Below are 72,089 nucleotides of genomic sequence, written 5' to 3'. Positions count from 1 at the left end.
AGTTTGCGCAGCACAACAAGGACAAGCATAACGTTATTTAGTATTCCAACCCGATAAATTAGCATAAGCCGGGAAATCATTAATTGTCCACAATAAAGCTGCACGTAAATAAAAGTTCTCTTTTCTTAATACATCATATGTCTCAACACCCGACCATAATTGTTTTAACTCTTCAATAAGTGGCTGCAAATAGATGTCAATATCATTTCCGGGACCTTTCTCTCTAGGAATAATTATTGATAAAATAAACGAAGATTGCTTCATGCAAATCCATGGAGGCAAATTGTAAGGAGCAAGCACCACAGGCCAAGTGCTGTACGAAGTACTCATGATTTTAAATGGATTAAAGCTGTCAGCTGCTAGCCCAAGCCTCACATTTCGAGGATCGCTTGCAAAGCTTGAAAATTTCATGTCAAATGATTTCCAAGCTAAAGAATCCGCAGGATGTCTTAATAATCCATCATCGGTCCGTTGATCATTATGCCACCTCATAGATTCGGTACCGTCTTTGATGACATGAAAAGCCTTTGAAGTCTTGGTATTAGGGAAAGTATCGCAAAACCTTGACGGCTTCTTTCTTAAGCGTGCCCCACCTTCATCCGTATTCACATCTTCGTATTCCCATTCATCCAACGAGACTTGCCATAAACATTACAACACTTGTTGGTTCTTCCGATCACCCCAAGACAACATGCAGTCATTTGGGCAACTATGAATTTTATCGTACCCAAGGCCCAAATCTTTTATTAGTCTCTTCATATCTTGAGAAGATTGGGGGATTTTTGCAAAAGGAAACATCTCTCTCAGAAACTCTAGCAGCATTGTAAAAGAATTTCCAGTCCACCCTCCCAAACATTTTAAGTGAAATAAACGAATGCAAAAGGACAATGTTGAATATTATGATCCCTCGTAAAGTTCTTCGTTCATTTCATTAAGTAAATTGTAGAACTTCGCCGCTTCTTCATTTGGCTCCTCATAAGGTGCACTTGTTACCGTTTCGCCAAAAACATTTCCACCAATATTACAATCATCGGATGCAATAAAGTCAGGTGGAAACGATTGCTCACCATGACTGTGCATATTAAATGCATCCCGCAACATACCTTCCATGTCATCTTGTCTGACATACTGATGGTAATCAGTATCAGGATAATTCTGATTAATCATTAAAGAAGTTCCACTAGTTGTACACTCTCCATGGAAAATCCATTTTTTATACCCCCGAATAAAGCCATCAACAATTAGATGTTCGTAGACAACTTCACGAGTATGCCAATTGATGTTGCCACACTTCTTACACGGGCAAAGAATCATATTCTCTTGGCTTGCATTTTGAAATGCAAAATTCAGAAAAGTTTGTACTCCATTTCGATAGGCGTTGCTTACCCTTGACAATTTCATCCAACTCCTATCTATTTCGTAGTTCTTGAATTCTAAAGTTGACAATAAATTACATACGTAAGTTGTTTATTATGTAAGTCTTGATATGATATATTTTTATGTTTTATGTAAGTTATGTAGATTATGTAAGTTATGAAATTTGAACTTTAAACTATATGCTTTTAAGGAAACTATTAGATTACACTACATGTATTAGTTAAGTTCCGTAAGTTGTTATGTACGTTATGTGAGTTATGTAAATTATGTAAGTTATGTGAGTTATGTAAGTTATTTTTTAAGATTATCATACGTGGCGTTGTTACACCTAGGGAAGATCCATTATATCTTACAGCTCGATATAAGGCAACCCGTCAGGTTTCCAGCCTATATACTTTGAATCTTTAAAATATTTAAAAAAAGGTTGGAGAGAAGGTCAACTATTGTTGTAATTTTAATGGACAAGCAAGCTACATGGTAAAAAATATTCAATAGTAAATGAGCTCGATAGAACTTTTTTCAAGTCTTTTTGAATTTTTTAAGATTCATCATACGTGGCGTTGTTACACCTAGGGAGGATCTATTATATCTTTACTCGATATAAGGCAACCGTCGGGTTTCCAACCTATATACTTTGAATCTTTAAAATATTTAAAAAAAGGTTGGAGAGAAGGTCAGCTATTGTTGTAATTTTAATGGACAAGCAAGCTACATGGTAATAAAATTAATTCATACTTATTCATACTTAACAACATACGCAAAGGTTTCCAGTAGCAATGAGAAGAACATAAGCATTGGAACTAGTAGCAAAGAGATCCAAAGGATAAGCAGAATAAGCAAATTAAAAAAATTAAAGACAACATAACAAGTCTCTAAGGATAAACAGCATAAGCAAATTAAAAAAAATAATCAAAGGACAGACTTAAAATAAGTTTAAAACATGATCCATTAATGATCCATTAAAAAACAAGTTAAAAACAAATTTAACAAATTAAATATACATACCTATTTGAAATTGTAATTACCTTGTAATTAGCTCATGGAATACATACCAAATATAATCTCCTAGAAATAAAGATTTAGCAAATTAAATATACATACCTCTTAAAAATAAGACCAGGCATTTCAATATTGATAAAACATACATCCCAAGATTATCAAATATAGAAAGTACCTGCACTTCCACAACTGTTGAACTTTGCAGAGCATCCGTTATCACTGAATATTATCGGTCAAAAGTGAAACACGAAAAGGAGAAGCCATAGAAAATATGCCGCATTTGTACAGCAAGCATTAAAATTTAGAAAAGAAAATTGCTTTGGGTAAGCAAAATCACTACAAGCTTATCCAACAACAAATTTCTAAACCAATGTTGTTAAGGGCGCAAGATGCACAAAGTACAAAAAAAAAAAAGCACGTTTATGTGGGATGCCTGTAAAATAAGCTTAAGATGTATAATTATGATTAAAAAACACAAAATTGATTTGGTATATCTACAAAACATGAAATCTTTTTCTTTTAATCATGTAGGTTAATATGCACTATTATCTCCTAGCCCATGCTTCTTGTAGAATACTCAAATACTGAGAAGTAGAGAAGTTGATATTGTCCCCATTTTTACTAGCAAAGAGAATTTCAACCATGTAGACATTTTTTATGAATATTGCCTAACAAAACAGCATGCCTAGGTGCATCAAGCGAGTGCCTAGTCAAATGGTCTTGGTTATAGGGACTTGACGCTCTATGTTTTTTCAGGTTTGATGCTCTTTGTTATTCGACACAAAGGCACAAAACCAAGAAAATGATGCTCACTACCGATCGGAAAGAAATGACATAATCATAAAAGCTCAATTTCGGAGGATGATGGTAGATCACTACTATATATAGGACTAACATCCGAAGATGACGGTTGGTGCCTTGTTAGGTTCCAAGTGCAGGATCAAACCACCATACAATTAATAGAGAACTAAGATTTGAAGAAAGATTTTCTCGTATTTCAATTCCAAATTTTGCCTATGGTTGTGGAACTCCAAGGGAGTTGCATACGTTGGAATGGATTTACTGAAACTTTCGACTCATTTTATTCATTAATAATATTCCTCTTAAGTAAAGGTTTACAATTTAAAAAACAAGATGCAAAACCACAATTTCATGTTCTACCAAGAAAAGAAGATAAGAAAGCTAAGTATACTAATTTATAAGGAAAGTTTATTTAAACTAACAAGGAATTTTAAGAAATAAAATCATACGCAAATCTCAAGAAAATCATAATCGATCTCCTAACATGCATCGTGTTATACCTTAGGCAAAAGGTTCAAATGTGATAAGATTATTCCAATAAAACTTATGAGTCATAATATGAAATCTTGGGAAAAAGTCTTGAGTAACATTTATGACAACATGCTAAGATTGTGGAAAATTAGTTTGAATTCATGCCCCAAGGCAATGAACTTTGATGGGCTTTAGACAAGAACACAATCCCTCTCAAATATGCCAAGATATCTTGTGATATGCATGGAGTGATTACAAACAAAAGAACTTGTTGATTTAGAGAAAGCATATGACAGAGTACCTAGAGACATTCTTTGATGTGTTCCAAACAAGAACACATCAAATATGCTAGTGTAAAGAGGTATTAATGGAGCAATTATAAACATAAGAACACGTTGTTGATTAAAAGATGAAGTACAGATTACAAAATGGGTTCATCAAATATCAGGTTGAAGAACAAGTAAATAAGAGTACCTTGATTTGATGGACTCGCCAAAGGTAGCTTTCAATCGGGTTTGATTTCAAAATGAAATCCCTTAATCTTTCTGCTTGCTGCAAAAATAAAACAGAAGTGAAATCGAAGTCGAAATGAAATAAAAAATAAACCGCTTGTTTGCTGCAATGAAATCAAAATGAAAGAATGAGCTTTGGGTTTGGTTAGAAAATTATAATACCTGTCGATCGAAAAGAGAGAGGGAGACAACAAATGGGTTTGATTTAGGGAAATTTTGGGGTTTTGGAGGAACTATGATTTGGGAGAAAATGAGGGTTTCGGGGGAACTATGATTTAGGCAAATGGCTTACTCAGAGAAAGGCTGAGAAAGAATAGGGAATTGGGAAAAAAAAGGGAATCGGGGGAGAGAATAGAAGTACAGGCTGAGAATGGCTGACAAAGAGAGTGGAATCGGGAAAGAAGAGAATTGGGGGGGGGGAGAGAAATAAAACGGCGTCGTTTCAATCAAAACTAAAATTTAGCCGCATATATTATCAAAACGGTACCGTTTTATTTAAAAAAAATTACTTTTTGCGGCGTTTTAATCATAAACGCCGCTATTGATTGCCTTTTGCGGCGTTTTATATAAACGCCGTTATTGCTTGTCTTTTGCGGCGTTTTTATCATAAACGCCGCTAATTTTTGACTTTTTTATAATTTTTATATTGAATTTTTATATCTTTTATATTAATTTTAAATAATTTTTTTAAAATTTAAGTAATATTTAAAATAATTAGATTAATTTTTAATTTTTTATATATTTTATATATCAAATTGTTTAGATTAAATATTTTAAATATAAAAGCATTAATTGATTACATAAAATTTCATCATTTAACAAATTTCATCATAAAATGGAGATATGAGTTGGGATATTTAGAATTGTCTTTTTCTTATATAAACCAGTGAATGTTAGAAAAGAAACCTGCTTAAAATATTTCCATAACAAGTATAATATGTTGTTGGAGTTTCAACACACTTTAACCGGGTAAAGTAAGAATTTCAAACAGAGCACCAGCAGCAACGTATTATACCTGGGTAAAATATGAAGGAAAATTTTTTATTAATATATAAATTTAAAATATAAATTTATTAATATATATATATATATATATATATATATATATAAAGTAAACTCAATCAAATAAGGAAAAGATAATAAATTCTTAAATATATAAATTTTTATTAAAACAGCTTTTTAGGAAAATATTTTCAGGAAATCTGCCAAACAACAGAAAATATTTTACACAGATTCATCCAAACACCAGAAAAGTAAATCATTTTCCATAAATCATTTTTCAAGAAATTATTTTTCAGAAATTATTTTTCAGAAAACATTTTACCTGCAAACAAACGGAGCCTTAATATTATCTCTTTTACGAATATATAAGAAATTATTTAATATATAAATTAAAAAATACTAATTAACTAATCTAAACCTAAACCCCTAACATTTATCCCCTAAACCCTAAATCATACAACATAACCCTTAAATCCATAACCCATAACCCCTAACCCATAACCCCTAACACCTAAACCTTAAACCCCAACCCTTAAACCATAAACTGTAAACCATAATCCATAAACCCATAATCCATAATCCATAATCCATAAACCTTAAAATAGTAACTCTTATATTTTAAACCCTAAATCATATACTCTAAGCCATAAATCTTAAACTATAATGATAATTAATTCAATATTTTAAAATTTATTAAGACTATAAATCTCTTTTACTATTATATAAGAATTTATTTAATATATAAATTAAAAACAATAAGTCATATACCCAAAAACTTTAAAATTATTTTAAATAACAGTATTTTAATTTTTTCATTTTTAACAAATATTTTCTATAATAAAAATTGAAACACAATTAACTTTATGATTAAAATAACAATTAATTTTTATATAGACTTTTAAATTAATTTTATATAAACTTTTGATAAATATCTGAGTTAAATAATATTTTCTCACATAGGAGTGTTAAATCTTAAAAAGAAAAAGTAATTCTCTTAACATACTTTAACAAATTGAATACTAAACCACTTAATCTGTAAAAGCTAAAATATGAGATAAGTATTTGTACTTTTCAGTAAAATTAAAATTTAGTCATTATATTTCTATTCTTAAGAATTTAATTCCTCTATGTTTCAAATTTCTGAATTTAAGTTTAATTATTAAAATTACTTTTTTATTATTATTAAATTCGTTAGGGATTTGGATGTCAAATTTGGGAATGGGTGATAATACTTTAGGGATTTAGGATGAGGAAGAAGGGGGAAATAGACCTAGGGAAAAATGGAGAAAATGTTAAGTGTATCAGGTGTGGGTAAAAAATATATAAGACAGATAAACGACGAAGTTTTCAACAAAATAATTTAACATTAGCGGCGTTTATAACCAAGCGCCGCTAAAAACGCACCTATGGCGTCATTTAGGGTTTTAAGGGTTATAGTTTAGTGTTTAGGGTTTGTTAGGATTTAGGGGTTTACTATTTTAGGGGTTATAAAAGTAGTGCTTATGATTTTTTGGGGGTTTAAGATTTTAAGAGTTATATGACTTTTAGCGGCGTTTTACCAAAAGCGCCGCTAATGCTCTGTCTTTTAGCGGCGTTTTACCCAAAGCGCCGTTAATGCTCTGTCTTTTAGCGGCGTTTTGCCAAAAGCGTCGCTAAATTTCTGTCTTTTAGTGGCGTTTTGCCAAAAGCGCCGCTAAAGCTCTATCTTTTAGCGGCGTTTTACCAAAAGCGCTGCTATTGCTCAGTTTTTAGCGGCGTACCAAAAACGCTGCTATTGTTCTGTGTTTTACAATTTTTGCGGCGTTTTTTGATAAAACGCCGCTAAAAACGCCGCTAAAGCCCTATTTTCCTGTAGTGACAGTAGTTCCATAGTCACCATATGAATATTTAGTGAATACCGGTAGCTTATTGGGATTCAATTTAATTGATTTTAAAGAATAGTTTTAAAACACCATTTACGCAACCCGTATGTTGAGTTTATAGTTAATGTGTTTAATGTCTTAGATGTGATCTAGATTTAAGTTACACTAATTACATTATTATTAAAGTTTTACCCTCTTTTTATAATTCACCAAAAAAAAAACACCATTTACAAACCGTATTAATGTGGTGGAGCGTTGATTAATTTTTTGTAGTGGGGGCATTTCCTTTTAGACCAGCAAACCCTTTCAGATCAGTACCACTCTCTGACGCTTGATTCTTCCATTATGCTCGTATTTAATTTTTTTTTTTTGAAATCAAGATGTGCATAGTTGGTAGAGGTCATTAATATTTTTGGTTGTGGTTATTTTTTAAAAAGGTAAACGGTTGACTATGAATTGTGCTTTGTTCTCATGGGTGAGAATCAAACTCTTAATCCCATGATTAAGGGATGAGGTGAGCAATCACCAAACCACACTTCATCGTTAAAAAATTAACCTTCCGTGTGTCAAATTATTTTTGGTAAACTACATTAGTAGTGATTCAACTATCGGTAAATTTCCTTTTTTTCCACTCAATTATGAAAAATTACAAAATGTCCACCCAACTATTCAATTTTGTCCTTTTTGGTCACTAGTTGGCTAATAGTGGCAGCTTTTAAAATTGGCATAATAACAATTTTAATCCTTAATATTTACACATTGTGTCAATTTAGTCTTGATTTTAAAAAATAATTAAACCCTCAAGGCTTACACATTGTATAATTTGGTCTTTTTTTACAAATTTGCTTTTCTTTGTGACATTGTCACCTAAAAATATTTAAAATATATATTAACTAAATTTGATTGAAATTATATAAAAATTGAAAAACCCAAAATGATTTTCACATATTCTTATTTTGAAATTAAACCATCATTGCCACAAAGAAAGTAGAACTAAAAAAATAAAAATAAAAGAGAAATCAAATTACATAATGTGTAATGTTGAAGGTTAAATTTTTTAGAAGTAAGATTAAATTGACATAATTTATAAATGTTGATGGTTAAAGTTGGTATATGCCAATTCTAAAAGTTGTCATTGTTAACTCGTTGGTGATCAAAAGATAAAATTAAATAGTTGGACAACTATTTTGTAACTTTTCATAGTTAAGTGACCAAGAAAGAAATTTACTATTAATTAAGTGATTATTTTGTAACTTTTCATAATTGGATGAGTAAAAATTTATTTAATAATAGTGGGTGGCAAGTTAAAATTTTTGAGAGAGTGAATCAAATATTATTTTTTATATAGGTATGTATATCATTATCATAAAATTTAGGAATAATATGTTTATGATTATTTCTAAAAGAAAATTGACTAAGGAAAAAAAAGGGTTTCTTTCTCTATTTATTTTTGTGATTTGATTCTTTTTATTTTTATTTTTAAAATTTTCTATTAATTTTACAATTTTAAAAAGCATTGTTGATTTTCTGGATTATTTGAAGTTAGTTTATCTTTTGTACGAAAATATAAAGGATAGCAAATTCTACTCGGATCATTCCACCATGTGAATTGATGTTGGTATTTACCATCCCTTTTTACCATGCGGTGGAATGAATATAGGTGGTGAATAGCATATACAATTTTAATTTAGAAATAAATATTTAATAAAGCCTTAAAATAACAAATAATATTTGATACATTGTTATTAGAGTTTTTAGATTCTATAAGTAAAGTCAAGAGTTGATAAGTGTCTTATGAGGGAATGATAAAATATTTTAAACAATAAATGTTTAAAAAGAGAAACACCTGACAATTTTTTAAAATTGCTTGTGGAATAAAAAAATCTATTGCCAGTAAATCAAATATTAATCCTTAAAATAATGTCAACTACTCATCCGATAACTACAAGTGTATAATATTATTATTAAAGAATAATTACAACGAAATAAATATGTTAAGAAGTATTCTGATGATCGAGTCCATAAGAAAGTCTACAGCTAACTTCAACTAATTAACTTGACGCACTAACTGTTTTACTAAGAAAATGATTTGATACACCGACAATGGAATTTGTTAGACTCCATAAGTGCATTAAGGGTTTGACAAGTGTATTATAGGGTATAGTAAAAAATTTTTAAAAAATTAATTACATAAAATAAATGTGACGACACTTGTCACACCCTCAACTCGTTTGTGGAATCTAAGAAACTCCATCAACAATGTATCAAATAATTACCCTTTCACTAATATAAGTTAAAGGACAATACGGTAAATAAATATGAAGCGTGCATAAAATAAATGCAATTAAAATAGGGAAGATATTTGGTATATTGCCGATGGAAATTTTAGACTCTACAAGTAGAGTTAGGAGTTGACAAATATTCTATAAGGATATAGTAAAATATTAAAAATAAATATTTTAAAAATAGACACATGACAATTTTTAAGGGTTGCTTATGAAATAAAAAAAATACGCTGCTAGTAAACTGAATACTAACCTATTAAAATAAATAAAACAATAAAAGACTACTTTAATTATTCAATTTCAATTCACGAATGTAGTGATTAGGGTTCATCTTCAATTAATGATATAATAATCTGTTATCAAATTATTCCTAATCTAGAATCAATGGCACAAGTATGTCTCTAGATTAAGGCCAAATGCTTAAAAAGCATACTTGTCACTATCGCATATTTCCTAATGCCTCTGAGTGGTTTATTATAGTTACTAGCTTTGCACTTGGTTATTGTGGTTGTCAACTAGAGGTTGTTACCTAGAACTAATCTTGGGTAATCTTTGACTAGATGCTTGTGTAGTGGGTGGTTGGCTCTCAACCCACTTTCCTCTAGAATTATCGTTAACATATCTATCACCTAGAATTAATGACATATGCTAGGAATGAGATTGGTTCAGTTCAATTTATTTTTTCGATTTTTTAACCCATGCAATTATTACCCAACTATACTAAAAATCGGTTAGGTTCAGGTTTTAGATTTCTGTAATTATTTTTTAGCTAATGGCTTTTGGACATTATTTAAAACAAGATTATTTTTGGATTTTAACTATTCAACTTTAATTTGATAAAATTATATTTGTTTCATATTTCTTACACTATTTGAGAATTTTAATTTTTTAAGTATACATAAATCTCAATTAATATATTTATCTAAAAATAATTTATAAAAACTATAATTATAAATGTTTATTAACAATCTAACTAAATATTTATTTAATCACTCTCAATCTTCACTAAACATAATCAAAATGTTAAATTATTTGTTTTTATAACTCTTAATGTGTAATGACAAAAAAAAAAAAATACCCCAACTTGGAAATGTTAAATGATAACCAAAATTTTAGAAAATTTAACAACAATATAATAGAAAAAAGAACAAGGTACATAATAAGCCAACAAAAAAAAGAAAAGAAAAGAAAGAGATGATCACTTGAATTCTTGGAAGTTTTAACAACAATAATATGATTTTGTGAGAGACTAATATTGAAATTGTCATAACCTGATTTGGCGAACCGGTTCGGTTTGGGAGACTACACCAGCGGAGACCACCTAAGTTGCAAGACTTAGATCGGATAAGGATGGTAACTTTGTGGCAGAGCACTACGAAGAACTTCGCCAACGTTGTGGAGTGCCAGCTTGAGCGATAACGAGGCTATAATTAGGACAAGGACCTTATTAGGCGGTCTTTCTCGCTAATAAGATCACCACTCGTGTTTTAGTATTGTTCCTTAATTAAGTACAATGACTTGTAGAACATGTTTAAGTCAACTGACATCTTAGTGGAGGTAACATGTCAATAATGACACTTGTAAATCCTTGTAGGATGTGATTAATTAGTGAAAGCGTGTAAGAATAAGTAATAATTGTAATAGGCCAATTTTGGCCTGGACTCGGAAAAATAATAACCGGATAAATAAAACCAAAGGATGCAATTAGTCGAAAACAAATTAAAAAGGGTCAAATTGAAAGACAATCATTAAATTAGGGCCAAATAAAAAAGATGAAGAAAGCCAAGGAATTATCAAATTTTGTTGACTTGGTAAAAAACAAAAAATAGGAAGATATTATTTTATTTTTATTTATTTAATTAGTTAGGCTATTTTTAGTAAACCCGTGTATATAAATAGGGGTATTTTGTTCTTTGAAAAGGGGGGAATTACTTTGGTATTATTACTTCAATTTAGAATTGAATTATTCTCTCTTTTTCAATTTCCATTGGAATTGAATTATTTTCTTTTCTCTTTCAATTACGTGGGAATTTTGTCTATTTCATTTCAATTTCTTTGTTTTTTCTAGATTCGTCCAATTGCTTTTAGCCCTTCAGTTTTTTTATTGTTTTGCAATTAAGTTTTTATTTTTTTTGCCCTAAAATTTGTTTTGACTGCATTTTGGTCCTCCTTGAAGTTGTGCGTTTTGGAGGGTGGGGATTATTTCCTTTTTGGTCCCTCCTTTTTATTCGCACGTTCAAATTGGTCCATTTCCTTTTATTTATTTTTTATTTGCCCCAAAATTTTACTTTAAGGTTCAATTTAATCCTTTTTTTTTATTTTCTCTATTTTATTATCAAATTAACTAATTTAATATATTATTGCTATTATTATTATGTTTCTATTTATATTTATTTTGTTATTCTAATACTATTATTATTTATCTAATTTTATTTATCTATTTATATTTCTACTATTTTTATATTTCTATTTATTATATTTCTATTTCTATTTATATACTAATATTATTTTCATTATTATTTTTCTTATATATGTTTTTTTACTCTTGTTATCAACATTCTATTTATTTATTTATTTTTTACATTTTTTGCTATTATCTATTTTAACTTTTTATATAACGCTCATTTCAAATTTTTATACATTATTTACTTTAATATTTTCATATATTATGTATTTTAAACTTTTTTGCACATTATATATTTTGAATTGTTTATATATTATTTTTAAAGAGTTTTATATATTATTTTATCTTGAATGGATATTAATATTTTTTAAATTATTTTATATACTTTAGATCGCTTTTATAATATCCATTTTAAATCTTTTTATGTATTATTTGCTTAGAATTGTTTTATATTTTATTTTAGATTTTCTTACTTTGTATTTATTTGTTATTTGTGATTCATTATTATAACATTTTGTTTATGAATTATTACTTTCGTTGTACATTATTATTCCATCGCATTTTATTCGCTTAAAAGGTCGTGTTTTAATATCGTTTAAGTTTTAAAATCATTTTATTCAAAAGTTTTCAAAATAATTCAATACTCGGTATTTGGCATCTTCGAGAAGATTGTGCCCTAACTGACTGGGTTCCAATTTTCCTCATTGAATCTAATAACCGAGTACCTTTTTTCAATCAAAACGTATAAGTTTCAAATAAAAGCTTATTTTCAGGAATTCGAGGTGTTGTGTCCTAACTCACTAGATATGACATTTTGTATCTCGAGATAAGAATTTCTAAAAAATAAAGCAATATTCTATGTTTGGAATTTTGAAAAATCGTGCTCTAACTTACTGGGTTCCGATTTTTCATTTGACCCAAATAATTGAATATCATTTTTAAACTTCACCCCATAAGTTTTAAAAATCAAACGATAAGCTCAGTTTCGAAAATGTGAAATGTCGTATCCTAACTCACTGGGTATGACATTTTATTTCTTCGAAATAAGAGGATCTTAGCATCCAATTTAATTTATTCAAGTGTTCTTTTTTAAATAAAAGGATCGTATTCTAAAATCTTTTCAAATTTTCGACATTAAGACATTAGTTAATCAATTCGGTACCAATTTTGGGGGTTACGAGGGTGCTAACCCTTCCTCGTCCCTAACCGACCCTTGAACCCTTTTTCTTGAATTTCGTAGACCCAAAATCATTGTTTTAATAAATCAAAATGTTTTATTAAAATGATCAATCTCAAGGTGTTCCGATCACACCACGAAAAAAGATTGGTGGCAACTCCATTTTTGTTTTTAAGTTGACTCCTGTTTTTCAAATTAAAAATGATTTCGACAATGATTAGAGATAATTCTGATTGGTTGGCTATGGGTTATTTATAAATAGGATAACGTGATAGTAGAGAGAAGATTTCTAATTCATCCTCTCCGTCTATCTTTGTTATCATTGAAGAAACTAGGAACTCACTTAAGAAAAGATTGGTAGGATTTCTTTGAATACGAGGTAGGAAGGAAACTCCTATCCAGTAATCATTTGCATGTATATAGATTCTTATTGTATACTAAGTTTTTGATTATTTTCGATGATTAAAGAAGTTGTTATTTAGCTAAAGTAACAGGAGAAGGTATCAGTGCTAAATAAAAAGAACCGGTAGAGTAGATAAAGCTCTGAGTAAAGTATTTTGGTGAGTTCCTCTGTACTTTGTGTTCGGTATCTGTGTTAGTTTGCTTACCTTTAAACTTCATATAGCCAAGTATGTGGCTTAGTTATTTGTTTAATTATTTTTGAAGTTCATGTTTGAGGAGTTTCATTCAAAGAGTCAGTGCATGTATGGTTAAACACAGTTAAACAGGCCTAGAAAACCTGGTATATATATAGTATGAGTACTCCTTCCTTGGTGCATAAGCTTCGTATCCAATTAGGTGTGAGGAGGTACAGGAGGGATGTTGTACAAGAAAATGCATTTTGCCTCCGGTATGGCACTTAGATATAAGCCGTGATTGGTGAAAACCCAACCTTGTAGGAGAACACTTATGTGTTTATACAAGGAAAAGAGTTAGGAGGATATAGAAGTGCTGTTATTATATGGCTCAGACGAGCAGATTTGAAGATATAGGAAAATTTTTGTTCTTCGAGAACTAAGATCAGAAGCTAGCATAAGGAAGGGCTGCATAGAAAAAGGGTGCATATGGTATTGCATGTTGCATGAAAGCATGAACAGTAAGTCTATCTATCAAAAATGGTAGTCCACACAAGTGGCGTGTTCGCGGAGCAGATGTGCCCATGATTGTCATATATGAGTATAGAAACCGGTGTTGTTCGCCAATAGGCTGAGTTGATTTGCGGTATCATCTGTAGGCCAGGGTAATGTATCCGCCAAATAGGGAGAACTAGTCAAGTTCTTTTGTTTTTAATGTCTGATAGTAATTAAGGTGAGATCGTTCTTCTTAGGAACTCACTAAGTTCTTACAAACTTACCCAATTTCTTCTTATTTTTAGGTTCTTAGGTTAAACGAGATGATCGAATGGATACAACCAGATTTGTGACGATTTGCGAGCCTTCTTAATTTCAGGAGTAACATGTATTTGTTGGGAGTGTTAAGCCAATTGTTAGAAATTGCCAATTTAAAATTTTAATCTTTATTAAACGATATTTTGAAGACATTGAATATTGAATGGAAGCTTTGATGACCTAATGCTATTTTGACTTATTAATGTTAATTAAGTGGCCACCAAAGGTTTATTTTGTGCATCATTAATGCAACGAGTTTTTATTTAAATGACGCTTTCAATAAAAATGGTCTTGAACTAAGGGAATACCACTTTGATTAAAGGGGTACCCACCATAAAGATAATGTTCTTTTCTTTAAAGAAAAGTAAATAGGTGTGTTTTTCTAATCGGGTCAATTGACTCAGTCGACTGTTATTCTCTTAGTCAGTTGCAAAGAAAGTATAGGTTCTTGTTAATGCTAATTAGTATTTGCAGCTACTAACTTTGCTGTATAAATACATAGCTCGTCTCATCTTGAGATATTAAAGCTGAATCAATAAAACAAGTAAACTACTTTTTGTATTCAGATTTTAGTTCATTCTTCTTTAGTTTAGTTTTTGTATTCTGGTTTTAATTCCTTCTTCTCTAGTTTAGTTTTCTTTCTGCAGGTTTGGTAAATTGTTTGATAATATATTGGGCTTATATGTTCAAGAAAAATATTAGGCTTTATTGGAATTTTTAATTAATTTTTTTTGAATTTTTGATGTTTAATGGAATAAACTGAAATCGAACTAAATTGTTGTGGTTTGATGATATCATCTATTTGAAACTAAACAAACTATAAAAAAAAACTTAAATCGAGTCAAACTGAATTTCTGATTCAACTTAATTTCTCTATTTGATTGGGTTTTTGGCTCAGCCCTAGCATGTGCTCAAATTAAGAGCACTAAACCACAAGCATCTTTTGTAAATCAAGTTTTAACTCTCTTTCAATTACTAATTCATTAACATTCGGATCTTCCAATCGCATAAATAATCTAACTCGTTATAGGTTGCAAGTAATATAAAAATATAATTTTTAATAATTTAAAAATAAAAAATTTAAAATTTAAAACTTAAAATAAAAATATAATTTTAGAAAATTCCTAATAACTTTTAAAAACTGCAAAAGAAAATATATATTTTGTTAAAATTATGAAAATTTAAAATATAAAAATTGAAATGAAAGTTAGTCAACATTGGTCAATGCCTAGTCAACACAAGTCAAAGTAAAATGAATATTTTAAAATTTTAAATATTCTTTTCCTATTTTTTATTTTGATTTAAAAATATTTTTTTAATTTTAATAAACATGAATGCCATGAGACACATTTTAATTGACTAAGGTGTCAGGTGCCATGTTTTGATTGACACAATATGTCAAATGGTTTTGGTAAACTGCGGTAAAGGTCATCCACTTATGTTTTTTTTAGTTACTCAACTATGAAAAATTACAAAATAATCACTTAACTATTAATAATTTTTCTTTTTTGGTCACCCCAACATGAAAAATTACAAAATAGTCACTTAACTATTCTATTTTTCCTTTTTGGTCTCCAACTTGCTAACATAAAAATGAAAACACTCAAACATCCAAGATAGTTAGGTGACTAAAAAGATAAAATTAAATAATTGAGTGACGATTTTATAACTTTTCATAATTAAATGACAAAAAAAATGACAAGTGCAATTTACCCATCAGTTTTTAACACGGTTACAAAATGATTGAACTGAATAACTAGAAAAGTTCGAGAAAAAAGAGAGTTTTAGGTAGGAAAATGAGAAAACATGTATAGTTTGGGGGCCAAAGTAAGCATTAAAATATTTTAACCGTCGGGTGGAAGTCGGGGCAGGAAAAAATTGGCCTGTACCAAACGTCGACATTCGTAGCTTCTATTTTAAGGAAGACCTCGAAACAGAAGCAAAAGAATGGTGATGGGTAGAGTTAGAAATTGGTGGAGCCATTCCAAAACTGTAGCTGTTATATGGTTCTCTTCTCTTGCTTTGTTCTTCTTTCTCTTCCAATTGGCTCTCCGAAATTCCACTTCTCTTTCTTCCCTTCCTTCTTCAGGTACTCTTTCTTCTTCTATCAAATTTTCTTGGTAATTAAGGTTGAAAATATGATGAATTTTAAGATCTAATCGCATTTTAGCTTTAAAATAACAAACGAGAAGTTTAGTTGTTTATCATGATGTCCTAATTTTTCATATGAACTTTAAAATTGTCCTGGGTTTATGTTTTTTGTTGCTGGGATTTGATGAAACTTCGCCTTTTCTTGCTAGGATTCCGGATTTTGAGTGTAAATGTTGTGTGTGTGTGTGTTTATTGATTTACAGTCTTCCCGTTTACTTAATATTGCTTTTATGATATGTATTTAAAGGTTGAACTCTTTTGGATGACTGTTTGAGCTACCTGACACCACTTAATTTTGATGGTTTTAGGTTTGAGATCCGTAGAACATAATGTTGCCATTTGTGAATTCGTGGTGTTAGTTCATCATGCTTGCCTTATTATTAAAAATTCTCATTTTGTAATATTCTTTTATCAAATTATTGATAAAAAATTAAATTGATAGCCCTTTTTTTTTTTTTCTTTTCTTCTTTTTAAATCGGAGCTTTGCACAAATTCAGGCAAGCTTTGCATACTTGGACTTCTTTTTAAATCGGAGCTTTGCACAAATTCAGGCAAGCTTTGCATACTTGGACTTTAGTGTGTTAACTTTGTTAGGGATATTTTTATCAGAGTCTGCTATGGCAAATAGCAATCGAAGATCAACATTGTATGATAAAATGGAAAGGGATTTGGACCAGCATGGAGCAGCTTTTCTTAAACATGGTGAAACTTCTCAATCGCTGTCACTTTCAGATCTCTTTACTTTGAAAGATGGATTTGTAACACCTGTACTTAAGGTAATATATGAGTCAACCGAGCTATAATCAATCCTTCTGTACAAGCGGTTAATAATGGCTTTCCTTCTCATTTCAGGCAGCACATCCTCCTGTACGGGCCAACGTCTTGTATATGAGCACAGAATACTCAGTGCCCATCTCGTAAAATTTTGTTTTCATTGGAATGTTTTTTTCCATTTGTTGTTTTTATTAAATTTTTGACCTACTTGTTTCTTATCAGAATATTGACCCCAGAAGTAAAATGCCTGCACTAATAACTTTGATCTGATCTTAGTTAAGTGTGATTTCCCATCATGCTGTTTTAGCAAAATTTTTAAGAGTTGAAGCTGGCTTTATAATCTATAGGACTTCGAGATAATTAAAGGGGACTTCTATTTAATATTTCCATGTTATGCTAAGCCCTTTTTGTGGGTTGAGGGAGGGGTTAGCCCTTACATTATACTCTGATGCATGCTTTGTTTGTCACAGGAAGGCTGTAAAGCAAGTATTTGATCCATACTTTGACAAAGGTAATCTGTTGTAAAGAAGTATATTTTTGTGTTGCTGTTTCTTCCACATTTTTCTGTTATCTATTTAACTGATTTGATACTTCTTTTAATAACGAGAGTAGTTTAGATAAGTTATCATTTATTCCTTTAGTTAATTGATAACTTTTGCTTTTTCTGCATTTATTCTCATGTGTTCGCTTGCTTATATATTTTGGTTAGCGATCTGGTTTCAGAACTCAAGCTTGTACCATTTCAGTATGTTCCACGCATCGCATCATATTGCACCTGTTCCCGCCTCTGAAATTGAGGTAACTTGCCTGTTATAGCTATTTTGGTACCTCTTTTTTCTGCTTGTTAGATGTTGGGTTCGATTTTTGAAGCCTCTTTTCTTTTGTCAGATTGAAGCTGAAGCAGCTGCTGCTAAAGCTGTTGCAGAGGGGCTATGCCCTTTACAAATCGTCTTAGACAGGGTAGTTTTAACTTCGACTGGTGTGCTTCTTGGCTGCTGGCAGGTTAGTCCTTCACTTGTAGTCTCCTGTTTCCTAAATGAGCTGTCGAAAAAGGGAAGAAAGGATTTTTATTCTTTTTAGTGCCAGATAACATTTTTATTTTTCTGTAGGTAATTTCTGGAACGGATCCCGTAAGCATTCGTGCTAAATTGAGAACAGCACTTGCACGAGCACCAGAGAAGCAACTTGTAAGATCCTTATGAAAAACTTAATTTTGACTAAACTAGTAATATTCAAATGGCAACATCGTGTCTTTCAAAAATAAAGAAGAAAGAAAGAAATGGCAACATTGCTAATATAAGGGCTATACTTTTTTATGGTAATATCTTGGCCTGTTAATTCTTATTTGATGGTTTTGGCATCATTTTTAGGATCTCTGTCTTGTTTGACAATAATAAGTATTTATGTGACTGTAAAGGAAATGTTTTTTATTTTAAAATGGAACGTTTTTGCTTACTTTTGCAGTATGATGAGGCTATTCTTCACACGTCTTTTGCAAGGCTTCTGAGTCACCCTAAAGCTTCACTCATGGTATTATTTTTAAGTTCTATCCAGTTACAGTAGTTTCCTTTTTATTCTTAATTTTTATGAAGTTACATGTATAGAAGTACATTAAGAGTAGTTACAATTAATGCCAATTATTACATCCATATAAGAAATTAACCAATGGACCAGCAAATAATTGGATAAATCCAACATAATGTTGGACTAAACCCACACATTGTGAGATGAATTTTCAATCACAAATTCATCTTCTTTGTTTCATCCCTTTCAATGTTCTTTTGAGTTCCCTAGGTCAACATGTATCCTTTTTATATTGCCATGATGTTTGAACCATGAAATACTAGATAGTAGTTGCTGTTGTAATTTGAGAGAAGCCCATTTGCTGACTCAAGCATTGTAAGGTTTCCCTTGACTCTTGTACGAGTAAACTGCGACTTTTTGGCACTATGGCAAAAGTATGGCTGGCAAAGCTTGTTATATTAGTTTCCTTGTTTAGATCTAATGGTGAATTGAAGTTACAAGAGTTATGTGATTGGTTCAAGCTCATATTCTTACATATATGTATACAATGCATGTCTTATGCAGGACACTGATAGTACTTCAAATCCAATCAAACTTTTCCATAAGCTAGTCTCTCAACTAAACAATGAAATCCGTGGATTTAAGGCAAGTTGTTATACTTTGTATCATTACTTGGCATGCATTTTCACTGTCTGAATAGCTTCCTATGCGTGATCCTCATGTTTTGATTGGTCACTTTATTTTTAATCCGCCCATGCATGAAATCTCACATGTGCATGATCCCCATTTTTTGATTATTTACTTATTTTTAATCGGCCACCCCCTTCTCCTCTCTTTTAAATTTCTTGAAAATCATAATTTAACTCCAAGTCTTTTATTTTTATTTATTTCTATTCTTGGCCCCCGTAACATTTTTATAAGTTCTAAGTTGAAGCTTTTCAACTTTCCACTTAATTCTTGTGTGTTTTGTTATCCATAAAGAAGAAAAAAAAGAAAAGAGTATTATCAGTATTTCCTTGTATAAATGTTTTTTTTTCACTTTTCATAGAATTGTTTTTTCCTAAAATATCATACTTGATTTCTCTCATAACTTTTACAAAATTCGGTTTGTTTTCATGGTTTGCTTATTACTTTTGAATATTTTCTTATTAGTTATAACTTTCACAATGAGGAAATTGAAGCCAGATTCCTCTGTTGACAAAATCATATGCTAGCAATGGTGCCAAGCACTCCAACGCACCGATATATGTACTTTTTTTTATTGAACCTTAACTTTTATTTTTTCCTTTTTTTTTGACTTTCCTGCAAGACTGTTTCTTTTATTTTGTATATTATTTTCAACTAACATAAATAACTAAAATCTGAACTACAAAAAGGAAAAGAAAGAACTCAACTTCAAATCTTGTCTTTGGCCCTATTGACAATTCATGCAACAATAGCATGATATTCTCACCTGAAAGTGATAAGATACAGTTTTGTTTTAGAAAAGGAATTTGCTGGTTGGGTGTGGTATTCTGGAACTGAAATTGAATCAAATACAGTTGATAACTAATCTACCCAAGTCAAAATCGGTTTGGATTGTTTCATTTTTTTTAAATTAAAAAAAGTTATATTTTTTATATAATGCTTTTAAGTTTTTTTTCTTCAGTAACTTAGATGTAAATTATTGATTTTCATATCATAAAAATTTAAATATATTGAAAGTAAAAATAAAATTCAGTTTGGCTTGAACTTGAATAGAAAACTTAACTGAACCAAATACCTCCAATCGTAACCCAAATCAGTTTCCATAAAAACTGTACTGAATACCATGGTTACTGCAGGTTTTCTGTTTTCTTGGTTTCTCTTGCTCATAATTGAGTTTTTACCTTAGTACCTGCTTGAAACATATATGTATTTTAATCTAATCGGATATCCTTTGTGATATTTAGAACTTTTGGTAGGAAAGTCATCTAATGATAACTAAAGATTGTTTAAAAGTTTTGGTAACAACTATACATGATAGAAACACGGCAAGGTTTGGTTGTTTTTCCGCAATATGATGTAAATTTGTTTGCAAAAACTAGAATGACAATGTTAAATGGATCGGAGATGCATGCAAATGACTATAAACAAAGGCATATTTGTTGTGATGAAAATATTAGTATTCGGGATGGGAGTTTATTGGTCCCTACTTTGTTGCTACCATTTTAACTGTCGTGAGGTGAGGTAATCCCTGTTTTTTAAAGAACATTTAATTTAAGTACATTGTATCATGTTCTATATCTAAGTTCTTTGATGTTGAACTGTGGAACTTGTAGAAAGCATGGCTCTGGGAAACTTTTGAGCTCATTTTGTGGAAGAACACCAAGAGAATGGCATCAAATTTGTCAATTCTTTCCCATCTTTTCTTAGTTAGCATGCAATTCTCGCATCATAGGAAGTACTCGAGCACTGGAACTTTTTGTTACATTGTCAAAGAACATGAACATCAAATATGTGAATCCTCTTGTACTAGGCATAGCATTAGTCCTACCGGCAAGGACATGGTTGAATGTGAATGCTTTGTTATCTATGTCAACTGTGTTTTTGTGCTCAATATATATAAGATATGATTGGTTGGTTTTGTGTTTGATGACAGGCAAAGGTAAAGGAGCTGTGGTATGTGGAGGAATATGATGTGTTGGCCCTTGCCTTAAATGGAAAAATGAAGGTGCGCAGGTTCCAAATGGGTTGCTCAAGAACCTGAAGTTCCAAATTCAGATGCAAATTTAAGCATATTTCAACTTCCATTTCTCCTACAGAGTTGATACAATAGCGTACAATTCATAGTTTTATTTTGGCCGGGATTAAAAATGTTAAGATACCTTTCTACTACTCCAAACATGAATTTGGGATGTTATCAACGAGTTTGATTTTGATGTATTAATGGACTTCTTCTTATTTATTTAAAATATGACAGTTATTTTATGATATTGTCCCTTGATGGTGAATGAAACGATATATTCTTTTTCGTTTTACATTGTTAAGAATATTTATTCAAAAATGCTTTTTCTTTCTACTTCTACCAGTTTATGCTTTTATGATGTGAAATCTCATGAAAATTATGAGGTTTATATAATTCAAACTAAATAAAATGTCAATTATCAAAAGAAATAAAATTTTGTGTTGATATGAAAATAATAAAATGTATTTACTTGAAAAGTCAACAGCTTTCGAATGTGAAAGTATTTCTTTTTAATCTTTAAAATTTGACTTACCAATTCTTAATGTGTTTGGAATTTTCATGAATTCCACCTTGCGATTTATTCTGGATTTAAAATTCTAACCTTATTTGGGTTTATTTAAAAATAGTTATTCTTTTTGGTACATTTAAAATAGATATTTAAATATTATTCACATGTGTTATTATAAAAATTCTCTTTTTTTCCTTCGAACTATTTGTTTCTTATCTTTTGTTTTGCTCAGCGGTGGTGCCAGCTTCCGAGTTGGCTATCTCTTGCCTTTTTTCTCTCCAATCAACTCTTTTTTTATTCTTCACAAGTTGTGATGGACAAATGATGGTATCTGTTGTTTGTTAAAACTCCACAGGTCACCAGTAGTTTCTTGGAAAGTGGGTGGTTCTTCGTCAACTTCTTAAACTGTTTCTGTTTTGAGAATATTTCAGAATAATAAATTATTTCACATGTTGTCTTAAGTTTTATATATATATTTTGTTTGTTTTTCATTGTTTAATAAGTCTTCGGTTTTAAAAGTTTTTATCTACTCTTATAACACGTTTTTTAGTTTTGCTTATGCATGTAATATTAGTTTTATAAGTGACTTTAGGGATGATTTTATTGTCCTCCTCTCTAGTTTGATAAATACTCGATTCTTTTGTTAATTTTTGCTCGCCGCTTTAAAACATTCGTAGTTGATTTCCTTATCATATTAAATGATTGCAATCACTTTAGATATGTCATGCTTACTTGAGTTATGACAAAATCAATTGTTAACTTATTAATTTAATATTTTAATTAATAATAAAATCATATTATGTTATTTAAATTTATTAATAAAAATATTAATTTGAAAATTTTATTAATAAAAAAAAACCGAGTTAATAGCGGAACCAAGTCTAGACAAAAAGCTAAGAAGTTTGAAATGGTAATTCGGCCCGACTCGGTTCATATGAGAGCAACGTAGACAAAGGAAATGGCAATCATGTAATTCCAGTGGAAGAAAGTCCCTTTCATGGTATTTCCCCTACGAGAGTGATTGGTTCCACCAAACGAATAAGCAAAAGAAGCCCCTAAATTTCTTTCTGTTGAAAGTTAAGGAACATCCATAGCCGTGCATTTTAGTCACTCTTAAACTATCCACCGTTAGATTCCCACCGCCAAACAACCCCAACCTTCCTTGCAAACCAGCTTTTAGCATCTTAAGCACCTCAGCTTTCTTACGCATACAAAACACACTTGTCACTCAAGCAACTGCCGCAATAAGAACAAAACCAAAGCTTTGGGTTAGTTTCTTTTTTTTTTAATTATATCAGAGGTTTCAGAAAGAAAAAGAGCATTGGAAAGTGAAAATGGGATCTGGCGCTGGAAGTTTTCTTAAGGTTTTTTTTAAGAACTTTGATATTCTTGCTGGGTAATTTCCTCTTGCCCCATTTATCTTGTTTCTACTTTGGGTCATGTATTTTATATATGTATGCTATTGCTGCTTTAAAAATGTAAATTTTAAAACATCAACTAAGAGAAAAGAAATAGAGTTTTAGGCTTATTGTATACTTTTAACTTCAAGCTATTTGTGTGTGTGTTTCTGAATGTCTTTAATATTTTATTTCTAATTTGGTTTTTGGGTTAAGTTTGCAGGCCAGTTATTAGTCTTCTGTATCCTCTGTGAGTGTGTTTTTCAATCTTTTTGGGGTTTCATTTACTTTTTTTCTCTTACCCTTTTAATTGGTGTAATTTACAAGTTGTCTGAACTTGAATTGGTTTAATTGTTCCATGGCATTGAATTCTTAAACAGTTATGCCTCAGTTAGGGCAATTGAATCCGAGTCTCGTGCCGATGACCGACAATGGCTTACATATTGGGTTCTCTATTCCATGATTACATTGCTGGAACTCACCTTTGCCAAAGTCATTGAATGGTAAATTTTTATGCTCTTGAATGATTTGCTCCTACATAGCACATTTCTTGCTCTAACACTATCCCTATATATACATTTCCCGTTTCCGGGAATCCGAGTTAACACTATCCCTATATATACATTTCCCGTTTCCGGGAATCCGAGTTAACTTTTTCTCTTTCGCTTTGGGGGTGTCTGAGAGAGGGAAAGCTCAGATTTTTCATTTGATTAAACAATTATGATTCTAGTTGACCAACTCAAGAAAAAAAAATGGTTATTGTGCTTGTAAAATTGACAATTTAGGTGACCAAACCTGTTGTATTCTTTAATTAGCTTCTCATCCACTAGAAGAGGAACCCATTTCTTTACCAAGGGTTTCAACTCACTTTATTTCAACAAATCGATTCGATGGAAAAAGTGGAAAGCATTGGCAAGTTAAATCTAACTTGGTTATATTGAAGTTTCACCAATGTGTTAATTACTTATCTTTATATTTCTTTGCCCTGGTTTAGTTTCTCAGATGGTTGTGCGAAAACCTTCATGATACTTATGCTGGTTTTAAAGAAGGGAAGTTGTATGCTAAAGGCTTCTTATCATAATTATGCACATTCAGAAATTGCATTTGCCTATACTTTGCTGAAACATTTAAGAACATGAATGCAGGATCCCAATCTGGTCTCACGCGAAGCTGATTTTCACCTGCTGGCTGGTCATTCCGTACTTCAGTGGTGCTGCTTATGTTTACGAGCATTATTTGAGACCTTTCTTTATGAACCCACAACAGACAATTAGCATCTGGTATGTCCCGAGTAAGAAGGACTTCTTCAGTAAACCAGATGATATTTTAACTGCTGCCGAGCGATACATTGAAGAGAACGGGACTGATGCATTTGAGAAGCTCATTCATAGGGTATGCCATCAATGATCGGATTCTCTTTCATTTACATGTTTTTGCGAGCTGTAATTTATACAAGGAAGTTTGATATTACAGCATCTTTTTATTTTCATCCATTCATAAGTTGGTTCGCTATTAACTGATACAAGCTCTTGAAAAATTTGGCTACTGTTGGTTTTTGTAATAATCCATTGTTCTTCCATGGGTTTGCAGGCTGACAAGTCGAGGAGCAGTGGTTACATATATGATGACGATGGCTACAGATATTGAACCTTGTAGCTCTATGTGTAGCAAGTAACAACCCATAATATATAAATATATGCTGTCAAGATGAAGTGTATGGGAAAGAGACATTTTTGTGAGTGTGAAGAAGTATGAATGGTTGTGTAATGTTATGTAACTATGATAGGTTGCTTGAAACTTTGATATGGTAGATAGTGCAAGTTCCCAATTACTTTTTCATATTATGCATACTTTCTGTCACTTGTAATTCTCATGCTTGTTTTTGTTTTGTTTCACTGCTTCACAAAGGTTATTTTATCTCATTGCTAATAGATCAATGGTGAAGGAATTAAAAGACCAAATTAACTTTAATCCCCACCATCTTTAATCATGATTTAATTGCCATAGCTAGTTTTTGTTAAATCAACAATCGAGCCCCTTTTAATATCAATTCACTTCTTCTCTTTTCTCACATTAGACTTACTACACTTCTTTCTCCTTTGCAAATTAGTCCCTATCTCAACTTTTGACTATTCGCAATTTTATCTAATTTAGATATTTTCCAGCGTCACACCAGTTTATACAACTATTTTCTTGTAGTGGTCACTTTTATATGATTCTCAGGACAAGAAAGACTAATGTCAGGCTGTCTATGAACGATATTGTTATCACTGAATGCCCAGACATTTGTCTTACTCCAAAATATCCCTCTCTTGTAAGAATCCTTTCTAAATCCAGGAGTTAGCTCCCTAAGTCCCAACAACGATTGATTTATTTGTGGGAATTGAAAAGGAAAATTATCTTTATACTTTGATATTTGGATCCAAAAAGATTCAGCCTTAATGGAATGAAAAATATACTGATAAAATATATATTTTTTATATTCTTAAAAAAATTAATTAATTAAAAACAGTATTGCTATTCTTCAATTAACTCGTGCCTGTGACATGGGGTTATCGTTTCAGCACTTGATATGTTTGTCAAATATGCCAGGGTTTTGTCCAGACATGGAAATTTCTATTTAGTTTCACTTGACTGTGTCGAGTTGATCTTTGTCAATCATCAATACTAATCAGAGCATTGAATTTAAGCTGCTTATAAGGTCTTAAACTCAAAAAACCTGACAACAGCAGACTCAGAAAAGGTAAACTAATCCCACGTCGATATTTTAGGAAAAGTGTTCATGTTCTTTATATAGGATGGAAGCAATGCCGTCATTCGCCGAGCCTGATAACGCAAGCTTGTGACCCAGGTGGGGGTATTTGGGGTTATAGAACATCTGGTCTGGCTTAAGCGGTCGGATTCATTGTGACAAATCACCGGCCTGCCCTTTCCAAGCAAGGAGCGATCCGTGGGATTTGAGCGAAAGCTGTGGGTCTCGTGGGATCCTAGGGAGAATGGTAATGCGTGAGGTTGGTTTCACAGAGCAGCGATAACTATCCGTTCTTTGCAGTGCTAGGATAGCAAGCTGGTGCCTCCTGAATCCAATATGTGGTTCCCAGGTTGACCATAATTGAACTATCAACACCTATTATACAGATTGTCTACTATTTTGATTACTGATGGAGTTTGACATTTCATGTAATGTTTGTTGGTGATGATACTGGTTGTTTAGCAATCCATTACATTGTTCACCTCTCCTTAAAATATGGACTATTCTTTCTTTTAACCACCCACCCACCCACCCTTTCTTTTATTTATTTATTTATTTATTTATAACTACAAGTTTAGCCTTACATAATCCAATTAATCTAATTAAGTTAAACTCAAAAATAGAAACTACAAACTTAAATTCACGTACGATAGACATAAAATATATTACAAATTTCTATAATACTTTTAAAAACTAAACATGAAAGTTTTGGAGTAGCCGAACATAAATTATTATATTTTTAAATATTGATTATAAGAATTAAATTGTTTATTTTTTCAAAATTTATAGGGTTAAAATGTAAAATCTTGAGTGGTAAAAATATGTAAAATCTTGGATTCAGATTTTGTAAAGAGGAAAAAAATAATGGTAGAGACATAAGAAAACTGGGGAAAAATAAAAGATATTAATTGTTATAATTCGATGGGCCCAACACCAAAATATTTTAGTGTAATGGAGACAAGGAAGGAAGAACAAGATGAGACAGATACAATCATACAATGAAAGTTGGAAAAGTACTTTCAATTTTTATATACATTATTTATACTCTAATTACTCTCCCAGGCCCAATCAAATTCGGATATTAACTAACAAACAGTTTCCAAATAGCCAAAAAAAAAAAAAAAAAAGACACATGCATTTGTCTGTCGTTGAAACTTGAGACAATTTGAGAAAGGAAAGGGGACAAGCTTTACTGTTGAAGCAAATTTGTAAGAAATTCAGCATCAGAGCTAGTTATATCCATGGAATCTAGACATTGCAATAGCCTCTCACTCAAATCATCTACTTCTTTCTGTAATCTTCTGATATAACTGCATGTTTCTTTCAAAATTTTCGTTGTCGATGGTGATGCCTACAAACATAAAATCATACCAAAAAAAGGGTTATTACATAAAATAAAACAGTTTATCCTGATCATGATTGTCAGTCCAAAATGTCTGCATAGGATCATAGGGTTCCCTGTTGTTTATTGTTCAGTTATTACCAGAACATTGTCATCCTAAAGACTAAAGAGCTTGCCTAACCATGCATGGCTTTCAGTTACTTCAGCCTTGTCAATGACATGGAAACAAGAGAGGAGGATAGGATAAAGAAAAGAGAGAGGAAAACACTACCCTGCCATGGCGGCCATGATTGAGCTGAGGAAGCAATGTTCCAAGTCTTAAGATGAGAGCATTGAGCTCATCATCTGTGATTTTGTTTGAAGCTCCAGACATGAAGAACCCTAGCTACCTTTTTTTCTCTTTTCCTTCCAACACTCTTTTATAAATTACTGATAATGGTGTGGTGGAGTTTGACATAGGAGGAAGTAGGCTGCTTATAAAGAGAGTTCGAGGGTTAGATTGCAAAATGTGGTAGTTGATAAAAACATATTTAAAAAATAAAATTTTGTTGTTGGTTTTCTGATTTACCTAAAATAATCAAACAGGAGACCCCATTCGTCACATATTTCTGCATTACTTTGGCCCACAACTATGCAGGCCATGCTTAACTCAGTTTGAAATGAAATACTTTTTGTTTCATTATATGAAAATATATTAGACTTTTTTGTGAATGCAAAGTTTCCATATTTAAATTGACACTTGTCAAAATTTAATTGGTAACTAAGGCATACATATATTTTTATATAAGTAGAGGAAAGACAACTTTAGCATCACTTTTAATAATTTTAAAATATAAATATATGATATGATAAATTTTAATTAAGTGTGTTTACATACATGAGAAAAGATTGTATAAAACTATGATTCTACGTCATTTTATTTTTTCACTAGAAGAATGACAAGTTAAATTTTTCCTCCTAAAAAATTGAAATCTAACTAAAAAACCTCAAAATTAGGAGGAAAAATATGATAAGAATGACGTGGAATTACAATTTCATATAATTCATTCTCTCTATATATATTTTTTGTTTTGATTTGCATTTTTATTTTAATTTGTATAAAATAGTCTAAATTTTTTGTCAAATATTTTTAATCTTTAAATTAGTGTTTATGAACTATCTAATTGAATTTTTAAATAAAGATTATATATATATATATATATATATATATCTACGAAAAATGTACAAAATACAGATGTTTACATCTTACCAAATTGGTTCCTCTTGTCTCTTGCAATACATATATATTATATACAAATATTTTGATTGAATTGTTGTTATCTAAAATTAGGTCTAATTCAATTATTAAATTACTAAATAGAATTTATTTTAATAAAACAATTGTTATTAATTTAATGATATTTTTATCTTTTATATAAAATCTAAAAAAATTCTAACTTACGAATTTAAACTCAAAACATTATATATATTGTTTACCAATTTTGTCATTTTAACTAAAGTAACATTTGGTTTTATGTGAATTTTTAGTGTCATAAGTTAATTCGATAGCAACTCATGAAAAAATGACAATATTATGTTGTATAATTTGAATGTATTTAATATTCTTAACATGATGTATTTATTTATTTAATTTTTTATTCACAATTTTAAACTAATTTCTATTTTAATTTAACATATATTACATATATATTATTATTAATTTTAAAGTTTATATTTTATTATTTATTATATGTTATTTATAAACGTATTTATCTATGTGATCACACGTATATTAGTGTGATATAATTTCTAATATATTATATGTGTTAATTCAGGCACAGCCATTTTCCTGTTTGTCTCGTGCAATTTGCCTCCTCTAGTCACAACTTTGGTTCACACTCGCAGTCAATGGCGGGACTTAATTTTTGTGAAAAGGGATATTATTATAAATGATCCCTTAAATTTAGCTAATTTGTTATTATGGTACTTATATTTTAAAAATATTGAACGTGGTATCTATACTATCAAATTGTTGATTATTATGGTATCTAACATCAGCAATGATAAATGACATTGACCGTCAGTTAAACACTGCTGTAGTGATGGATAATTTGCATAGCTTAAATCGTTACTAACAACATCAGGATGATGATAAAGACATTGATAAATTAAGTCCTACACTTGACAACACCAAATTTATTTAGAAATTAATATACAAATTTTTCTAAAACCAAAGTTTTTATTATCTAATTTCATATTTGAATATTATAATAATTCAAAACTATTAAACTATATTTTTAGAAAATGTTTATTTACTAGATTAAAAATATTTCATTTTAAAATTTAGAATATAGAAAATAAATTTAGATATTGTAAATTTGAAGTTATTATGAAATTTTCTGAAGTTAATATTGGCTAAATATTTCAATATCTTAACGTAATTTTTATATTTTAAGTAATAATATATTTAAAAAGTAATTACTAATATCTTAAAATATAATTTTAAATCAATTTTATTGTTATATAATTTCAGCAAATGAAAATAAAAAAAATATTTGATTTCGTAATTCACTTTTTTAAAATAAACTTCAAAATATTGTAACTAGTAAAATTTAAAAAATTATTTATTTGTTTATATTATTAAAAACTAATATATTATTTTTAAATGTAAAGAAAATATGGTCAAATCTTCTGCCACATGATCGGATTTGTCAAAGCTACATCATAAATCGTATTTAACTGTGTTGGCGGTAAGGATGAGGAGGCTGCTTCCATTGGTTTTTTCAACTAAACTTCAGGCTCTATTTATTACATTATCCATTTAGATAACAAAATGAAATGCAAATGGAATAAATCTCAGTTTTAATTGAATATTTAATTTCACATAATTATTTATATGAAATTTTAATTTTGATTAAATAATATATATTTTACAAATAAATAAACTAATTATTTTCATATTAAATAAGTATAATTAGTTATACATATAATATATATTAACGTAAACTAATATCATATAGATAAAAATATTAATAAAAATTAAATCTAAATTCATATATAATTTTAGACAATATCAAATTTTCATATAAATATATTAGTGGTTTTGAAAATCTATACTACTAATGGACTCCTACCTCTGTTTTTCCTTTCTTTTCTTTAACATTAGAACATAATAGGTAAATTTCAATTCCAAACTTTTTTATTTTTAATTATAAAAATGGTTAAATTTTCATTTGATTCCTATATTTCGTTCAAATTTAAAATTTCATCTATGTACTTTAATTTTGATATAATTTAATATCTCAGCTTTTATAATATTATTAGTTAGTCTAAATACTTTATTTTAATTACAATTATGATATGAATTTTAAGAATTGTTAGCAAAGTTAAAATTCTTTACTAAATTCATGCACATTACAATATTTTCTTTTTTGTTATATTTTTTTATTTCAAAATGTCACACCAGTAAATTTAACGAAAAAATTTAAAAATGTTAACAAATGGACCTAAAATTTTAAATTCAAAAATTAAAGAATTAAATTCTTAAAAATAAAAATATAAAATTAAATTCTAAATATATAAAAAAATTTAAATATACTGTAACATTTAAGTTTTACTCTATAAATTAATAAAAACAAATAATTAAACCAATATAAAATTACTATTAATATCAAAGATTTAATCTTCGTTTTCCGTTTGTTGAAAAGTTTAAAATCTGGGCAGCTTGGCCCATGAAAATCTAATATAGATATGGTAGGATCTAGACAACTGTTTAGAGATTAAAACACTTGCTTTTTTCTCCTAGTCTAAAGTAGCGAAAAATATCCATCCGCGTCCACCCTCGGCTCAACCAATAAATGATCAATATGTATTTATAATTGTTAGTTTTTAAAAAAGCACTTATTAAACAATAATTTGAAGTTATAGTTGTTCAAATTAGTACTATAGTGTTTTAGATGGGTGGTACGTTTATTTGTAAATAGCGGTGACAATAAAATTAAATATTATAGCATAAGACAAAATGTAAATTAAACGCATTGCATCACACCGCACCCAATCACCCATTTAAACCTACCCTAAATATGTTTATCCTATATTTGGCATAAATTTTAAAAAATAATATAACTTTTAACCTTTAAATTTGGTAAGTTGATCTACATTGGTCTCTGAACTTTTTTTATCCACTTTGACCCCTAAATTTGAAAATCATTATTCATTTAAGTCTATTTTGTTAATGATCGTAACAGAAATTAGGGATAATGTAACTTTTGACCCTTGAACATCGGTTCCTAAACTTGACAACTAAGTTCATTTTGGAACCTATATTTTTTTTTAAAGTTTTTGGCACTTAAACTTGACAACTAGGTCCATTTTGATTCTAGAACTTTAAAATTTTTAAAAGTTTGATGATGTGACACCTTGAGACCACGCCAATTCATCACTTGAAAAATAAAATATTTTTAGATAATCATGTGATATAATATATTCAATTTTTACTCATCGAACTGATGGTTGAACATGTTAGACCACTAGTTCTTAATTCAATTAGTTCGATCGATTCAACTATCGAACCAATAATATTTAAATAAATAAATAAAAATTTATAAAAATCTAAAAAGCCAAGTAAAACTGGTTTTATATTATTTTTACTCTTTTTAGATTTTTAATCTTTTTAATTATTTATTTAATTATCGTTGGTCCGACGGCTGAATCTATCGAACTGGTTGAATTGAGAATTGGTGGTCTAACCTGTTTAATTATCGGTTCAATTATTAAAACACTAAATATGACACTTGGAGTTTGTGCCACATCATCATCTAAATTTTTTTATTTTTCAAATTCAGAGTGTCACATTATCAAACTTTTAGATTTTTCGAGTTTTAGGATTAAAATGGACTTAATTGTCGAGTTCAAGTACCAAAGTGAACAAAAAAAGTATAGGTACCAAAGTGAACTTTGTTGTCAAGTTCAAGGAACCAATGTGGACCTACTTGTCAAGTTAGGGGGCCAAAGGTTACATTATCCCCATTTTTTCCATGGTCTTTAACAAAATGGACTTAAATGAATTATGATTTTCAAGTTCAAGTTCAAGGGTTACAGTGGATAAAAAAAGTTTAGGGATCAATGTGGACCTGCTTGCCAAATTTAGGGGCCAAAAGTTACATTGTCCCATTTAAAAATTTGGATTTTTTTTATTATGTAAATGATAAAAATAAAATGCATATATTATGAACAAATTAATTGAGATTCAATATAATATACATTAGAAAAATATAAAAACATGAACTTGTCAAATTCAAATTCATTATTACATAGGTATCTAATAAATCTATTGATTTGAGAAATTATCATAAATATTACATTTCTACGTAGTTTGCCACTTATTTTACAGTATTTTTGAAATCCAAGTCTAAAATCTAAAATCTTTACTTTCCAAACACTACCACAATTAGTTTAAGCTAAAACTTTTGAATACAATAAGTAATCCAACTCTTAAACATAAAGTGTAATTTACAGTGTAGACCAGTTGCTGAAAATGACCACTACGCTAGTTTGTAAAATGCATCCTTTCTTAATTTGAAGTATGGTCAATCTTCTACAAGTATTCTAACTCTTAAAAACATTTAAATTATACATTTCATTCACAATATTGACAAGTGTTGAGTTGCTGGTTGAGTTGTAACATGAATTGCAACTATTGAAAGCAATTAAAAAGTAAGATAAAGAACATGATCAATTGATTACGTAGTTCGTATCCAATCTTATGTTTGCGAAGACTTACCTAGTGAATAATCCTCTATAATTTCAACTGTACAAGATGATTTAATCTCACTCTCACTCTTGCTTTTTGTATTCTCACTGTCATACAATTATAATGATTGAACTCTCCCACGAAAACTTTTCCCGATCATGTGTGATGAGGGTTGAAACAATTCAAGTTTTATAATGGATTGAGAGCTTGATAAAGCGATTTTGAAGTTTGAAGTGGAGGGCTTTGATGCAACGAACCGAGATGAAATCCCTTTAGTTGGTAATATTGTTGGGCATGCAATCTGAAGTTGTGGTATGCATGATGATAGGTTAGATCCAAGAGAAAAGGCTAGATAGTAGTGATGAAGATTGGTTCAAGTAACTTAGGGATTTTGCTAGAAAAAGAAGAAGAAAATAGGAAAAAAAGAAATCTATTTCAATAGGTGACATTAAGGTAATAGAAAATATTGAGGGGATGCCACCACTGTGTGGGGGAAGAGAGACATGGTTAAGGAGTAGAAGAAATGTGGGCTCTTAGAGAGTAAGAAGAAGAGGTAGTTGTGGAATTGGCAAATATTGAATTCATTAGGAGGGCTACATATAATTGAAGTGGATTTTCTGTGATTAGTTGTTTTGTAAAAAAACTTTAGGTGCTTTTATGATGTAGGTTTGCTACAATATTTTGGTGCTTTATGAAGTTCTTTGTACTCAGGTGCTTTTTGGTTTCATTTAGACGTGGGTCAAGTGTGTTATTTTGGTGTCATTAAGATGTGCTTATTACAGTGTTTTTTTTAACCTTTGGTTAGTTCCACCCTTTTGGGTTGTAATAAAATTTTATTATGAACGATACTTCTTTTATTATTATTATTATATGAAGCAAACATAGATATGATATTTCAAAACATCTAACAAAAAGTAATCATGATTAAATAAGTATAGCTAAATATTAAATAATCGTAAAAGTATCAAATATAATCAAATACATTTAAATTAATAATGAAAAATCAAAATGTCATTAAATAGATAGAAACATATTTGTCATCTTATTCTTCCATATTTTGTTCACGAATGGACCGATCGATTAATCAGACCGATGAGATTGAAAATTTGTTAAGGTGTTCATTTAGATTTCGGAGAAAAACATTAAACCTATTAATTATTTAAGAATCGCTACGGACTGATTAAATTAAATTAAAAACCAATTGAATCGGATGGTTGAACCGGATTTTTTAAATTTTATAATTTTTTAGTGATTTATTTAATAGAATTAGTCCAACCAATTAAAGCAATAACTGATCAATTTAACCACCTATTCGATTCTAAAAACTAGAAAGATTTTGTTTGGAACTTGAATTTGAAATTTTGGATTTGGGTTTCAATTATTATATAAATGGTAAGTATGATAGTTAAGATTCAATATAGAATATATTAGAACAGTCAACAATACGTTTTTATTAAATCAAAAATGTTTTAAGAATTTCAAATTCATTACTAAACAAACTTTTACCAAATTTATAAATTTTAAAAAAGTTATAAACATTATATTTATAAATAATTTATTACTCAATTTACAAAATTTTTAAAATGCTATATCCCAAACCCCTCACATTCCAGATAACCCAACTCTACTTAAATATGCGATTAGGGAGGAAGAAAGCAATAAAGACAAAGGTTAAAAAGGAAAACAAAAGACAAAAGAAAACTAGGACCGACTCACATGTCAGGGCTTGTATTTTCTAGATCCCTCCCCTCCTGGAACTATTGTTTCTTTGTCTTGATTTACCGACTTCATAATTTCGCCCTAAATTTCCGGTTGCTGACCGTACTGTTTCACTTAAATACCCATAATCTGCTGTGAGAATGGAGAAGAGGAATACATTTAATCATTCTTATACTCATATTATGTTGCGTTAAATGGATGTAGATTAATAATTAATTTTGTATATTCATATTATTTGTTTAAAAATGTTAGATCTATTAATTCCTATATTCCTATTGTTTCATCATTTGTGTTATATTTTTTCAACATATATATATATATATATATATATATAATGTTGATACAGTGTTTTTAGTTTTGTTCTCTCTAGAAAGTAGTTGTCTTAAATCGGGACCATGAGTCAGTCCCAAAAGTTACAGCAAAGACTAAGACAGTTTGGTTAACTATTCTAACGGTTTAACTGTAAGACTAATCTGCTGTTGGAAACTAGAATTTGTGATTTAAAATATACATATTTTCTAAGATTATTCACAAAATCAATTTTATTAATTAATAATTTTAATCTTAATTGTTTTATAATTTTTGTGTTAATTAATCAAATCAAAATTAACTAATAGTAAAGCAAGCTTCGCCCTTATATATTAATTTCTTTAATTAGGAACTAATTTTAATGTTTAGAGTAAGACTTAGATTTAGCTCATAAAAAATGTTGTTATTTTTAAAAAGATTTTCACATGATTTTTATACACTATCACATAATCACAACCTGACCCTTTATTAAAGTGAATATCAACTTTTAAAACTTTCATTTTAGCCCTAAATAAAATTATTTACATTCATTTTAGCTACTTTAAATGTTGTATTTACCTATTAAATATTAAATTATTTATTGGATAATTATTTTATATTTTGGATGTAGAATTTTAAACTCCACAAATAATATTGAAAAGGTGACATGTATCTATTTTTTATATATTTAATTTTTTTCATCATCTTTTTACCATACCTTTCACACCATTTAGCCTACTAGACTCTACTTATAAAATCTAAAACTTCAGTGTAAAATTGTTTATTCTTATTTATTATATCCAAACAATAAAATAATACTTTTTGAATAAAAATAATATTTTATTAATATCTAAAAATAACTATTCATAATTCTTTCGCAACCCTTGAAGCCACATCCTTCTGCATTAACAACAATATCAATGCAAATCGAGTTAAGACTCATTCAGCATTTCGACTAGAATTCTTAATTGAACTCTAACTAGTAAGTTTATTTAAGTTGAAATTATGAAAAATTAACCATGTGGTGTCATTAATTATTTAACCACGAGTTGAACGAGAGATTTTAGCAATATTGTTGGTTGGTACCGCTGGTTATACCATTTGATACCTACTAATCTATGTTAACTTCGTTAAAAATAGGTGTTTCGATCTGTTTCAGCTACTACAAGTCTATATTAGTAAATCCCAATTGTTAATTTTTTTATATTTTAAACCAGTATTTAATATTTTTTATCTTCATCAAAATTATATTTACAGATAAAAATAATTTACATATTATATATATGTGTGAAAAATGTTTTAAAAATTTGGACAAAAACACATCAATAACAATACGAAAAAACTAAGGTGGATGAATATAATAGAGATAAGGTTAAATTATAGGGTCAATGTTCAAAGTCTGAGTGCATGCGCCATGCATGGCATGGCAGTGCCATGTTTTTCAATGGTCAAGCATTAAGGTTGGGGAAATTATTGGACCACACAACTACCTTTTTTTTTTTTTTTTTCTATCTTTGGATATGATATCTTTTTACCGATTTGGTTGGACTTTTATTCAACACTTTACTACAACATAAATATTTGTACCACTAGTAGGGTTGGGAAAATTTTTCATTTAGACCCTTTAAAATTTTTAAAATTTTAAATTAGTAAAAATAAAATTATACTTTAACTCTCTAAAATAATAAGAATTTAATTTAATCCTTTAAAAATGATAAAGATATAGGTTATTCAAATAGTGAAATTATATTTTATTATTATAAAATTACAATTTAATTTCGACCCTAAAAAATTTTAGCTTTGCCCTTAACTATACCAAGTACTCACATCGAAAACAACTTACCTATTTCTAATCTTTGAACTCTGAGCCTTAGCCAAAGTAAATTTTGATATTCAGGCCAATTAAGATTCTAGTAATAATTTTTATGATAGTAAAAATACGATTTCATCATTTTAATAATTTATATCTTCATAATTTTTAAAGAATTAAATTAATTTTTATTATTTTTAAAATACAATTTTACTTTTATTAATTTAGCGAATTAAAATTTTCAGGCCCTGAATTCAGATGATTTATGAACACTTCTACTATAAAGATGTTAGATGTGGAGATGATTTTATTTTTTAACTTTTTAAATCAGGTAATATCCTATTTCTGTAATACACCTATTGAAAGCTAAAAAAAAAAAAAAAAAAAAAGAAAAACCACCTCGGTTTTGGTCCCAAAAACTTTATATATCTAATCCCCAAAATATCGTATGTACATAAAACAAAAGATTTGTTTCAAAATAATGTTTGTTATTGGGGTTTGAAAGAATTGCTATTATTTTATATATGCATTGCTTTTAAATTTTCACAATCATAAATTTATCTTTAAATATTTATTCTTTATTTTTTAGATTTAATTTTTTTATCATTTTCTATTTAACTTTCAATTCTAATTTATTTATTTATTTTTATTGATAGAAAAGTTGATTGAATGATTAAAATTTTAACGATATTGACATAAAAACTCACGTGATAATCTACATATACTTCATAAAATTTAAAAAAAAATAGAACATTAAACAAATTTCAAAATTGTTCACAAAATTTTTAAAAGAATTGTTCACATTAATAATGAAGTTCACATAGATAGTCATACAAGTTGTCATGTCAATAATCATTAAAGTTTTATCAATTTAACAATCTATATCGTAAAAAAGGTAAATCGATTAAATTTTAAAAATCAAAGTTAAAATATCAAAATAGATAAACATTAGCAACTAAATTTATCATTATATCTTTTAGGTTTTCAAGGCAAGAGGGAAAACGCTCATTTATAAAATACTTTCTTTTTGATTTTAATTATCATAGAGTAATTAATCATTTACACTCTTGCTCTATTTTTTAAGTTTATTTTATTAGAACAATTAGTATAATGTTAGGTATGCTATGTAAAGTGATAAAAGATTTAAATGCATGGAAAATAATTTTAGTATTTAATTTTTAATGTATTTAATTATAAATATTTGTTTACATGAGAAATCAACAAAGAGGAGTAAATAAGGATGATTGTGGCGATTCACCTTAGTAGGGTGGATAGTCGTCGTAACAAGTGAATAAAGGGGTGGAAAGAGTGGCTGACAAGAAGAGCGAAAGAGTAAGCATGGAATGGAGTGTTTTGTTCTATTGTTGTCCTCTGTCTCCTTTGTGCAATGGGAAGGCTTATATACATGAGACAAGGGGTGTGCCACGTGTCAGGATCTCACTAGTGCCATAGTCATATCTTGTCTTGTCTTATAGGGATGGTAATGTTACCTCATAAGTTAGTAACATAATATTTTAAGATAGCTAAACAATCAATAGATGCAATGTTTATCTGGTATGAAGTTTGCATGAAACGTGTAAGGTTTGTAGATGTGGTATAACAATTGCTCTTCTAAAATGAAAAAAAGTTAAAAGTGATCTCTGTTAAGTCTGTTAAACATAGTGAGAAGATTTGCCAAAACTCATCAAAGTTGATTGGAATACCTTGTAATTTCGCACATTTACAACTTGTAATTTTAAAATTTGAAATTTAAAGTCAGAATATAAGGTTGGCTTTTAAAATTAAACACTACGAAAATTTTGCAAATGTGTGTTAAATGGGGACACGCCTCTTTGGTAACCTTGATTTGGTAAGGATTGGGAATGATGTAACCCTGCTACATGTCCTTCTATGAGAGGTTTCTTTCTGCAAATTGTTGAGAAACGTACGCAAGTGTCAAGCGTGTTTGCTTAATTGTCACACAATGGGTGTAAACCAAGATCCATGGCTGCGTTATAAATAGAGGGAGTGAGTTAGGGCTTTACCTTTTCACTTGTTTAACTCTAATTTTTTTTCTCTTTTGCTACGTCCAAATTTCTTTCAAGTTTTGTCCAGCCTTGTACAGATTTACCTTAGTGTTTTATTAGGATTATGTTTTGTGGCAGTGAGAATTTCTTCATTTAAAAGTTGGTAGGCTCCGTTTCTTTTTCCTTTGTTGTTTGGATATAATGGCAGGAAATAACACATCAATTTGCACTGGGACAGTCAAGAGATCACCCCATGATGTTTCGATTGAGAGTGACAAATTTGAATGTACTACAACAATGGAGGAAATGAGACATATGTTGTAATTCTAACTTCAAATATTGAGTTTTCGATTCTCAAAGGGAAGCATCAACTAAGCAAAGCAAGTTTGGAGAGGGAAGGTTCAACATACTTTTTGGTGTCCCCATATTTGTTCGAAGCGGGCAATTAAAAGGAACGTCCTGGTTAAATCTAGTGGCATACTTCATAAACTATCATCAGAAAGGGGAAGAGCCATTAGAAGGGATTGAGCAACCCAACCCATAATGATTGGTATAAATATGACTCTAGGACGAAGATGAGAGTCAATAATAAGAGTCCAAATATTTTTTCTTTTTTTCTCTTTTAAAAATAATATTAAAATAATCCAATATAGGATATTGCTAATAAATGCTCATAGATATACTAATATCTTTGTTTAATGTATGTTGAATGTCGAATAGGAATTTATTTGTCTACATATTTGAAAGGTTGGGTAATGAAGCCTTACAATCTGTATTGAAAATTGAATAGGAATGATGGTGAAAAAAGAACAAAACAATCTTCATTGTTTATTGGTCTACTGTATTTCTGAAACGAATGGGTTAATAATCGAAGAGCCAAATACAAACAGAGACAACTTTAACTCCCTTGTCCAAGTCTACTGTGTAATTCAGCTACAATGACAGAAGGGAACCAAAATTAAAAGCCTTTTTTTTACTTGGTATATACTCTGTTTTTCCCAATCTTTTCTACCTCAGCTACACTCAAATGCCTAATTCCATTCTCCTTCATCCGTTTCTGCCCCCCTTTCAGGCTGTCTTCAAGTTGCTCCTTTTCCATCTTCAACAACTTCAAGCTCTCGCTCACCTTCAGAAAGAATCCTTCCGGCCTCAAACACCATGCCCTAAATACTCCCCATACCACCTCTACATCATACCCAAATCTCTCCACCCCCTCCTCTTGGAACTTCACATTGCTCATAAGAATGCCGTTAAATATCAATTTATCCACCCCCGCTGCCAGGCTCCTCCAGATTCCCGCAAAGTCTACCCTGTTTAAATTTTCTTCCATTAGTGCCATTTTCGCCTGCAAATAATCCAGGGCCCCTATCAATGTTTGTGATACAGTCCAACCTTCTTCACTCTTTTCCTGCCATTGCCTTCTGTTCTTTATGTAATCTCGGCATCGGGCATCAAATCCTCTTAAAATAACCATAGTTATCTTCTCAACCCACTGTGTTCTGAAATCTTCAAACTTCGCAATCTCCTCATGGAAAATACCATTTCCATACTCTTCAATTGGAACCTCGCGACCACTATATTCAGCAACAGACTCTCCAGGATGCTCACCTTGATCCAATCCCATCTCAAGGAAAAAGACATCCTCACACCATTCTTTTAAAATAGATTCGGAATAGTGAGCTGCATTGACAGAGTTTGAAACTTTGATTAGAGCATCATCATCAGTTAAGGCAGTCAATCCTTCAGCCTCTTGGCATCTGAGAAGTAAGCAATCCAAAAAAAAATTTATGACTGGTGTACTAGTTAATCTCAGAAACCTTGACCTCAGAGAAACTGTAGGCAACAATCGACACCGCTCAATCAAAGATGATAAACAAGTAAAAGTAATGCTGGAAACTGCAGGGGATTTATAGTCATCAGAATTAGAGAGATCTGCCCCCTGAACCTTCTTAGTCCAGTTTCTTTCTTCATCTATCTCTGGTTTTAGTTTTTCCATTGCATCATCTAGCTCTATTTCTGCCCACATATCAAGCCAGTCAGGTCGATCACAGAACACAGATAGAGATGAAATCTTACGCGGAGTCCCATCTTCCAGGAGGGAAAGCAAGATCCCAGATTTTTCTACAAGAGGCTTTATCCGGTTGTCAAAAGAGACCATCAAGTCAATAAGATGGAGCCAAGATGTCCTAGCCTGTGATCTAATACCAGTCACACTCTCTTCCTCCAGTTGACCAATATAAATAGGGAATATCTCTTTCGCCAAATATGTTGATAAGGATGTTACCATTGCAGAAATCCATTCTTCTTTGCAACTGTAACCAGTTAGCATTGCCTCATCAACCAATGGCTGCAATAACTCATCCATTGAATCAACATAATCCCGTGTAATTTTATATTCCAGAGCAAAAATGAATTCTGGTTTATCAATCCACTTTGAAAAGTGGCATTGGCATGCAACAGAGACAGGATTGACAAGCTCTTCAATTGCCCAAAGTGGTTGGTGAAGAGCGACCTCCCGATTATGGCCCTCAAGTTGCCGTGATTTTCTTTGTCTCTGCAACTCCTGCAGGCGGCACAGGGCAAAAAAGTTTTCACAATACCGACGTTTGAGATCACCATGCATTGTGAAAAGAGGATTTGGGACTTCACTTGATTTCCTTGCATCCAGACTTGAGGAAGTCAAATTTGAAAGTGATGGTGGCCATCCAAAGGATGTGAGAAGGGCTCGGTGATCAGCAATTGCCTGGGGTCTTAATATTGCTAGAGATCGATCTACTCTGTGATCAACAGCTGAGACTAGACATGCCCATTGAGGCCGTGCCTTCGTGACTGAAGTTAACAAGTCTTCGGTCACTTTGAGTATTTTAATAGCAACCATGCGGGTCTCCTGCAACATCAAGAAAGAAGCAGGTTTAGGCAAAAAGAATAGTTTCCATTAGATGGTGTGAATGACTGTATTTTTCTAGTGCTTACTTCTGAATTTTGTGCGGAAGAATCCTTTCTTAAATTTTTGTTCATAGTAGAAGAGACAGCATCTTCAATATCACCAATTAAATTATCCAGTTTTGATGCTACCTCTGGTAGAAAAGATAGTTTTCAAGGAAAAAGGCATCGGTGAGAGCATTAGATCACAATTGCGTAGAGGCAACAAAAAGGAAGTTTCAAAAGAGAAAAACTAAATAAAATTAAAAATACAAGAAAAAGCTAGCTAATTTTGCTGAAGGTCTTGCTGAGTAGTTCCTTTTCCAATCAAAGCAATCCTCTTTGTCCATTTTCAAGAGGCTATAGTCTGTTCTTTAGCATAAGTCTACAACTAAGACAAGAACCTAGACCTATAGTCAACAAAATCACCTAAATAAAGCTTAAAAAGGGATCAGCGATAGTGATATCTATATTACTAAACCACCCTAATCATGCCAATAGTAGCGAAAGGACCTTTGTGACACAAAAGCACTAACAGCAGCCGAGTTTTCAGTCTAGTATTATATCTGATTCTAAAAGGACTGAACAAATGCAAGTACAAACTATGCTACCAAATATAAATTTTGCCTACTAAACTCAACTGCTAAAATTTCTCATTACACCCAATTGCTAAATGTTTCTGCAAGAAGGTACAAGCAAATGTGCAACTGGTGGCTAATAGACCACCATTGATAGATCCAAAAGCAACACAAATCATAACTATTGGAGATACAACAGTTAGATCAGATTAGCAAATCATTTCAGAAACAATAAGACTCATAAATCACAGCAAAGGAAAATCCGTAGTGATTTAGCCCAGATGTGGATCTAATAGCTTGAACTACTTGAGCTTTGAGGCTTGATAAACCAAGAATTCTGACCAAGATCTTTCAATTCAGATAACATTTTGTTAATGAAGAAACATGAATGAATAGAAATTACAATTATAATCAAATAAATATTAACATGCATCTTGTAGAAGAAACCGGTAACAAGCCAAAAAAATATCAATAAACCAATATAAAGTTGGGTGAGATCTACAGATGGTAGGACATCAACTTGGAGGTATTACCTCCATGTCATTGAGAAAAAGCAACAATGGGCTATCAATATCCTCTTACCAGAAGAGAATAAATCATATTAATGATTAATAGGCTATGTTTGTTTGAAACTTCTGCTACTTTTAGCTTTCTATATATATATATTTTACAAGTAATAAGAAAAGAAAGAAACCAAATAGCAAAAGCAGAGTGTAAGCCCTAATATGAAGCATTTTACCTCAATTTCAACCACAGAATAACAAAAAACACCTTTCTTTGCATATTGAAACACAACAACAGAAATACCAGAACACTATAAAGAATAATTCTTCTTAACTATCTAAACAAAAATTTAGTGCTTTTGCTTAAATTTAATAAGAATTTTAGAATTCCTATAATCTATGACATTTTAGAACTCTCACCTGCATATGCCCGGACCGCTTCCACTCTGGCCACCTCCTTGGCCAACGACGGCAACTCCTCTCCCAACCCTTGTCCGTCTATAACACAGAAGTTTCCGCATAGAAAAAAATAAGATAAAACCAGTGCTCTTCATGCACAAACTCAAAAACAAAAGAAGAAGAAGAGAAAATCAATATCAAAATCGAAACTTTGCATTGATGCGAACCTGAAACGGAGGACCGAAGGCAAACGGAGGAACCTAGATCGATCAATTTCGAATTTACAATGCCGAAGAGGTGGCCGATGCGATTAGAGAAGGAAGCGTAAGATGCGAGGTTTGACTCGAGGGTGCGGTTGAGGTGGACTAGATTTCGTTCCAGATCATCGCACTGAGTCAGAAACTCGGCGACGATACTTGGTGCTTGGGTTAGATCATGGTTGGTGCCGAGTTTAGCGTTGAGGGTAGAGGAAACTGAGGTGGACAGAGTCGATAGTGGAGGGAGACCTTGCAGAGAGTCCATTTGAGTCGGATTTAAGGGTCAAGCCATGGAAAATTCGGGCGATGAGGGAAATTTGATAGGGCGAGGAGGGTAAATAGGGAATTTCGATGTTCAGGATTGGATGGAGATGAGAAACAAAGTGGAGGAGATCGACTGATTCGATGCTTCCATGGAGGAGATACCGAGTGGATTGTTAGCAAAAGAATGAAACGAGTGGAATTTGGATTGGTATCGGGTCAACCCAACTCCGGATTGATTTTAAATTGGGCTTGATATTGGACCTAAAGGGCCCATCACTATCTTAATTAATTGCACTCAATTAGCCCATAGATTGATGTATAAAAGGGAAAATATTTTTAATATTATTTTTAAATCATAGTTATTTAGTATGGGTTTGAATAATTCTTCTTTCTTCTGGGTTTTGGTTAGTTAATTCAATCATTTGAGTTAATATTGTATTTGTTTAATGTTATAAGTAATACTAGTTTTAAACTCCCACTAGGCATGGGATATGTTAATTTAATAATATTCAACTATATATAAAAAGAATGTCAATGGATTGGTAGATTACACTCTTTTAAGCAGTGAAATTTAGAAACGCTCAAATACTTTTGTCTATTGTGCTTGTTTCCTCTCTTCCGTGGCACAACATTGAATCGTGTCATTTATTTGTCCCATTCAGCCACATATCAAAACTCGTGTCGTGATAATCTATCACTCTTTGCCGCCCACTATATAGTTTCCAAGCCATCTGACGCTACTCTTCCACAATACAATATTTCATTTAGGGAAATGACATCAATACAAGACTAACAACAGTTTAAAGCCAAAAAAAGTATCCATGGGAGGAGAAACCTGACCTTGATGCCAAGTTATGCGAGGAAAATAATGTGCACACCAGGATTCATTAAGATAAAAGTAAATATTATAAACAATAAGGAAATTCTTTTTTAATCTACATTGACATAAACAAATATTTTGAAATAGCTAAATTGAGTAAGTAAATTCTCTACATAGAGATTTTTTACGAATGAAATTAAAATTTTGATTAATTATGAAAATAATTTATTCTTTTTATTATACATGTAAGTAACTTGAAATTTACAGTAAAAATTAATAGAGCTAAAAAGTTTGGCGTCTCCAACATACTACTTCAACAAATCCAACAAAAAATTTATTTTTTGGTGAGACCATATAAAATGACATCACCTGTATAAATATTAGGAAAATACTATTATTTCTAAAAAATTTGGGGCTTTTAAAAAATAATCTTTTTTTTAATGGAGCCATTAAGATGAGACTACCACTTTTTCACATGTCATACGCTTTTTTTTTAATTAAAATATATATTATTTTATTGGCCATTAATGTGCGCGGTACATTTTTTTTAAAATTTTTTAATTTAAATATAAAAAATAATATTTTACTTGATAGAACTATTCTTGAAACACCCCCTTATTCGAGACTATCACCGGAGTCGAGCATGAGACATTACTAAACTTATTTTAGCATTTAAACAAGTTCAAACAATTCTCGTAGTAAACTGTCTATATACGTCACAGTCGCTGAAAAAATCATATCTCGAGTTACAAAACTCGAAATCTAATTCCGTAAATTTTTCCTGAAACTAGACTCATATATCTACTTACTAATTTTTTTCTAGAATTTTTGGTCAGGCCAATTAGTACAGTTTATTAGTTAAAGTTTCCGCTGTTTCTGTGTTCGACTGCTCTGACCTCTGTTTACTACGAATCACTCTTCTCTTTTTACAGAATTCAGATGACTATGTTGTTTGGTTCTATTAAAAGTAGACTCAATAAGAACCTATATATATAAAGTGTGAGTCCTAATTATTTTTACACAATTTAAAGCTTCATATTCTACCATAAAACATCAAAATAAACACATTTCACATATGGGTATTTTTCCAAATATAAACCCTAGGTTAAATTATTGGTAGAATAAGCTAAATCAAGTTACCGGGACTCCAAAAACGTAAAGAACATTAAACACGGGGCTTGGATTGTGATATCTCAAATTAGGGCCTAAACAAAATAATGGTTTCGAAACCACAATTCTGAAGTAGAAAAATTTATTCCGATTAATTTTTATAATTTATTGAGTGATTAGATGCATGTGTTAGAATATCGATAGAAAATTTCATGAATTGCATGTCTAATTTGCCTATTAGGACTTAATTGTAAAAGTTGATAAATATGAGTTTTAGATGTTAAAGGATTTAATTGAAGAGCATAGTTGAAGTAGAGGTCCTTAAATGGAATTATACCATTAGGTTTTCATGGACAAAAGTGGACATACATAGGTAGAAATAACCAAAGTTTTTAATGAAGGGTATTTTAGTCATTTGGTAATTAAAAGATTAAAAAAAGGAAAAAGATGGCAAAATATGTCCATCTTCTTGATTAGGACGAAATTTCAAGGGTTCTCCATAGCTAGGGTTTGTTTCAAGCTTCCAAGCTCCATAGTAAGTGATTCTATGTAACGCCCCCTTACCCGAGACCGTCGCCAGAGTCGAGCATGAGACATTACTAAACTTATTTTAGCATTTAAACAAGTTCAAACAATTCTCGTAGTAAACTGTCCATCTGCGTCACAATCGTTAAAAAAATCATATCTCGAGTTACAAAACTCGAAATCTAGTTCCGTAAATTTATCTTAAAACTAGACTCATATATCTACTTACTAATTTTTTTCTAGAATTTTTGGTTGGGCCAATTAGTACAGTTTATTAGTTAAAGTTTCCCCTGTTTCAGTGTTCGACTGCTCTGACCTCTGTTTACTACGAATCACTCTTCTCTTTTTTACAGAATTCAGATGACTATGCTGTTTGTTTCTATTAAAAGTAGACTCAATAAGGAACCTATACATATAAAGTGTGAGTCCTAATTATTTTTACACAATTTAAAGCTTCATATTCTACCATAAAACATCAAAATAAACACATTTCACCTATGGGTATTTTTCCAAATATAAACCCTAGGTTAAATTATTGGTAGAGTAAGCTAAATCAAGTTACCGGGACTCCAAAAATGTAAAGAACATTAAAAACGGGGCTTGGATCACTTACTATGGAGCTTGGAAGCTTGAAACAAACCCTAGCTATGGAGAACCCTTAAAATTTCGTCCTAATGAAGAAGATGGACATATTTTGCTATCTTTTTCCTTTTTTTTAATCTTTTAATTACCAAATGACTAAAATACCCTTCATTAAAAACTTTGGCTATTTCTACCTATGTATGTCCACTTTTTTCCATGAAAACCTAATGGTATAATTACTATTTAAAGACCTCTACTTCAATTATGCTCTTCAATTAAATTCTTTAACATCTAAAACTCATATTTATCAAATTTTGCAATTAATTCCTAATAGGCAAATTAGACATGCAATTCATGAAATTTTCTATCGATATTCTAACACATACATCTAATCACTCAATAAATTATAAAAATTAATCAAAATCAATTTTTCTACTTCAGAATTGTGGTTTTGAAACCACTATTCCGTTTAGGCCCTAATTCAGGATATCCCAATTCTCTTTGGCATGACCAATTTGTTAAATATAACCCTCAATGACAAATCAATCTGAGTTGAAGGAAACAAATTTTATTTTTACTTATATTTTGTTAGAGGATGAATGGGCGATAGATGAGGAGCATTTTTTTATGTATTTATTTATTTTTTTATACAGTAAATTTTTTTACTTTGAAGGTATGTTTTGTTTAGCGGTAATCTAGTGGAGCTTCGACACCGATAAATTTAATAGTTATTTTTGGATACCAGTTATTTATTTGGTAACAAGTTCAAATTGGTTATGTAAGTGTTTCCATTGGCCGTGGTAGGATAGTAAAGGGTTCAAATTGGTTATACTGCCAATGGGTGGATTATTTGGGATTATTCCATGTGTCAACAAGATGTTTGAAGGTTTTAAGGAATCCCAAATCAAACCACACCGGTGAGGATATCAATATCGACAGCATCCGTGCTACAATTTAATAGCAGTGAGAAACACTTGGTCGACTTGCGGTTAAACATTGTATTTTTCAATTTGTAAAACACAATGTTGTCGATCTTTAACAAAATCGTTTAATTATGTTTTATTTGTAAGACATAATGTTGTAAGACACAATGCTATCGGTCTTGAACAAAATATTATTTTTTATTTTTAAATAAAAAATTAAAAAAACACCTATAGCACTAGCACTAGTGACGTTATTTTTAATGACTCTATCAAATTAAATACCATTTTTATTCTTAAACTAAAATAACATTTTTTAATTTAAAAAGTAAAATAATAATAACAACTAAAGAAAAAAAGGTTAAAACTAATGCACTCAATAAAATAATATATTTTTTAATTTTTTTTTAAAAAAAGCGTCTGTATTGTGAAAAAGTGGTGGCGCCAAATAATGCATGCAAAGAAAAAAGAGAAATCTAGAAAAAATTCAAGAAAAATATTGCTATTTTAAAAAAAATTGGAGGTTTAAAGCCCAATAAAATCCATCATAAAATATATAAGGAAAAACTTGAGCTTTAAGTAAAAAGAAATTCTAAATCTTTCTAAATTTATATTTTAAAAAAAAATGCATGCAAAGAAAAAAGAGAAATTTAATCTCACAAAAAAGAACATAGAAAGGGGTGAAGTATACCTATGTCAAAACTGTAAGCAAAACTTAAAAACTCATACTTTTGCAAGGTTCAAGAAGAACAAACTGGAAACACACGCACATACACGCAAGAGAGGCATGGGCTTTCGTCTCTGGTTAGGTAGAAATTAGGAGAAGATTTGCTTATTTTGTTAAAATCTTAGTTTGTACGGTGATTATGCTTTAAGTAAAAGGAGTGCGGTGATTATTGGGAAAATGAGAGACGAGAGTTTGATAGAAAATGGAGGAAGGAGAGGGAGAGTGAGCGACTCTTCACTAAAATAACATAGTTTACCCTTACATTTTCTAAATTTCGATGATATACTCAAATTTAATTTTTTTCAAATTGAAAATAAAAAATAAAATGATTAAAATAAAAATGTCAATAGTCAAATTGAGTCTTAACTCGATTGCCATGGATATTGCTCTCAATGTAGGAGGATGTGGGTTCGAGTGTATTGAAATGCATTATCCTCCTATTTATGAGTTGAAGAGGGGCTATAGATAATTCTAGATATTGTGTTAAAAAAATTATTTCGAAGAACCATTAATTACTTAATATATAAAAAGAAAATGTATCTATGCAATTGATATTATTTTTTTGGTCGAAACTAGATCGATTTTATTTCCATAATTAAGGTTGATTTTATAGTCAATTAGAAAATGATACGTATCATTAAAAAATTGGGTAAACTATTAAAATAGTTAATTTTGTTTGTCTTGGTTTATATTTTAGTCACTTACGTTATCATTTTGTTACGAAATGGTCACTCTACAATTAAGATCTGTTACATCCCAAAAGGCAGTCTGACATGACAGTTAAGATGGGTTTTAAATGCCAACGTCGATGTCCAGCTGGGATGAGAAAAGTTAATTTTTTTTTGTGAAAATAGAATACAAAATTTTACCCTAAAACCTAATTTTCTCCTGTTAAAAAGAAGCAATAGTTGAGTTTTCTTTGTTACCGTCAGAGAAGATAAGAGAAGTGCAGAATTATGGAGAAAAAGAAGAAGAAGAAGAAATGGATGCACCAACCTCTATACTTGCTTGCTATTGTGGTTGCCTACAATACATGAATAAACAAAAATAAAGAATGTATTTTTTGTCTATCACATTGGAAACACAAAAATTTATATACTTTTTCATACCCAATTCTACTTAAATTCATGCAAATTCGGTTAAATTCTTGTCAAAAAAATAATTAAATATTATAAAATAATTAACTTATGTTAAAAATATGAACATTATGAATTTTAATTAATTTGTAGTTAATTTTGATTAAATTTGGTTATTTTTTATAGAATTATACAATTAGAGAAAAAGGGCCCAGTGAACACTATGAGAAGAACAAAACCGAGAGTAATTTGAAGTATTGAGGCCAATTAATTTCCAGCCCAAGGCGGTCCAAAAATGTGTATTAATTCATAATTAAATTAATTTTAATTTATTTCCTATTTAATTTAGGTTAAATGAATTAATTTTAATTAATTATGAAGAAAGGGCCTAGTGAACTGCACTGGTTGAACCGAATGAAGTGAGCCGAACCAGCCACTAATTGGGCTGACCAGAACCGTCCATTGGCTGACCCAAATCAGAAAATTAGCTGATAAAATGTTCTTGCAAAAAAGCCCTTGAAAAACCTCCAAATTACGTTCAAACCCCACCTTTATTTTAGGCTTTGTAGATTTGCCCCATCCTATTTTTAGAAAGGTTGAAAGCTTCAACCTTGCCATGTGTGTGGCCGGCCATGGGAGGGCTCTCTTGGCTGCTGAATTTGCTATTTTTAGCAGCCCTCTTCAGCTATAAAAGCCACTATATGCTGTCGATTTCAAAGCATCCCTCAACATCCCTCATTCCACAACATTCTCTCATCTTCTCTTCACTTCTCTCAAAGTTTCCTCTCCATTTCTCCATCACATTTTCCCTTCCTCTTGTGCCGATTTCCTCTCTTGAGAAAGAGGTGTTCTTCAGCCATCTTGGGCAGCAATCAAGGATTCATAGAAGCCTTGCTCGGTGAAGACAACGAAGACTAAGAACGGAGCAACAGTCAAGCTGCAAAGAAACACTAGATTTGTTTTCTGTTCCCTTTCTTTTTAATTTCTGTTGTTTTTATGATGAACCTATCTATGAAAAATATTGTTGTTGAAATGGTTATTTTAATCAATTTAGCTTGAATTTAATTCGTGTTGGGTTGATTATATTTTGCCTACTTGAATTATTAAATTAGTGTTTATGCTGTTATAGGCCTCAGTGAAATGCTTGATTAAGTAAAATCATGCTTAAGTTATCTGGCATTATAATTATTTAGATAACTAAAGAATTAATTGTTTAAACGGATTGAAATTGCAATTAATGGACTCAGTACTTAATTAGTGCATGTTTAATTCTTCTAAGGTAACTCATTCTTGGGCCCTTTCCTTCGTCTTTTGGTCACAAGTATATACGTCGCAGTAGATTATGTGTCCAAGTGGGTCGAGGCAGAGGCATATCCGACAAACGATGCTAGGGTTGTGATGAAGTTTTTGCAGAAACACGTGTTCACGAGGTTTAGAACCCCGGGAGCCATCATTAGTGATGAAGGGACCCACTTTGTGAACAGGTGGTTAAAATGGTTACTAGACAAGCACGAGGTGAAACACAAGGTTGCAACGGCTTACCATCCGCAGACGAATGGACAAGCGGAACTGGCAAATAAAGAAATCAAGGGCATATTGGAGAAGGTAGTTTGCCCGAATCGACAAGATTGGTCCAAAAGACTAGATGACGCTTTATGGGCCTACAGGACAGCGTACAACACACCTTTAGGGATGTCACCCTATAGGCTGGTTTTCGGTAAATCATGTCATCTACCTTTGGAGTTAGAACACAAAGCTTACTGGGCTCTTCGACGACTCAACTTAGATCCTAAGCTCGCAAAAGAAAGACGGATGTTCCAACTCAACGAGTTAGAAGAATTCTGAATGTTTTCATATGAAAATGCCAAATTACTCAAAGAGAGACTCAAGAAATGACATGACAAACACATCCGGGTTCGAGAATTTGAAGCAGGTCAGCAAGTATTGTTGTTCAACTCGAGATTAAAGTTCTTTCTAGGTAAGCTAAAATCACGTTGGTCCGGTCCATTTACAATTCACAGAGACTATCCATACGGAGTTGTTGAACTCCAAGGTAAGAGAGGTAATTTCCAAGTTAAGGCTCAGCGTTTGAAACACTATTGGGGAAATAAAACCGAATGGGATAACGTCTCGTTCATTTTGTCAGATATTTAATAATTTTCATGTTTTGTTTAATAAATAATTTAGGGTCTATTTTCGGGTTTAGTATGCTTAAATAAATTCTGTCTAGGAGGTTGGAACTTAAGCGGGACCATTTGTGACCCCTCCAATCTTTCCTGGGAATTTATTTTAACATAATTTTCTAAGAAATTTTTCCCTAATCAATAAAATAAATTTTTGTTTTTCAAATAAAAGGGTCAATTTGATCCAATTTTTAATTTGCAACTCAATTTTTAATTTTCATTAAGTCTAGGGACTTAAATTGAATTATTTTTAAAATTTGATTGCTATTTTCGTAAATAATAAAAACTAGATGCCTCTTTTGTAAATTTTTTTGTAAAGGCGTCTAGAATAAATGTTTTAGTTAAAAATGATAATTATTAATATATAATTATACCCATTATAATATATATTAATTATTATCAATTTTTGATTTTGTTTGATAAGTTTTGATAATAAGATGATAATCTTTAATATATAATTATATCTATTTATATATTAATCTTTATCAATTTAGCATGAAATTAGGATTTTATCTTTGTTTTAATAAATTAAATAGCAATTAATAGTTTAATATATGCATATATCTAATTATTAATTGTTGTTATCGTTATATAGGATTAGAATTTAGAATTTTTATTAATTAATTTGTTTTAGGAATTCTACTCTAATTTCTATTTCTCCTCCTATAAATACTACCCATCTTCCCATTCACCTAACACATAAAACCCAAAGCACCAAAATACCCAAGTGCCGAAACCCCAAGCAGCAGTAGCTCCAAGCAGTCGGCCAGCACACGCCCAGCTCCATCGCACGCACGTCCCACGCATAACACGCGCATTGCCTCGAGCTGCCCCAGCCTCAGCTCGCACTAGGCCTTCACCTCGCACGCGGTACCTGCCCTCCGCACCATCCTGCGCACGCCCGAGTCCCACTTGCTGCCGAACACCCGTGTTGCTACCAGCCCTACTGCGCATCGCTGCTCCCACACGCACCACGCCCGCACGCCTTAGCTGCTTGTGCGCCATTCCTTTCCCATCCTCCTAAGCCACAAACCTCCAACCCTTCTTTTAAATTCCCATCTTTTTCTTCATTATTATTATTAATTCCTAGAGTTTTTATATTTTTACAAAAAAAAAAAGTTGGTAAGACCTAGTTTTTCTTAATTTTAATTTTAATTAATTAATTTTTAAAATCATTGAATTACTAATAATTTTTATTAAAATTTATTGAGAAACTAATTTTTCCATCTTATGATCAGGTTAAACATGCCTTGCAAGAGAACTCGTGCTTCCGCTCAAATTGATGAAACACAAAACAAATTCCACTGTGAAGAAGCCAAAGTGAGATACGAAAGTATCTTCAAAAACCAATAGATGCATCCAGAAAAAGGCTTCACTTTAAAGGAGAGCAACTACCGAGACTTTATGGCTCGTATTCGTCAAGTTACTGAAACCCTAAATTGGGAGTTGTTTTGTGAAAAGAGACCAAGTGTGGATGAGGAACTAGTTCGTGAGTTTTATGCAAATTTAACTCCAAGCGAGATGATAAAAGTTCCAGTTCGCGGAATCAAGATTTCATATTCGAGCCATGGACTCCACTCTCGAAAAAGGAGCGAAGCGATTCATGCAAAGGCAATAGTGATGGAACAAAAGATGAGTCAAATACGGAAGGGTCTGCAAATAAATAAAGGGAGAATCTTGACTTTATTTTATCTCTGTTCTTAGGTTATTTTAGGATTAAGTTTAATTAGGAATTTATTTTTGTTTTTGCATAATAAAACAAGAAAGGAAAATCACTAATAAAATGTGAGCAAGTCACAAAACTTAAAGTGTGGCAATAGATATATACATGTCTAGGATTGGATTTAGAAAGAGCTTGGTACTTAAGCAGTCAAATTGACTCATCTCCTCTTTTCTAAAATCCTACCTGGTGTATAGTATCTATTCACTTTAAACAATGAGGACATTGTTCATTTTAAGTTAGGGGGACTGAGAAATTGAATTATTTCCACTCAGGATAAAATTTTCCTTTTAATTATGATTAGGATATATTTTGTTCAGAAATATGAATTCTGTTAAGTATGCTCAATTTAAGTATGAATAAAGTTCTATTATTTCAATAAATTATTATGTTAGCTTAATAATGACATGAATGTGTTTTTAAAAAAGCATGCAAATTCGTACCATAAAATTTTTAGTTCTTTAGGAAAGTTAGGTATACATGAAAGTTTAAGTCTTTAGAATTGACTTAGTAAGTTTCTTGAGGCGAAATCCTAAGGAGCATGAAACGTTGGAAATGATTTAGGCAACTATTGTTTGGACCGTTTGAGCCTTTCAAGCCCACCATGGTATATTTTATCCATTGAAACCTAACTTTGAGATTGTATGGCCTGATTTTATTCTGACCCTTATAATAATTAGCCATTACTTTTCACTTAATAATCTTAAAATTGTCCCAAACACTAGACTCGGTAATATTCTAGATGTTGTTCGAAAATAAATTTGGGGGAGTTGACAAGAAGTATCAATTGCTCGAGAGTTGCAGTACACAAAATAAGTGCTCGTGTTAATTGAAAAAAAAAAACACATATATTTGAAAAAGAGCATATGAAAGTCAAGTTGGTGTATCGAAGGTAAAAACTCCGAAGGTTCAATTGACGCTGAGTCTAGGGTTTTTTTTAAAACCAAAATTTATCCATCTTCCACTTACCCCTAGCCTAGTCACGTTACAACCCTAATAAAGACCTATTGATTCAAAGTCTTCATGCTAGCTACATTAGTGGAGAGAAATTGCTACGATCAACATATGAAGACATAAGTTAAGCTTAATGATTGCAGCTTAGTCTCTAATAAAGGAATAAAAATCAAATTGGTAAAGATTAACATGTCTTTATTACAAAAGCATTTAGTCTAAATTTTGCTATAATAATAAGTGGTTGAATTTAAGTTGAACAATATGCATACTTAAGTAGCATAACTAACATATGTCTTTTCTTTGAGCATAAGTATTTTAAGTTTATAATTTTGGGAAAAATGTTGTTCTGAAGGAATTTTTCAAAGGTGTTTCAGAGATTCTTTTCAAAATTTTGCATTACTGGACGAGCAATGAATTAAGTTTGGGGTGTGGAAACACAAAATTTATATACTTTTTCATACCTAATTCTACTTAAATTCATGTAAATTCGGTTAAATTCTTGTCAAAAAAATAATTAAATATTATAAAATAATTAACTTATGTTAAAAATATGAAAATTATGAATTTTAATTAATTTTGTAGTTAATTTTGATTAAATTTGGTTATTTTTGACAAAATTATACAATTAGAGAAAAGGGCCCGGTGAACACTGCGAGAAGAACAAAACCGAGAGTAATTTGAAGTATTGAGGCCAATTAATTTCCAGCCCAAGATGGTCCAGAAATGTGTTTTAATTCATAATTAAATTAATTTTAATTTATTTTCTATTTAATTAGGTTAAATGAATTAATTTTAATTAGTTATGAAAAAAAGGCCTAGTGAACCGATCCCAGACTGCCAATCCTTACAACAAGAATGAAAATTGTAAATTGAAAAGGCTCTTCCCACACCCACGGCAGCTCATCCAGGGAAGAAAGAAAAGTCAGCACTTGCTTCTTTTTCTGGTACAACAACTAAAGCAAGAATCAAATGTTTTAGAGCCTTCTTGACACACAAGAGTGAGTCACTTCATTCGGAAAAGAAGAAATAAGGAGGGAAAGCAGTTTTTCTAACCAAAGTCAAAGCAAATGCCCCAACATAAAGGCTAGGGGATGGTCCGATACCTCTTAACTCGAAATCGAATATTCAAGAGACAAAGACAATAAAGTAAAGGATCGTGAAGCGAACCATCAATTATGAGAGGAACTTCACTCGCTAAGAGAAAAAAGATAAATGATAGAGGATAGACAGAAAGAGAAGGAATAGCGGGCAAAGAGATGTCCCGATTCCAATGCTTTACGAATGGTTGAACCGAATGAAGTGAGCCGAACCAGCCACTAATTGGGCTGACCAGAACCGTCCATTGACTGACCCAAATCAGCAAATTAGCTGATAAAATGTTCTTGCAAAAAGGCCCTTAAAAACCTCTAAATTACGTTCAAACCCCACCTTTATTTTAGGCTTTGTAGATTTGCCCCAGCCTATTTTTAGCAAGGTTGAAAGCTTCAACCTTGCCATGTGTGTGGCCAGCCAGGGGAGGGCTCTCTTGGCTGCTGAATTTGCTATTTTTAGCAGCCCTCTTCAGCTATAAAATCCACCCTATGCTGCCGATTTCAAAGCATCCCTCAACATCCCTCATTCCACAACATTCTCTCATCCTCTCTTCACTTCTCTCAAAGTTTCCTCTCCATTTCTCCATCCCATTTTCCCTTCCTCTTGTGCCGATTTCCTCTCTTACGAAAGAGGTGTTCTTCAGCCATCTTGGGCAGCAATCAAGGATTCATAGAAGCCTTGCTCGGCGAAGACAACGGAGACTAAGAACGGAGCAACAGTCAAGCTGTAGAGAAACACTGGATTTGCTTTCTATTCCCTTTCTTTTTAATTTCTGTTGTTTTTATGATGAACCTATCTATGAACAATATTGTTGTTGAAATGGTTATTTTAATCAATTTAGCTTGAATTTAATTCGTGTTGGGTTGATTATATTTTGCCTACTTGAATTATTAAATTAGTGTTTATGCTGTTATAGACCTCAGTGAAATGCTTGATTAAGTAAAATCATGCTTAGGTTATCTGGCATTATAATTGTTTAGATAACTAAAGAATTAATTGTTTAAATGGATTGAAATTGCAATTAATAGACTCAGTACTTAATCAGTACATGTTTAATTCTTCTAAGGTAACTGAAAATTAAATTAGCATTGTATTTGGCGATACATATGCCTTGCATAACTTGCAAGATTGTTGTGATTAAATTGTTTCAAGGTATGGCTACTTTGTTACTTCACATAATCTTTTACATGTTTATTAAGTTGAATTAATCGGTTGAATCGACATAGGAATATGCGAGAGATAATTTAATTCAATAAGTCTGTATGTGCGATAGCATGTTTACTTTATTAAATCTGTTTAGTCGGTTGAATTGGCATAGGGATATGTTCAAGAGATAAATGGAATTTTTTAATTAGTAAATATGTTCATAAGTTAGCAAATTACTGGGTTGCCGTGAATTTATTCATAATGACATAAGCACAATTTAATATTTCTAAGTTAAACAGGTATAATTAATCCAACACAATTATATCATCTTGATTAAATCTTAATTGAAATCGTGCACTAGAACTCTTTTATTTTATTTAAATTGTTTGCTTAGTTTTAAAATCTTAGTTTATAAATCACTCTTTTCAAACCAAAATCATTTTTACCTCACCAGAGTGTTTTAATTAATTCCATAAATATCGCTTTTTACAGTCCCTGTGGCTACGATAACTCGACATTTACTTGTCACTTTATTACTTGTTACGATTGTGTACACTTGCACATTTCCACCGTTCCACACATCTACAGAAGAACATGAAAAGATGTACCATGTTTTTGCAAAAAAAAAAAAAACATAATATCTAAACCCAAAATTGAGGTAAATAACAAAAAAAACTCATTACTTACTGTAATCCATGTCTGGACCCTCCATCGAATTGATCCTTTGTTCTTTTGTTTTGAATAAAAAATTCAATCGATTGATGGAGCACTCAATTTGATCTCTATTGTTTCGGTTTAACAAAGATGACTATGAAAATAGATGATTTTTTCTATTAAAATGGAAACGAAAACTAAGAACAGAGGAGACTAAGAGTTTTTTTTTCTAGTTCAAGGATTAATCTGATACATTGGTTTTGATTATTTCGAGAAACTTAATTAACATTTTCTTTTAATTAATTTAGAAAATTCAATTAATTAAATTTATTTAATTAAAAATCATTTAATTTACTTGACTTAACATCCACGTTGGCATTTAAAAACCATTTTAACTGCCACGTTGGACTATTGTTTAAGGGGTAACAAAACGATAACATAAGTGACTAAAATGTAATATTTCAAATATAAGTGACTAAAATGTAACATGAGACAAATTTTATATTAATATTGAATGAAAAAAATTAATTAAAAAATTTATATTAATATTAAATGAACAAAAAATCCTTCCCCCCTCTCTATCTCTCTCTGTCTCCATCTTCTCCCTCTCGCAACTGCTCCCTCTCACTAGAGGAAAGGATTAAGCTTTTCATGATCAAACATCCTTTCTATCTTTTTCTTACCTAGAGGAAAAGAGTATGGAATAGGTAAACTATTATAAATATGTGTGTGTGTTCAATAATTGATCGAGACTGATATTTGGTCAAAAGACACTTCCTTAACATTGAAAATAGTCTAAAATGTAATTATGCTTTGTTCTACATAACACAAACTTTAACAAACCCTGATGGCAACCACCCGACAAAAGGAACAAGAAAGAAAATGGAAGGAAAGTTACAAAACATAATAAAACTAAGAAGGGCCGAAATCTTCAAGCCTCCTCTTATGACTTGTCTATTGGTTGTAGCAGAAAAAGACTTTATGCAACAACATGGTGCCACTGAAACTAGATGCACATGTCAGCATCCCATGACTTCACAGTTATACACAAAACTGCTAGAGGGCTTTCTGGCAACCAAGTTCCATTCTAGATGACCCTCCTTTGGGACCCAAGAGTTGATCTCAACAAACCCTGCACCTAAAACCCTAAGTCCTCCAATAATCATCAGTTGATCCCCGCATGCCCTAAATGCTATCCCGCATCCATTCATTGAAGTTGTACGCTTAGGGAATGGCTTTACCATTACCACAAGTTCTTCTCTTTGTCATATTTCTTCACTTGCTTCAGTACATGATCAGCTACATACAACACATCATTCACAACTGCCACTAGAGAAGGTGCATCAGCTGTAAGAGGTTCTTCTGTTGGTCTAGCCCCCTCGTTTGGTGCAGGGTACATGTTAGGTATCTCATCCAAGTCTTGGTCTTCAAATCATACACCTCTCCGGATTTTATTGTCTTCAAACTCTCAACCCCAATGCCACCAATAACATAAAACTTCCCTTCCATGAACACTGCAGAACACATTTTTCTGGCCTTATTCATTCTTGGAATGGTCTCCCACTTGCCAGTTTCAGAATTATAAAGCTCTGCTGAGCTTAAAATATTTCTATGCAGATCACAACCACCAGTTATAATTCTAATTTCACCCAGACTAGCAGATGTAAACAAGCACCTGGGTCTGTGCATCCTCATCCCGGTTGTCCATGTGTGCGTCAAAATGCTATATTTATAGATAGTAGGGTACATTATTTCTTTTCCAAAAACCAGAAGTTGGGTCTCAACAGCCAATAATCTTTATCGGAACACATGAAACTTTCACAGGTCTGTATTTTAGGCATATGCATCCATCGACGAAGGATTGGATCAAAAGCCTCCCACACTAGAAGGTTGCAGGAGAAGTAAACCCAATGTTCAACAATTCCCATTTGTCGCCTCAACTTGTACAGCTCACCACTCCGTATAAGAGAGTGGAAACTCGTATTCAAAGTTGCAATGATGCCATAATCAGACCTTGTGCAACGGAGGAGACAATTAATCGAGATGTCTAGCCTGAGCTGGTGGATTAGAAAACTTGATTTTGAATTGTACCAAGCATAGCGATGGTTTTCTCGTTGGCCAATTTGGGCAAGCCACATATCCTCCATTTTTTCCTTTTTCTTGTCACCTTTGAGTACTTTGACACCCTTTTTCGCCATAAGATCTTCTCTGTCTTCTTACTAGTTCTAACTTTGTGAGAGAACCAGAAACCTTCCTTTTTGTTCTTCATGATAATAATATGTAAAATTGATCAGTCACTACATGATATATATATATATAAAGAGATAATGAGAGAGAGAGATAGAGAGAGAGAGAGAGAGATTGATTTATATAGGAAATGCACCAATTCACATATCATAGAATTCCATAAAATACAACAAAAAATTATTATAAAATCCCTGTAGAAATCAATTGTAGGGAGCTGAAAACACTATTCATGCTAATCTCAAGAAAAAAAAAAGAACTTAATTTAGAAGAAAAAGAATAGCACACTTCTATCAAGTATCAAACTTAATTTAGAAGAAAAAGAATAGCACACTTCTATCAAGTATCAACCCAAACAAAGCAATATATATATATATATATATCACAAAAAAAGACAAAATAATTCTTATCTTCAAAAACAACACTCATAACAAGAATAGTCTAGTAATCAAAACCAAGAATTAAAAATCAAACAATCTGATAAAACTTACAACTTGATGCTCTTTACGAAGCAGAAATAACTTGAAAATTAAACTCTACAAAATGAATGAGAAATGATAATAATCCAAAAGATGTTATCTTTTTATTTCACTTCTATGAACACATATAAAGTTAAGAAACCGTGAGAAAAGGAAAGAAAATTCATCAAGAGTCAATCACATGCCACATTTTTTGACAATCAACCGTGAAAATCAAATCTAAATTTAGCTCCAAATGTAACCAAGATAAATGATATACCATTCACTAAAATCTATACATTTCAAAAAAAAAAAAAGGGTTTGCTCTCATTTCATAGTAGATGCTGCCCTTAAAGAGAAATTCAATAAGAAAAAAAGAAAAAAAAGAAAAAGACACCATAACCTTTAACAATGTAAATGAGAAAGTTGAAAATGAATCCACCAAACCATCATAAAAGAAACGAAAAAAAGGCTTACAAATTGGATAACAAAGGGCTAAAGCTTTTAACTATTCGGGGATCAAATTAACAAAACAAAAGCTCAGTTTGCTTCAAATTCTTTCTCTAGCTATAGTTTATATAGAGTGAGAGAGAGAGCTTATAAAAAAAATGGTTGAAAGAGGAATGAATTTATAACTAATAGAAAAAAATAATTAAAATTGTAATTTTTTTAAAATTATTTTTAACAAGAAAAAAAAGGAAGGAAAAGGTGGGGCCTACAACTTCTATGGAAGGGAGTTGCTGTGTAAGAATTGTGGTCCCAACCAAAGGAAAATCAAACTACGAACCATGTTTTCCTCACGTGTTTGAAATTCTAGACCCTCTTTAGTCTTTATTGAAAAATATTATTATTTGTATATTTTGTTCTGTATTTATATTTTTTTATAAATTTTTCGTATTGTTTTATAATTATATTGTATTTAAAATTATCAGAATTGTTTTTGCATGTATTTTTTTCTTTCCTTTTTTTTCTCACCAACCTTCCTTTTATGATATTTGTAATGATTAGTATTTTTTTTTTAATTTTCAAACACAATTAATAGAGTTCCCTATATACTTTAACCATATATTTAAATAATTATCCTACCATGGGGATTCAATGTGGGTTCCAGTCCTTCGGGATTCATTAAATTGAATATCGATGGTGTTTGTAGTCCGATTTCAGGTTTAGTTGCCTCGGCAGCAGTGGCGAGAGATGAGTACTATAATTGGGTGTGTGGGATAGGTAGAAATATCAGCAGGTATAGTGTTGAGTAAGCGGAGGTATGGGTAATTTATGACTATCTTATTATGGCGTGAGATGCTAAATGGAGAGATATTGAAACAGATTGCACACTTGCTATTAAAAGTATCAATGGTGGTTTAAGAGGGTATTTACATAGAGATTTGGTTCTAAGAATTCGGAAGTTATGTAGTAATGAATGGAGAGTTGGTTTTGAGCAGATTCCAAGGGGGGTGAATTATGTGGCTCACTTATTAGCTGGAATGATAAAGGATTTCCTGGTTGGCTAGAATGATGAAGGATTTCCCATTCGGCCATAAAACCCTAGTATGTGCATTCCTTCCTCATTTTATTTTAACATATTTATGTCAATTTTGCGTAGAGTTTTGATTGAGTCAAACCAAATACATACTATATTATGAAGACAAATAAAAAAATAAAATTGAAAAAAAAAAGGAATTTCATCTAAATTAAGGTTTCGATCGAATCAAATTAAATGAACTTGTACTTCAAATTTTAAAATAATTGTATACATTTTTTGTTGTTTTTCAGAATGATCGAACCTTGATTAATGTTCTCATGTTCTATTAATTATTTTGAATAAATCAACTAGTACTTTTTTGATCGGATGTGAATAAAACTACTTTTACTTTAGCACATATACGTCAATAAGTTTAGTTGAAATTTAATCTTTTAATGTTTATCCTAATTAGGGCTTTGATCGAGTCAAATCAATACTATGGAAACAAATAAAGAAATATAATCGGTAAAGAAAGAATTTGATCGAAATTAAGATTTTGGTCAAATCACATTAAATGAATTTATACTTCAAAAATTAATATTAATGTATCTATTTTTTGTTGTTTTTCAAAATGATCAGATCCTCCATGACCATGAGGTCGGGGGTTTGATCCCTGCCCATGGGAATAGAATACATTTCCTGGCCAGTCGTTTACCTCTTTGGAGAGTACTTGTGGTGAGAGTATTAGTCACCACTATTAGCAGTAGATACCTTGGTTTCGACAACAAAATGATTGGACCTTGGTTGATGTTCTTATGTTCTATTAATTATTTTGATTAAAGAAATTAGTACTTTTCTAATCCAATGTGAAAAAAAAACCTTACTTTATATGTGGCAATTGAGATTATTTTTGAGATAGTGTTTCGGTTTTGTAGAGGGATTAAAGGGTGTTCAACAATTTTCATGGAGAGATTACAAAAAAAAAAAAAACTCTTTTGGAAAGGGTTATGGAAAGTTTTTGGTTATCATGGTCATGTTATAAATGCTTTTATTCCAAGGAAATGTAGTATGAGAGGACAATGTTTTGGCTTTGTAAGGTTTCCCAAGTTTGCGGAAGCTCATAGAGCCATCGCCAAGCTTAATGTATGTTGTGTTTGGAAGTCAGGTCTTTACAAGAATGACCAGATTTAATTGAAGATCTTCTTTCTAGAGAAAATTTAAATCTCAAAAGAAGGGGTTTGACCAAGTTCAAAGGGTGAACAAGGTGGAAAACGATAAAAGTAAGAAAGGTACTAAAAAGGATGGAGAATAGGGAAACTGAGAAGAATGGAAATGCCTTTAAGAAAAGTGAAGGCTTTGATCAAGAGAAGTCTCTTTCGGAGCTTTAGGTTCGTAGTATTAAAGGGTGTTTATAAGTTTTTTTATGTGATTGAATGGAATAATTGTATAGATTAAGAATTGGATCAAACCGGAGATAATCAAGAAAAAACCAAAATTGTCAATTAGTCCCTGAAGATTGAATTTGTTTGTTGTTCTAATCAGATAAGTTCATATGGTATTTTTTTTTATATAGGTTTTTGTACATTTGATTTTTAATTATATATGTGTTTAGTTGTGAATTGGTTCAAAAGGCTAGAATTGGACTAAATTGAAAAGAAATGTTTACATGTGTTAAAGATGCCTGTGTGAACTTAGTAAATGTTAGGATACGATAGGCATGTTAATGGAGTCTTGTGTGAACTTTGCAATTTGATCATATTTCGTACTCGGATAGTCAAGAGCTTTCGTAAGCTTGATTAAGATTTAGAATTGATCGTTTAACATAATTTTGAACATAATAAACTTTTGATTTCATGTATAAATGATTGTGTTATCTGATTGATTGTGGTTGTTCCGGAAACGAATATAGCATTTCGTAGCTCGGATCATGTTACAAGAATAACTGGTGGAAACAAAGTCTAGATTGATCATCTTAAGGTGGGAATGCTTGTATGATGATTACTTTATGGTAGGCATCCTACAAAATATGAGCTAGCTAAGAGGGGTTATTCCTCTTTAATTCTACGACCTGCACTTTCTATCATGCAAATTCATATTCGATTGATCACTTGTTTATTAAGTGTGATGTTTCATGGAGGTTATTGCAAAAGTGTTGCACTATTTGGAGCATTCATTTGGTCTTTCCAAAGGACCCAACTATCTTTTTTTCAAAGTTGGCTACAAAATTTTCATTTCCAATGAACTAGCCATATTTGGAAAATGCCTTTCTTTATTATTTCATAGTCTATTTGGATTTATCAAAACGTGATTGTCTTTAATGCAAGGATGGCACCAAGAGGGCAGGCAAGGTCCTTGGCCTCCCTTGGTTTGGTAAAATTTCTCTTTTAATCCTCTAAATTTGTGAACTTGACAATTAATTAAATGGTAAAGATCCCCCCCCAAAAAAATTCAATCTTCGCCTTCCAATAAAAAGTTTTTATTTTCACCCCTGCTTTAATGGTAAACATCTCGACATTCATTAGTTGTTTGACATCTGTAAGATTAGATTGTGTTGGTGGAGTAGGACAAGGTGGTCTTATTCAACGCTTTTAAAGGAAAATATTTTTCACAATGATTGGATCTTAATTAATGTTCTTATGTTCTATCAATTATTGAATAAAACCACTACTTCTTTTTTATCAAATGAGAAAAAAAAACCTTTATCTTAACGTATATGCATGAAAAAGTTAACAAAAACCCTCTTGACTTGGTTGACTTTATAATCTTGATCTTAATTAGGGTTTTGATCGTGTCAAATTAGATAATATGTAAACAAGTAAAAAAAAAACATAATCGACAAAAATGGATTTCGACTAAATTAAGGTTTTGGTGGAAGTATATTAAATGAATTTATTAAAAAATTGATATAATTATATCTATTATTTGTCATCTTCCACAACGATTGAATCTAGATTAATGTTCTTATGCTCTATTAATTATTTTGAATAAAGCAACTAGTACTTTATCGATTAAATATGAAAAAACCGTTTTATTTTAACATATACATCAATAAATTAAAATAAATCCCCTTGACTTTATTAACTTATAACGGTTTAACTTATATGGCTGGAAGAATCAGCTTCCAAATTAAATTCACAGAAATCAATGCTCTCATCTTTGGCGTTCCCTTTCTAAAGTGTGGCCCTTTTTTTTGTGAAAATCTCGTGTGGCCTATAGGTGATAGCTCTACAATTCGTGATTGGAAAGATTCTTGTGTACCGAAAGTTGGTCCTCTTTTTTTTGTAAGTCCTAGCGCATGCAAGCCTAGATTTGGAGAGCACTTTGAGGGATTAGATTCTTCTTGATGGTTCTTGGAACGTTGATTTGCTTCATTTTGGCTACTTAATGACGTGATAAAGCGTGTAGTAAGTGAAATCTTTGTTTCATCGGCAGCGTTGGCTTTTGGGTAGGTTCCTGATCGCAGTTTCTTCAATATCTTTTGTAGTTCTATTTTGTTTTTAATTTTAGTCCACATTATCGCAGATTTTCCACAACTTTGTAGTTTTATTTTGTTTACAATTTTTTGTGATTTTTGTTTTTGTCCACTCTGTTTTCTTTGAAAACAAATGTGGTTGTATTTTTACTTTCTATTTTAAGTCATGTTCTGGCGTATATGAAGTTTGTCAATATAAAGGTGTTGCCAGATCTTTTAAGATTTGTTCTCAAAAGGCTTTATCATGATAGATTATAGTGATGATGATAGATCCAAGATGATGAGGATGAGGATAGGTCATCTTAGATTTGGCCTTTTGTGCACTTTCGATATGGTTTGTCTTTGGGAAGATTTTCTTGATTGATTGGTGTTTATCGTCAAGTTAATTTGATGATGATAAGGTTAAGGTGTAAATTTCAATAATTTGATAAAGTTGATACAATTATTCCATTGTTGTAGTTAATTTTGCAGTGATTTATTTATAATTTATACTACGTATCATATCATATGAATCCATGTTCAAATGAATCATGTGACTTTAAATTAGCTTTCCTTAAAGTTCAACTTCATGAATTCATAAAAAATTATATATACCCAAAGTTGAAGTTAATATGTTCAGTAAACAATTAAAATGTGCCTTTTTATTAAGCTAACATAACAATTATTTAATCAAAACAAGGACTTGAATTTTACATTTTATAACTTTAATTTTGATGGATGGTGATGTTTTGCATAGGCATAATAAATTTTTCGCCTTTAAATTTAAAAAAATTACACTTTTAACTCTCTATTTAATTTTTCGTCTCTTTTAACCATTAATTTTGATTTTGATTAAATTATCTAAAATTGGATGGAAAAATTAGTCTTTGTTAATTTTATTACATAACATACACTAAAATTGGATGGAAAAATTAGTCTTTGTTAATTTTATTACATAACATACATGTAGATTACCACATATATAATACATCAGTATTTAATTAATTTTAAAATATTTTAAAATTAAACTAAATAAATGAGATAATGATAAATTTTTAAATTTAAAACAATAATTTGTTATTGTTTTCTAAAATTAAAATCTTTTGAGTAATACCTTGGGAGGGAAAAAACCGTCAAAATGGTAGGGCTCATTCTCTTGAAATGGCATAGGCAATACAGATGTGTTAAAATTTGAATTTTTTCTCTGACTTTTTATTTTTTTGTGTTTAATAAAAGCATGAATCCTCTTAAGATTACTTACCAATTTAAGAGATTTTTATGTATTTATTTTTAAATGAATTTTAAAATATATAAACGGTTAATTACCATATATACATCGTCAAACCATTGGTTAATATATTTACAAGAAGTTTCCCTTTCTCTCTCTTTTTATTTGGATAGACATTCATTTATTTACTATCTTTTTCCCTTTCTCATTTATGTGAAATTCCCTCAGAAAACTTTAAAAATCTTGCTCTAACTAATCTCCAAATATGGAGAATTTATTGTTCCTACCATTTCAACTCTCTGTTCACACATGGGTTGAATTACACGTATCAAAATTTTTATTTTAATTTGATTTTATATCATCATTTTATGTATATTTATTACATACACAAATAATTATAAACGTAATGAGTAATTAAGTAAGTAATGGCTTTGACCCAAAATGATAAATTTACTTTACTGAAGTTTATGAAATTATAGATTAATATACCAAAATTTTATAATTCATCTTTAGAATAAGAAAATTAGATAAATTAAATTGAATTAAGAAAATTTTAGAATAAGATAATTTCAATTACAAACACAATAACTCCATTTAAGAAATATAATTTTAAGCAAATATAATTTTTTATATTTTCTAAAGCTTTAATTTATTTTAATATTGATTTGTTAAAATTTTGAGAATTTTATATATTTTAAAACTTACAATTTGATTTTCATATTTTTCTTTTTCTTTTTAATCTTTTACCTATTATTTACGTAATAATAACTTGGTTGTTGAGGTGAGAGGTCTCGTCAGGGATTATTATGCCAGTATCGAAAAAAAAAAATTAAGCAGCAACATAGTACAAGAGCTAATTTTATATGAAAGGTTTTTTTAATGGGAATTATAAGCCAATTAACTGGTTAATTTAATATACATCAAATGTAAATTATCTTTCAAATAAGCCTCAAAATTATGTTACTTTTACATCAGTTTTTATACTTGACCTCACTTGTGGATGCTTAGCCACCATAATCTCTTCTTGCTGCGACCTCACTTCGCTAGGAGCAACATTGTCACATTTTTTACATTATATTATAGAGTAGCATCACACACATTCTCTTGTAACACAAATTCTAGTTTTACATAATCATAAATAAGAAAGGCGAATCCAATTCATTTACAAGGTAAATGCGTATATGACAAAAACAAAAAGCAACACTACAACTATATCTGTAGAATCAAGAATGCAAAAGAGAGAGCAAAGCATGCAAATAGGTTAAAATCAAGAATGGTGAATCAAGAGTGGTAGTGCAGAGAGAGAGATACTGGTGAGAATAATTGCCCCCTCTCGTTTTGCCTGTTTCACAACACTCCACAGACTATTTCTTGAAGCTGGATCAAGACCGGTACTGGGTTCATCCATAAAGACAACCTATTTGCAAAATCTCAAATGATTAAAGCCATGAACAGCACCCCAAGATATAAGTTTAGTAATGTCTTACAAAGAAATGTAGACTGAACCATTTTACCTTGGGATCCCCAATCAGTGAAACGGCAACGCTGAGTCTCCTCTTCATACCTCCACTGTATTTGCCCGCATGTTTGTCTGCAACCCCTCCATGAAATAGGTTGACACTCTTAAGAGAGTCTTCCACTGCCTGAGGCAATTGCATGGGAATGAGCAAAAATAGAATCCAAATATTTTACATGACGATGAACTAAATCGCCTCAGCCTAGTTTTCTGTGAAGGCCCACCATCCGCCTTTAATATTTGAATATTAAAAGACAAAACGGCAGTCTGATAGAAGAACCTCTAGACTTTAGATTTATAATTAAATAATATTTATGAGCATCAACTTCTCCAAGTAAAATCCATAACAAGCTCAGAGCATAGGTAATCTTGACTTGATTTAATGCAGAACCTTTGAGGTTCGTCAGTCTCCCATAAAATAGCAAGTGCTCCCTCCCAGTTAAAGTTTCCCAGAGCAGGCTAATTTACAAATAACAAAATAAGAAATCTTTCAACATGGAAAACAATGTGTTTCTTGGCAAAAGGAAACAATTATATCATACTCATGCTGTGGACAGACACCCATGCTTGTATAGATTGTATCCATAGAAGTCAGTATATCCAAACCCTGAAGATATGCTGTCCCTGAGGTTGGTTTTGTGAGCCCAATCATCTGTCCACAGAATAACACATCAATCTTGCATAGTTTTTAACAGCTAAACCTGATTCTATCTTCATAAGGTACAGGCATGAGTAAGACGAAATTAATCCCAACATAGGGAACAAAATGGCTAAAATTACTACTGGGGAAACAAACTAGATCCTAACATGGAAGATTTCACTTTCAGCCCCTCACGTCACAGAAAATGCATACAAGTCTGCTAAGTGCATAAAAGAACCATGTTTTCAAATTAGAGAGAGAAAAAAAATCATACACTACCATATTAATTAAAGAAGTCTTGCCAGCACCATTGGGTCCAAACATGCCAAAACTCTCCCCTCTAAGCAAAGCAAGAGACAATCCTCTCACAGCAATTTTCGCAGGATTTCCATCCCTTGCAGGATATATCTTTTTGAGGTTGTCATAAATGATGGGATAACTTGTAGTTGATTCAAGTAGCAACTGTTCAACTTTCTCTCGCTGGAAACAAAAATATAAAAGAAAATATTATTACACAAATGAATTATTCATATCAAATTGAGCTACAGATGGTAGGACATCCACTTGGAGGTATTACCTCTATGTCATTGAGAAAAAGCAACAATGGGCCATCAATATCTTCTTACCAGAAGAGAATAAATCATATTAATGATTAGCAGGCTATGTTTGTTTGAAACTTCTGCTACTTTTAGCTTTCTATACATATTTTACAAGTAAAAAGAAAAGAAAGAAACCAAATAGCAAAAGCAGAGTGTAAGCCCTAATATGAATCATTTTACCTCAATTTCAACCATCGAATAACAAAAAACACCTTTCTTTGCATATTGAAACACAACAACTGAAATACCAGAACACTATAAAGAATAATTCTTCAAAACTATCTAAACAAAATTTAGTGCTTTTGCTTAAATTTAATAAGAATTTTAGAATTCCTATAATCTATGACATTTTAGAACTCTCACCTGCATATGCTCAGACCGCTTCCACTCTGGCCACCTCCTTGGCCAACGACGGCAACTCCTCTCCCAACCCTTCTCCGTCTATAACACAGAAGTTTCCGCATAGAAAAAAAATAAGATAAAACCAGTGCTCTTCATGCACAAACTCAAAAACAAAAGAAGAAGAAGAAGAGAAAATCAATATCAAAATCGAAACTTTGCATTGATGCGAACCTGAAACGGAGGACCGAAGGCAAACGGAGGATCCTAGATCTGTCAATTTCGAATTTACAATGCCGAAGAGGTGGCCGATGCGATTAGAAAAGGAAGCGTAAGATGCGAGGTTTGACTCGAGGGTACGGTTGTGGTGGACTAGATTTCGCTCCAGATCATCGCACTGAGTCAGAAACTCGGCGACGATGCTTGGTGCTTGGGTTAGATCATGGTTGGTGCCGAGTTTAGCGTTGAGGGCAGAGGAAACTGAGGTGGACAGAGTCGATAGTGGAGGGAGACTTTGCAGAGAGTCCATTTGAGTCGGATTTCCGGGTCAAGCCATGGAAAATTCGGGCGATGAGGGAAATTTGATAGGGCGAGGAGGGTAAATAGGGAATTTCGATGTTCAGGATTGGATGGAGATGAGAAACAAAGTGGAGCAGATCGACTGATTCGATGCTTCCATGGAGGAGATACCGAGTGGATTATTAGCAAAAGAAAGAAACGTGTGGAATTTGGATTGGTATCGGGTCAACCCAACTCCGGACTGACTTTAAATTGGGCTTGATATTGGACCTAAAGGGCCCATCACTATCTTAATTAATTGCACTCACTTGAGCCCATAGATTGATGTATAAAAGGGAAAATATTTTTAATATTATTTTTAAATCATAGTTATTAGTTTTGGTTAGTTAATTCAATCATTTGAGTTAATATTGTACGCGGGGATTCATTAAGCTAAAAGTAAATAGTATAAACAATAAGGAAATTCTTTTTAATCTACATTGACATAAACAAATATTTAGAAATAGCTAAATTGAGTAAGTAAATTCTCTACATACAGATTGTTTTTACAACTGAAATTAAATTTTGATTAATTATGAAAATGATCTATTTTTTATTATACACGTAAATAATCTGAACATGCCACATCATTAAATTTAATAAAAAATTATTTTTGGTGGAGCCATATAAAATGGTGTCACCGTATAAATATTAGGGAATCTTGTTATTTCTAAAAATTGATAACTTTAAAATTTAATCTTTTTTATAGAGTCATTAAGAATGACGTCACCACTTTTACATGCCAAATATTTTTTTAAATTAAAAATATATTAATTTATTAGGTGGCTTTGCGGTACCCTTTTTTAAATGTTTTTTTAATTTAAATATAAAAAATAATATTTTATTTGGTGGAACTATTCTCTTTTGCGTGATCAAGTTGCTATATATAACCCCCAATGGTAGATCAATTTGAGTTGAAGGAAACAAATTTTTTTTTACTTATATTTTGTTCGAGGATGAATGGGAGAGAGATAAGAAACATTTTTTTTTATGTATTTGTGTTTTTGTTTATTTAGTATTTTTTTTTAATTTGAAGGTATGGTTTTTTTTACCGATAATCTGGTAGAGCTCCGACAGCGATAAATTTAATATTTTTTTTGGATACCGATTATTTATTTGGTAATTGGTTCAAATTGGCTATGTAAGTGTTTCCGTTGGATATGGTAGGACGCTAACAAATTCAAATTGGTTATACAGCCAACAAGTGAATTATTTGGGATTCCCTGGGTCAACAGGATGAAAGGGTGAGATCATCAGTATCGACAGCATCTGAGCTACAATTTAACAGCACTCAGAAACTTGCTCTGTCGACTTGCTCGTGTTGCAATTAAACATTGTATTTTTCAATTAGTAATACACAATGTTGTCGGTCTTGAACAAAATATCTTTTTTTTTAATTAGAAAAACACATTTAAAAAAAAACACCCATGGCATTGGTGGCACCATTCTAAATGACTCCACCAAATTAAATATAATTTTTATTCTTAAGCTAAAATAATATTTTTAAAAATTTTAAAATAATTAAAAATAATAACTATAATAAAACTAAAAATATATAATAAAAATAGTTAAACACTAACGCACTCAATAAAATAATATATTTTTAAATTAAAAAAAGGTCTTACATGTGAAAAAGTGGTGGCGTACAATGCATGAAAAAAAAAGAGAAATTTAAAAAAAACAAGAAAAATACGGCTATTTTTAAAAAATTGGAGGTTTAAAACCCAATAAAATTCATCAAAAAGAAAAACTTAAGCTTAACGTAAAAAGAAAATCTAAATCTTCCTAGATTCATATTTTAGAAAAAAATGCATGCAAAGAAAAAAGAGAAATCTAGTCTCATAAAGAAAAAAATAGAAAGGAGTGAAGTAGATATACCTAAGTCAAAGCTGCAAGCAAAACTCAAAAACTCATACTTTTGCAAGGTATCGTAGTTTTCCTGAAAACTCTTGACTGCATGTGTGTTAGAATGGCATAAACTAGGAAAAAAAAGCATAATACCCTCACCATCAAGAAGAACAAATAGGAAACACACACATATACACGCAAGAAAGGCATGGATTGTCGTCTCGAGTTAGGTAGAAATCAGGAGAAGATTTGCTTATTTTGTTAAATTCTTAGTTTGTACGGTGGTTATGCTTGAAATAAAGGGAGTGCGGTGGTTATGCTTGAAGT

At 31.0% G+C, this 72,089-nt stretch overlaps 5 protein-coding genes and 1 pseudogene across 6 annotated transcripts; 2 read left to right on the top strand and 4 right to left on the bottom strand.

Annotated features, from left to right (window-relative positions):
* The first annotated feature begins 16,047 nt into the window (after positions 1 to 16,047).
* Positions 16,048 to 21,676, top strand: LOC108480026 (uncharacterized). Its single transcript, XM_017782925.2, has 10 exons — positions 16,048 to 16,367; positions 17,039 to 17,205; positions 17,282 to 17,346; positions 17,674 to 17,714; positions 17,913 to 18,001; positions 18,092 to 18,205; positions 18,313 to 18,390; positions 18,668 to 18,733; positions 19,292 to 19,372; positions 21,348 to 21,676. Exons 1-10 carry the CDS (start codon positions 16,226 to 16,228, stop codon positions 21,453 to 21,455), a joined length of 951 nt encoding a protein of 316 aa, XP_017638414.1. The 5' UTR covers positions 16,048 to 16,225; the 3' UTR covers positions 21,456 to 21,676.
* Positions 21,677 to 22,984: 1,308 nt separating this feature from the next.
* LOC108477273 (HVA22-like protein a) lies at positions 22,985 to 25,206 on the top strand. Of its 2 annotated transcripts, XM_017779778.2 has the most exons (5): positions 22,985 to 23,338; positions 23,563 to 23,589; positions 23,720 to 23,842; positions 24,485 to 24,731; positions 24,930 to 25,206. In XM_017779778.2, the coding sequence occupies exons 1-5, from the start codon at positions 23,277 to 23,279 to the stop codon at positions 24,984 to 24,986; spliced, it is 516 nt and encodes a 171-aa protein (XP_017635267.1). In that variant the 5' UTR covers positions 22,985 to 23,276; the 3' UTR covers positions 24,987 to 25,206. The 2 variants fall into 2 exon arrangements, with proteins under 2 accessions (XP_017635267.1, XP_017635268.1); XM_017779779.2 differs by lacking the exon at positions 23,563 to 23,589 and having other exon boundaries at positions 22,986 to 23,338.
* A 1,908-nt stretch (positions 25,207 to 27,114) lies between these two features.
* Positions 27,115 to 27,878, bottom strand: LOC128285138 (transcription factor ILI3-like). The gene is made up of 2 exons (XM_053022493.1): positions 27,705 to 27,878; positions 27,115 to 27,442 (listed from the first exon to the last, which is right to left on the bottom strand). The coding sequence occupies exons 1-2, from the start codon at positions 27,804 to 27,806 to the stop codon at positions 27,281 to 27,283; spliced, it is 264 nt and encodes an 87-aa protein (XP_052878453.1). The 5' UTR covers positions 27,807 to 27,878; the 3' UTR covers positions 27,115 to 27,280.
* An 11,929-nt stretch (positions 27,879 to 39,807) lies between these two features.
* Positions 39,808 to 44,147, bottom strand: LOC108479218 (RINT1-like protein MAG2). Its single transcript, XM_017781682.2, has 4 exons — positions 43,617 to 44,147; positions 43,411 to 43,488; positions 41,961 to 42,064; positions 39,808 to 41,874 (listed from the first exon to the last, which is right to left on the bottom strand). Exons 1-4 carry the CDS (start codon positions 43,909 to 43,911, stop codon positions 39,961 to 39,963), a joined length of 2,391 nt encoding a protein of 796 aa, XP_017637171.1. The 5' UTR covers positions 43,912 to 44,147; the 3' UTR covers positions 39,808 to 39,960.
* Positions 44,148 to 58,438: 14,291 nt separating this feature from the next.
* On the bottom strand, positions 58,439 to 59,617 carry LOC108477772 (F-box/kelch-repeat protein At1g74510-like; annotated as a pseudogene).
* Positions 59,618 to 67,361: 7,744 nt separating this feature from the next.
* LOC108479220 (ABC transporter A family member 7-like) lies at positions 67,362 to 70,074 on the bottom strand. The gene is made up of 7 exons (XM_017781684.2): positions 69,591 to 70,074; positions 69,381 to 69,458; positions 68,698 to 68,898; positions 68,321 to 68,430; positions 68,153 to 68,237; positions 67,777 to 67,905; positions 67,362 to 67,679 (listed from the first exon to the last, which is right to left on the bottom strand). The coding sequence occupies exons 2-7, from the start codon at positions 69,384 to 69,386 to the stop codon at positions 67,530 to 67,532; spliced, it is 681 nt and encodes a 226-aa protein (XP_017637173.1). The 5' UTR covers positions 69,387 to 69,458; positions 69,591 to 70,074; the 3' UTR covers positions 67,362 to 67,529.
* Between the last annotated feature and the right edge of the window lie 2,015 nt (positions 70,075 to 72,089).

Source organism: Gossypium arboreum, chromosome 12, assembly GCF_025698485.1.
Source record: "Gossypium arboreum isolate Shixiya-1 chromosome 12, ASM2569848v2, whole genome shotgun sequence".
In the NCBI taxonomy this organism is placed as follows: Eukaryota; Viridiplantae; Streptophyta; class Magnoliopsida; order Malvales; family Malvaceae; genus Gossypium; species Gossypium arboreum.
Note: the sequence above shows the minus strand (reverse complement) of the source record. Positions and strands in the feature narration are given on the sequence as shown.

What these genes read in the sequence shown, in the direction of transcription:
- LOC108480026 (XM_017782925.2), top strand. Translation starts at nt 16,226, where the DNA reads ATGGTGATGGGTAGAGTTAGAAATTGGTGGAGCCATTCCAAAACTGTA. An exon ending in TTCTTCCCTTCCTTCTTCAG is followed by an intron (nt 16,368 to 17,038) that starts GTACTCTTTCTT and finishes TATTTTTATCAG; the next exon opens with AGTCTGCTATGGCAAATAGC. An exon ending in TTCCCGCCTCTGAAATTGAG is followed by an intron (nt 18,002 to 18,091) that starts GTAACTTGCCTG and finishes TTCTTTTGTCAG; the next exon opens with ATTGAAGCTGAAGCAGCTGC.
- LOC108477273 (XM_017779778.2), top strand. Translation starts at nt 23,277, where the DNA reads ATGGGATCTGGCGCTGGAAGTTTTCTTAAGGTTTTTTTTAAGAACTTT. An exon ending in AACTTTGATATTCTTGCTGG is followed by an intron (nt 23,339 to 23,562) that starts GTAATTTCCTCT and finishes TTAAGTTTGCAG; the next exon opens with GCCAGTTATTAGTCTTCTGT. An exon ending in ATTAGTCTTCTGTATCCTCT is followed by an intron (nt 23,590 to 23,719) that starts GTGAGTGTGTTT and finishes ATTCTTAAACAG; the next exon opens with TTATGCCTCAGTTAGGGCAA.
- LOC128285138 (XM_053022493.1), bottom strand. Translation starts at nt 27,806, where the DNA reads ATGTCTGGAGCTTCAAACAAAATCACAGATGATGAGCTCAATGCTCTC. An exon ending in ATCATGGCCGCCATGGCAGG is followed by an intron (nt 27,443 to 27,704) that starts GTAGTGTTTTCC and finishes TTATGTTTGTAG; the next exon opens with GCATCACCATCGACAACGAA.
- LOC108479218 (XM_017781682.2), bottom strand. Translation starts at nt 43,911, where the DNA reads ATGGACTCTCTGCAAGGTCTCCCTCCACTATCGACTCTGTCCACCTCA. An exon ending in AGCGGTCCGGGCATATGCAG is followed by an intron (nt 42,065 to 43,410) that starts GTGAGAGTTCTA and finishes CTTTTCTACCAG; the next exon opens with AGGTAGCATCAAAACTGGAT. An exon ending in CTTCCGCACAAAATTCAGAA is followed by an intron (nt 41,875 to 41,960) that starts GTAAGCACTAGA and finishes TTGATGTTGCAG; the next exon opens with GAGACCCGCATGGTTGCTAT.
- LOC108479220 (XM_017781684.2), bottom strand. An exon ending in AGACTTCTTTAATTAATATG is followed by an intron (nt 68,431 to 68,697) that starts GTAGTGTATGAT and finishes TTCTGTGGACAG; the next exon opens with ATGATTGGGCTCACAAAACC. An exon ending in AAGGTTCTGCATTAAATCAA is followed by an intron (nt 67,906 to 68,152) that starts GTCAAGATTACC and finishes CAATTGCCTCAG; the next exon opens with GCAGTGGAAGACTCTCTTAA.